Source organism: Juglans microcarpa x Juglans regia, chromosome 1D (assembly GCF_004785595.1).
Source record: "Juglans microcarpa x Juglans regia isolate MS1-56 chromosome 1D, Jm3101_v1.0, whole genome shotgun sequence".
In the NCBI taxonomy this organism is placed as follows: domain Eukaryota; kingdom Viridiplantae; phylum Streptophyta; class Magnoliopsida; order Fagales; family Juglandaceae; genus Juglans; species Juglans microcarpa x Juglans regia.
The window spans coordinates 4,514,778-4,586,866 of NC_054594.1; the positions used below are offsets into that span (position 1 = coordinate 4,514,778).

The following is a 72,089-nucleotide window of genomic DNA, read 5'->3' on the forward strand; positions in this document are numbered from 1 at the left end:
AGAGTGCCCATGGGCTTATATTCAGTCATTTGAGTACATTTTACAATGTTGAGAGCATATGTGGTTTGAGACAAGGCAAGGCCATCAGGGGTCAGGGTGATTTGAATTCCCAAAAATAATGGAGGGGGCCAAGATCTTTTATGGCAAATTAACTTTGAAGAGTCAAAATAAACTCATGAAGAAAATTAGTAGAGGAACCAGTGAGTAAAATATCATTAACGCACAATAGTAACATAAGACAACCACAAGATGAATGATAGATAAATAGGAATCAACATTACTACAAATAAAGCCATAAGTAAGAAGAAATCTGCTGAACTTATCAAACCACACACTTGGCGCTTATTTTAAACCATAGAGAGCTTTATTTAACTTACAAACATGAGAAGAGTCAGTAGGGTGGATAAAACTTAGAGGTTGTTCCATGTAGACGGATTTGTGAAGATCACCATAGAGGAAAGCATTGTTTACGTCCAACTAGCGAATATCCAATCGGTTGATCAAGACAAGAGTGATAACAATCAAGATGCTGCTCGGTTTGATAACCAGGAAAAAGTCTTCATCTCAGTTAATACCATCCATTTGGTGAAAGCCTTTAACAACTAAATGAGCCTTCAAATGATCAAGGTTGCCATCTTCATATACCCAAAATTTCCCTTTCTCTATTTCTATGCCTCTAGTTTTTATTGGCGTCTAGGTCTTCAACTCTAGGCGCACTCCATGTATGAGGTTAAGAAGATCTTCAATAGGTTCGATAAGAATGAAGATAGGAAGATATTGTACTATTAGCTCAAAGATTCTCAATGTCTGAGATCGACAAGGATGGTGACAGCTTCATTAACCTTGACAAGGTTGTGGAGTTCCACTTCGGTGGATCATAATTAGGCTGCAAGCAGGATTTCAGTATGAAACACCTATTCCGACTAAAATACTGAAATCTGGTCGGAATGGACCGATACAAATCAAAATGGTAGGAATTTTATTCAGAACGGAACATGCAATTAACTCGTGCCGATTACTATTCCAGCAAGGCAAATACCAGTCATTCTAGTCGGAATGGAGTGTAAATGAAAACATTGATGGGGATAGGAAAAGTGGTGAATAATACCTTTTTGTTGTAAATGGGAAGTAAACTTAGTGTTGTCAAATTCACTGCTCCCATCAATTTGGAAAGTTTTTATTTTTTTATTGAATTGACATTCAACATATATTTCAAAAAGTAAAGAGGCAAAGAAAAATTCAGATTTTTTTTTTTAGCAGAATAAACCACATGTATTTAGAAAAAGCATAAACTAAATATGCATACTAATGAAATTTTCCAATAAAAATAACAAGGAAAATACCTTATAAGTCACAATAAACTTTATCAAAGACAACATGAGTTAAACTAAAAGAGGGTAAAAAATGAAGTTTGTTAATTTTGCCTAACTGACAACTTTCACAAACATAATGCGTTTGATTAGAATCAGGAACCTGAATAAGTCCTTTGGATTTGAGAACAGAGAGAGAAGAGGCTTAAGGATGTTCCAAACAGTTAGTGCCACACTTCTTCAAGGAAACCAAGTGGAGAAGTGAGTTTCATAAGGAGGGGATAAGGTGTAAAGATTATCCTTTGGTTGTCTGGTCATTAGGACGCGATTGGTCTCCCGTTTCTTAACAACAAAACCAATACCATAAAACTCACAGTTATAGAAATATTTATTAATAAGTTGCCCAATAGATAAAAGAATTTTTGCCAGGGCAGGTACTAAAAGAACATCACGTAATTTAACTCTAGTGGTGCCATTATCAATATATGTGTCACCAACATGTGTAATAGCATGAGAACTACCATCGCATAATGACAGCATCGTGTCCAAAATATTGACAAAGATTTTCCAGCATACTTAGATTACCTGTAATATGGGCAGATGCTCTAGTATCTATGGTTCATTTAGTATCATGAGAAAAATTCTCAAGCATCAGAGTAACTCGTGTTTGAGGAATATCATCAAGTTGATGCGCATGATTAAATCTATTCCAACACTTAAGTGCCACGCAACCTTTCTTGCCACAAATTTGACAAGTATCAGCATGTGATGGATCACGGGTCTTAGTTGTGGAATTAGGCCGATCATTAGGCTCACAGGTATTAAAGGGCCTTCGGTGTTTGGTCATGGCCAAGTGGCTAGCAAGGTGAAATCCATGCTCTCTTGAGAAAAAGGACCGTGGCTGGGAGTGGTTGTTGCCACAATCGTCTTTGGACCCTGGAGCTGAACTTCTGTGTCCATAAAAAGCAAAAGATGAGTTAGAAGAGGAATATGAAGGGAGGTTTGAATTTCAAACCCTTGGAGGAGAGGGATGAGCTCGGTGTAGGATAACATGGGTGGCTTGAGCATTGACATGGTGAAGGGCTCGTATTTGGCGCTGAGGTTGTTCATCAATGAAAACACCTTCATCTTGTCCTACATAGGGCGTCCGATGGAAGCCAAGCTATCACACAGCCCCTTGAACATCTGTAAGTGATTGGCCAGTAGTGTGGTGAGTTCCTTTCTCAAGTACGTTAACTATTGGATGAGATTAAACTCTCACTCTTGAGAGTCGTGGGCTTATGCCGTCTTGAGTGCAGCCCAATGATCCATCCTTGTAGCAATTTATCTGATTTACGCCACTGGAGGAAGGTTGTGGAGGGTTCTGATTTACCAGAACCAGAGGCACCATCGATAGTGGTTTCAAATTCTGGAGATGCCAAGGATTCACTCAAGATCAGGTGTTCCATAAGATCTTGGTTCTCAGACAAGGCCAATATTTGCTCAAGCCAGAGTGGGTAATTGTCATTAATGAGGTACAAGGTAACGAAAGTACAAACGTTTAGGGCTATGATGGCCATTGTAACACCCCGTATTTTAGTGTATTTTTACTGAAGGAATTATTTTTATGTAATTAAAATTTATTCTCTTATTTTAAATTAGTTGGATTTTGAATGAGTTTATTTCTATGATTTTTATTTGGTGGAAATTATTTTTATATACTTTCTTAATATTTATTTATTGTTATGCATTTAAATTGCTTTTAATATTTAAATTAATTACCGTGGGATTTAATTATTTCAATTTGACTTTACCATTACGTTTAAATTATTTTATTTAACTTGTGGTTTTAAAATCGTTTCCGTTGGATCATTTTTGTGACCCAAGTTATGAGGATTGGACCTCATTTCTTTTCCCTCTATTTTTCTTTTCCTTTTCTTTTTCTTTTCTTCTTTTCTTTTTTTTTTCTTTTCTTTTTTTTTTTCTCCTGCTGGCTTCATTCTCCCGCGCGATCTCTCTCTCCTCTCCTCTCCTCCGCCCGTTCCATCGTCCACCAGCTGCGCCGCCGTCCGCCGGCGGTGGTCGACACCGCCCGGCTCCACCGCTTCCCCAGCCGCCGGCCGTCCTACCCCACCAATATCACCGCCGTTCGTGCCGCCGTTAGCCTCCACGAAACCCACGACGCCGCGGCACATTTTCCTCCATTGCGCCGCCGTCGCGCCACCTCCGGCCACCATCTTCCTACCACTTCATCCCCGGCCTCTTGGCAACCCATTGGACCCAACCCCAGCTCCGATCCGTCACCGGTGAAGCCCCACCAAGTCCATCTCCGATTTGCACTTTTCGGGCCTAAAACCGCCCCTTGCGCCGCCACCCACGGCAAACCACCACCACCACTAGCTTCACCGACCTCCCTAGGCCCTACCCTATCAATCTTGGGTCTTCGTTTGTCCTCGTTGAAAAATGGGTATCTGTGACCCACGGCCACAGTGTATTTTACACTGTGGTGTTGCTCAAACGTCGCCTTTTTCTACTTTGCGATCCTCGGAAAATTATTATATTGCACTGTAAGTATTTCTCCAAAGAACTTTCGTAATTTAAATGTATTTTTGCACTAACCCATTTCACTGTGTTTTTGGCATGCCGGACTGAGTCCGAGGAGTTCGGGGGTCGGATGGATTTGTGATTGGAGTTGTTTGGTTGATTTGGTTGATTGGATATTTGTTGTTGATGGGTTGTTTGGATATTGTGTTGGTACATGTGCATTTCATCATTTCATGCATGATCATGTTTGTAAAAGAAAACTGGGTTTTCGTGTATTGCATTCATGTTCATGTGCTTTGAAAAGCTATGATTTTATGTGATGATATTTTTGGTGCGTGTGTATCACGACCCCAAGCCGAGATGGGGCATTAACTCGGTGGAGCTCCTCTGGTTACTCGGGAGCGGAATATACTGAGTAACGTCCCCTGGGTTGTCGCCGGGCGACAATGGGATCGGACGAGATGGTCTCGTGCCGACTCCGTGGTCCTTCTGCTGGCGGGGACTAGAGGATGTCTGGCCACGTACGCGCTGGGCGCGGAACTGGGCATCGCTTGTTGCGCAGTGTGAGTGCTTGGCCACGTACGCGCTGGGCGCGGAACTGAGCACCGCTGCGAAGCCAGGACGTGCGGATGGTCCATAGGGGAGACCATGGTGCATATGGAAATAATGCATGGTGCATTTGGTATTAATGCACTATTTTCTGGGAAAATAGTGCGAATTGATTTTTTGGGTAAATCATTTTCTGGGAAAATGATTTACGGATAATTTGGACCAAAATGGGATTTTGGTGTGTGTTGGAAATTTATCATTTTCGGGGAAAATGATGTTTTGTGGAAAAATGCATGTTTTCATGTGCATGCATGTTAGTTGCATTTAATGCATTTTGTATTACGTTGTTGTTTGGGTTATACTTACCTGCGAGACCATTTTGTGGTGTCGCAGATTTGATGCTGATGAGGAGGAGGAGGGCGAGCCTGAGGAGACGGCTCCGCCTGACGAGTGATCTGGGATTACTCGTTTGTACATTTTAAAACTATTGTAAATTATTTTATGAATGACTGTATAACTGCTATTTAAATCTTTACTGATGTTTGATTGTAATTAAATTCTGGTACTTAGTTGACTATCCGCTGCGTTATTTTATTTGAACACTGTTGCATGTACACACACTGGCACTTCGTTGGGATGTGTGACCGTGTTGTCACCATCCTGGCGTCTCGATCCCTGTGTATTTATATAAGGGGGATTGGGGGCGCCACAGCCATGGGAGGAAGACTCTCTTATCTCACACGGGCTTTGGTACCATGAGAAAGTGAGACTAAAAATGTTTGATAAAAGTCCTCAATGATCGTGAGAGTACTTAGAGTCCTTATTAGTATTTATAGATTGGGGTATGATATTACAAGGTGTACATTGTCGTTGGAGAACATATTCTATACAAGGAAATTCCTATAGTTGAGCTATACACATCGGATCATAAAGGAAAGTGCTAGCCATTGCATGTGATGGAGTTTTTATTTGGATGCTTGAGTTGATCTTCTACTGGTGATTTTGTTATAGTTGTTGGGTGTAGAGTAGGGGAGACTTTCAGTTTGTGCTTTGATTTTGTGAATTTATCTGTTGGTGTTTGAACATTATTAATATTTTGAAGTATTCATTTATTTTTGTTTATCTTTTTTTTTTCTTTCTTTTTTCTTTTACCGAGGTTTCCATAGTGATGGTATGAGATTTTGGTTGAGACCATCCACCCACTATCATTACAAGAAAAATGAATATTTGTGACTAGTTTTTTGCAAAAAAAAAAATGACTATTTACGAAGAAAATAATTATTTCACTAGAAATAAATGATCGTAAATAAACAATTTTCTTTTAGTTTATTTTCATTATATACACATGTGAATAAAAGTAAAACTTTCAAACTCCTCCAAGAATCCCATATCATCTTCCAATCGTTCCCCACAAATGAGTCAACATGTTCAATGTTATAACCTATCACTGGCTACATGCTGCTTGAATGAGTCTAGATCATGTCATTCCATTTTCGACTCAAACATCATTAGATATGATGCGTCCTAGAAATTCGAATCCCAAGACACTTTAGTCTATAAAGGTCTTCTTTAAATAGTGAAAATATTTTATCTCATCTTATCATTATAATTTTTTTAAATTTTTATATAAAATATAATAAGTAATTTAATTTTTTTAAATTCCAAAACGTATAATAATAGTATTAAAAATAATATTTTAATATTTTATTTAACTTTAAATTTTTATTTAAAACTCACTCATCTCGTCCCACATCAAAACTTTGTGCCCATCCCAAATTCGAATCCCGAGACACTTCACTAACCAAGACACCCGTAAGCACACCGGCCTCTCAGCAACTCACGTGCTTTGTCTACAAAATCATCTTTGACATGGCCATTTAATCACACCAAGATGTTGCAATTGCTTCGATCTTCTATCGAAATCACCTGGGCAATTAATATCTTTCACGCTTGGCCGGATTGCATGACATCCTATCTTAGATCTCTTCCATTAGAGGGCTCCACAAAGCTCTGCTTTCAGTTTTGACAGATGATTTTAAAGAGATCTAAGGTACTGTTGCATGATTTTGATTTTTGAGGGATATTATCAATTATTGTTAATCGACCGTAGCCATCCATGCATCATTCCTCTCGATCTCATGCATGCAGAAGATCCTGACAAAGAATCCAAACATCATCTAACTAGCTATCCTCTCATTTGCAGAGAGGAAAAAGAAAAGAAAAGAACTCGTCCAATGATTGAAGTTTCTTAAACTTGGCAGATGCCTTACTTTGGTGCGTGGTAACCATGACAAGCTATAAAAACCATATTCCCTGGCCAAATCTCTCACCCATTGCGTAAATCTTTAGTAAGCATTGCAATAGGCTGAGGCCCTGATCAGGACTACTATTCTAACAGTACTAGACCTCTCTCCCTTATATTTTAGTTTTCCTGATATTTTACTTAAATATATACATAAAAAAAAAAAAGTTCAAAGATGTGACACTCGACGTGCTGCTTCTTAACTTGTTTGATGTTATACATAATTCCTTTCGATTTTTTTTTTTTTTTTAAAATTAAGATTCCTTGTGATAGAAAAACGAACGGCTCAAAATAATCAAGAAGAAAGATCAAGCACTAGCTTTATGTTCTACAGCAGTGAAAATGTGGCGCCCCCAATCCCCCTTACATAAATACACAGGGATCGAGACGCCAGGATGGTGACAACACGGTCACACATCCCAACAAAGTGCCAGTGTGTGTACATGCAACAGTGTACAAATAAAATAACGCAGCGGATAGTCAACTAAGTACCAGAATTTATTTACAATCAAACATCAGTAAAAATTTAAATAGCAGTTATACAGTCATCCATAAAATATATTGCAATAGTTTTCAAATAAACAAACGAGTGATCCCAGATCACTCCTCAGGCGGAGCCGTCTCCTCAGGCTCGCCCTCCTCCTCCTCATCTGCATCAAAATCTGCATTACCACAAAATGGTATCGCAGGTAAGTATGACCCCAAATAACAACGTAATATAAAATGCATTAAATGCAACTAACATGCATGCACATGATGAAATATGCATTTTTTCACAAGACATTATTTTCCCCGAAAATGATAATTTTCCAACACACGCCAAACTCCCATTTTGGCCCAAAATATCCCGTAAAACATTTTCCCAGAAAATAATTTACCCAAAAATCCAACTCGCACTATTTTCTCAGAAAATAGTGAAATAATTCCAAATGCACCATGCATTAATTCCATATGTACCATGGCCTCCCCTATGGACCATCCGCACGTCCTGGCTTCGTAGCGGTGCTCAGTTCCGCGCCCAGCGCGTACATGGCCAAGCACCCACACTACGCAACGAGCGATGCCCAGTTCCGCGCCCAGCGCGTACATGGCCAGACATCCTCTAGTCCCCGCCAGCAGAAGGACCACGGAGTCGGCACGAGACCATCTCGTCCGATCCCATTGTCGCCCGGCGACAATCCAGGGGACGTTACTCAGTATATTCCGCTCCCGAGTAACCAGAGGAGCTCCACCGAGTTAATACTCCATCTCGGCTTGGGGTCGTGATACACACGCACCCAAAATTCATTCTCACATGAAAACCTAGTTTTCATAAACCCATGAACATGAATGCAATACACGAAAACCCAGTTTTCTTTACAAACATGATCATGCATGAAATAATGATATGAACATGCAACAACACTAATCCAACATCCATCTAGAACCAATCCCAACAAATCCAATCAAAACAACTCATCAACAACCAAACCAAATAAACCAAACCAACCAAACAACTCCAATCACAAATCCATCCGACCCCCGAACTCCTCGGACTCAGTCCGGCATGCCAAAAATACAGTGAAATGGGTTAGTGCAAAAATACATTTAAATTACGAAAGTTCTTTGAAGAAATACTTACAATGCTATATAATAATTTTCCGAGGATCACGAAGTTGAAAAAGGCGACGTTTGAGCAACACCACAGTGTAAAATACACTGTGGCCGTGGGTCACAAATACCAACTTTCAAACGGAGGCAAACGAAGACCCAAAATTGATAGGGTAGGGCCTAGGGAGGTCGGTGAAGCTAGTGGTGGTGGTGGTTTGCCGTGGGTGGCGGCGAAATGGGCGGTAGAAGACCAAAATGCCCAAATCGGAAATGTAGATGGTGGAGCTTCACCGGTGGCGGATCGGAGCTGGGGTTGGGTCCAATAGGTTGCTAAGAGGTCGAGGATGAAGTGGTAGGAAGATGGTGGCCAATGGTGGTGCGACGGCGGCGCAGCGGCGGAAAGAGTGCCGCGGCTTGGAGAGGCTCATGGTGGCTAACGGCGGCACGAATGGAGCTGGAAACAGAGGGGTAGCGTCGCCGGTGGCTGGGGAAGCTAGGGAGCAGGGCGGTGTCGACCACTGCCGGCTCACGGCGGCGCTGGGTGGAGAAGAGGCAAACGGACGGAGAGAGGGAGAGAGGCTGGGTCGCGCGGGAGATGGGGAAATAAGGAGGAAAAAAGAAAAAAAAAAGAAAGAAAAGAAAAGGAGAGGAAAGAAAAATAAAGGGAAAAGAAATGAGATCCAATCCTCATAACTCGGGTTACAAAAATGATCCAACGGATATGATTTTAAAACCACAAGTTAAATAAAATAATTTAAACGTAATGGTAAAGTCAAATTGAAATAATTAAATCCCACAGTAATTAATTAAATATGAAAAACAATTTAAATGCACAACAATAAATAAATATTAAGAAAGCACATAAAAATTAATTTTTACAAATTAAAAAATCCTAAAAAATAATCCAATTAAAATCCAATAATTTTAAAACAAGAGAATAATTTTTAAATAAAATAAAAATAATACTTCAATAAAAATACACTAAAATACGAGATGTTACAGAAAACATGCAACAGACGGGCATCTATCAATTTTTTTTTTCTAAAAACAAAAATGAGCAAACGGGCATCTTTATCTTTTAACATGAACTTGTGTTTGAAACCTACTCCAATGCTCTGGCTTTGGGGGGAGAAAACTTGCTCAAAATACCACAACTCTCCATCATGTTCAAACTGGACAAAGTTGCCTTGTTCATTATGGCTATATATATTAATAGAAGAATATTTAATGGACTTGCATTATCGAAAAAACTATTCAATATAATGGTAAAAAGTAAACAAATTAATGAGATTTGTTCCTTTATTTAAATTTTACACCCATCTAATTAATTATTTTATTGAATATATATATATATATATATATATATAAGCCAAAGTACTCTCAATTCTTTAGAATTAAGTCTTAGGTCAAAATGAAAGATAGCTAGCTAGCTCTCACACCACGACTGAAGGACACGGGTACTCCATGAAACCCTAGCTTGACTTCTTGTGCGCATGCACTACAGTAGGATGGCCAGTCATGATAGTCAGTAATGGCTGCAATGGATTGGAGGAAGGGAAAAAAAATAAATAAATAGATTGTGTAAAAGTAAATATGATTTAATGTAAAACATCTGTGAAATTATTTTTATAGAATTTTTTTATGATTATAACACTTCGATGTTGAATAAAAATACATGAAAAGAAAGCTGATGATCATGAAGATCAAATCCGCATGCAGTGTTCTTTGGCTGGGCTTTCGCCACGTCTCAAGAATCCCTGATATTATATTACTGGTGCATGCATTGGTTGGGAAAGTAATTTGTCAATCTCATATTAGTTTAATTTAAGATTGATCTTTGTTCCTATGATTTAATGGTTTAATTAATAACTCGGAAATTGTTGCCTATAAACACACGCACAAAAGATAGCATAAATGGTGGTGGCTTAAGATAATATTAATAATTCATTTGGAAAGATCAGTTCATGAGGAGATTTATATAATATATATAACTTAGAACTCAGTCGATGATCGTAATTATTCTTTAATAAACAAATAATAATGCATGCATGCCTTCGTAGACTGCATCTTGTTTCCTTATTTGCTATACAAATTAAGAAACTCTTTAATGAAAAGAAGAAAGAGGCAAAACGTGCATGCAACTACATGCAGCTTAATTTAATCTTAGATGCAGCTTGAGTAGTCTAATTCGTTGGTAAGATGTTAATAATTTTAATTATGCAAAATTAACTTGTGATGGGTGTTTTACCACACATATATTGTAATAATATTGATGAACATTACTCCTCCTTTTTAGATTATAACAAACAGAAGAAGAATTTCCCTCCATTAATTCCTGCTAAGAACTTAATTAATTAAGAAGATCAAGATTTAGTGGGCTCCATTAATAATACCTCTTAGTACAATCCTTATTTGTTTACACAGATCATGAGATGAGATCAATGAGATAAAAGCTAAAAATTGAATAAAATATTATTAAAATATAATTTTTTAATATAATTTTTGTTTCAAGATCTGAAAAAATTGAATTGTTTATTGCATTTTGTGAGAGTTTGAAAAAATTGTAATAATTAGATGAGATGAGATGGTCTGTGAAAACAACAAATTTGTTTAGATATCACTGCAAATAACCAATTGCAACGATTAGTATGGGTGTTTGCGATGATTTTGAGCGCTGGAAAAAGTCTAATTTATTGTAGTGAAAGTCGTTTCCCAACTTCTTAGAATTTTTCGTGTACTATTTAATATTATGTTTTTATTTTGGTTAACCACAAATATCATTACTTAAGGGTTCATGATATTGTTATGCACAATGGTATGATCACCTATTACTAAAAATAGCTTCAACGTAGTACTGTTTATAAAAAGGGCACCACCATTAAAACCAACGTTTTGATGCAAAATAGAATTAGTGGCTAAATGGCATACCGATCAAGGGTTCTTATTTCAGAAGACTACTGCAGACTCTCGTGAGAGCACTAGCACTGGATTATACATATGCATATGCAGTTGAAAATAGAATAGAGAAATGATTTTCCACATAATAATATTTTATTCACTTTAGTTTCTTATTTATACTATGGAGGGCAAATACATTAAATAAGTGGTATAGTAAATGTTACAGTACAACTAAGGTAATAAACAACTCTCAACACTCCCTATCAAGCTAATGCAAAAATATCTCTCATGCCAGCTTGCCAAGAGTTGTTTGAAACATGTTGCTAGTAACTCATTTTGTTAAGATGTCGGCCAACTAATCCTTTGTCTTCACATAAGGGGTATAAATCAGTTTTGGACGCAGCTTCTCCTTGATGAAATGCCTATCAATTTTAATTTGCATGGTTCTATCATGTTGCACTGGGTTATGTGCAATGTTGATTGCTGCTTTGTTGTCACAGTACAACCTCATAAGCTCTGTAGTGTCATCCTTGAGCTCTTTTAACAATAACTTCAACAATAGTAACTCACAACTTTATTTGTTATAGCTCAAAATTCAGCTTCAGCACTCGATCTAGCAATCACTGATTATTTTTTGCTACGCTATGTCACCAAATTTCCTCCTACAAAGGAACAATAACTTGAAGTAGACCTTCTATCTTCCACTGATCCAGTCCAATTTGCATCTATATATGCTTCTATCTTGAAGTGATTATGCTTAGAAAACAGCAAGCCTTTTCCTGGTGATGACTTTAGATACTTAAGAATCTGATAGACTGCATTCATGTGAGACTCACGTGGTGAATGCATAAATTGACTCACCATACTAACTGCATAGGTAATATTTGGACGAGTGTGGTATAGATAAATTAACCAACCAACCAATCTTTGATATATGCCCCTGTCTACCATATTTCCTTCAGCATCTTCTCCCAACTTAGCATTCGGTTCTACTGGATTATCCACTACCTTGGATCCAAGCATTCTAGTTTCCTCGAGGAGATCAAGGACATACTTTCTTTGGGAGATAAAAATCCCATGCTGAGATCATGCAACTTCAATGCCTAAGAAATACTTCAGATTCCAAAGGTCTTTTATCTCAAACTCACTGGCCAAGTATTTCTTCAGTTTCTTCATTTCTTCATCATCATTTTTAGTTATCACGATATCATCAACATACACAATAAGTGCAGTCATCTTACTTGATGGTGTATGCTTGATGAATAATGTGTAATCTCCTTGACTCTGCTTGTAGCCATATTTTTGCACAGCTTGGAAAAATCTTTCAAACCATGCTCTTGGAGACTGCTTCAATCCATATAAAGCTTTTCTTAGTTTGCAGACTTTACCCTTGGCCTCAGGAAACTCAAGGCTAGGGGAAGTTTCATATACACTTTCTCTTATAAGTCTCCATGAAGAAAGACATTCTTTACATCAAGTTGATAAAGTGGCCAAGCCTTATTTGTTGCCAAAGAGAGCAAAACCCAAACTGAATTCATCTTTGCCATAGGCGCAAATGTCTCTTCGTAGTCTATTTCATAGGTTTGTTTGAACCCTTTTGCTACCAGTCTTGCCTTTAGTCTATCAACAGATCCATCAGGCTTGAGTTTTGGTGAAAAAACCTACTTACATCCCACATCCTTTTTTTCCTCATGTAGGAGAAACAAATCCCAAGTGTCATTCTTAACAAGGGCTCTCATCTCTTCTTGCATTGCCTCTCTCCGCTTTAGGTCACTAAGTGCTTCCTGTAGATTTTCTGGAATAGACACAGAGGACAAATCGAAAATAAAGGTATGATATGGAGGTGACAAGTTTGGGATAGATAAATAATCACCTGATTTCGAGTTGGATGACTGGCAAGTAGATGACATGTTAGTCTTACTATTCTAGCATCGTGAGTAAACTCTTAGTTTTGCACCTGGTGGCTCACCCAGCTTATCAATATGTGGCTCTCGGTCTGGCTTTGGCTTTGGCTCTACTGTTGGTTTTCACAGGGTAAAGGTTGTTGTTGGTTTGCTAGTTCAGCCTGGACAAATGAACGAATCCACAGATGACTTCTCTTCTTCACTTTCATTCTCCCCCTGAAAAGAAGTCTGGAGGGAAGAAAAATAGGGTTGAGTTTCAAAGAAAGTGACATTCATAGTAACAAACCTTTTTCGCGATAGTGGATGATAGCACTTGTACCATTTTTGAGTGGGAGAATATCCTAAGAAGATACATTTTTAAGATCGAGGATCTAATTTACCACGACCAAGCCCACGAGTATGAACAAAACAAACACAACCAAACACTCTTGGAGGTACAACAAACAAGGAAGAAGACAATGAAGGTAACAGAACTTTCGTGTCTTAGAGTTCAAGACACGAGATGACATTCGATTAATGAGATAGGTTGTTGAAAGAAGAGCATCACCCCAATAAGACTTTGGAACATGCATGGAAAAAAGTAAGGCACGGGTGACCTTTAAGAGATGCCTGATCTTCCTCTCAGCAAGGCAATTTTGTTGTGGAATATTAACACAAGTAATTTGATGAATGATGTCAAGCTCATGGAAGAAACCTTGAAGGTTATCAGACATGTATTCACTTCCGTTGTCAGAACGAATAACTTTAATAGAGGTACCAAATTGGGTTTGAACCATTTTATAAAAGGTTTGAAAAATTGAAAACACCTTGTTTTTCTCCTTTAATAGATAGACCCAAGTAGTGTGAGAGAAATCATCAATAAAAGTGACAAACCAACGAAAACCAAATACAGAAACAATACGAGAAGGACCCCAAACATCAGTATGAACAATAACAAAAGGTTATGAACTTTTATTGTTATTAGCAGGAAAGGACACACGATGATGTTTAGAAAGTTCACATGTCTCACATTTAAACTGAGATACATCAAGACCAGAAAACAAATCTGGAAAAACATGTTGTAACAAGAAGAAAAAAGGGTGCCCTAATCTTTGATGCCAAAGCCATGTCATAGCCATAGAGTCATGAATGTGGGTGGTATGATAAGCTTGTTTGAGTTGTCTAGGTGTCTTGATCTGCGAATCCAGATAATAAAGACCATCATTCAAGCTATCACTGCCAATCATCCTCCCTGTGGCTAGGTCCTAGAAAAAACACTGGTTCGGATAAAAAATCACTCGACAATTTAAGGCTAGAGTGATTCGGACGATGGAGAGAAGATTATTTCTAAAGTTGGGAACATGTAAAATATCTAAAAGAGACAAAGATTCAGTCACAAGAATTGAACATTTACCAAACATAAAGGATAGAAATCCATCATCAATTCTAACCTTATCCCTACCTAAACAAAGGTGATATGAGGTGAAAGGAGATGATAAACTAGTCATATGATTGGATGCCTCCGAATTAATTATCCAGGGGTCATTATGTTCAATGGATGATGCACTTAGAGATGGGGCTAAATTACCTAAGTGAGCAAAGGAGGAGGATGAAGTGGTGGATGAGTCCAGCTTAGACATAAGCCTACAGAGTATGTCTACTTCTTCCTTGTTAATCCCTCCAGGGTCCAAAGTAGAAGAACTAGGCATAGACATAGTAGGTGTAGAGTCCACAGTCAAAGTGTGATTAGCACGAGGCCTAATACTACCACCAAAGTGACCTCCTCTACCTCTCGTAGGACAACCATGAAGTCTCCAACAAGTCTCTCAAGTGTGTCGTGGTTTATTGCAGTCGTCACAAAACAGCTTATCCTTCTCACTTGTAATATTTTTTCCTCCATCACGGCCCATATTTGGCTTATCAAGACTCTAAGTAATAGTAAGGCAGGGCAGATCAATCCTAGGGAAGAGAATGGAGCATCACACCACGATGACTTTCCTCATTTTGAACATAAGAAAAGACCTCCCGAAGAGATGGTAGAGGATCCTTTCCTAGAATCTGAATTGAATCATACTCTTCATTCAACCCTCCAAGGAAAGCAAAAATGCGTTCCTCTTCTATTATCTTCTGGATTTTTACAAAATCAACAGTACACTCCATCTGAAAATTCTGATAGTGATCCACTTCTTGCCACAAAGCCTGTAGTTGATGAAAGTAAGCAGGCACAGATAACTCACCTTGGGTCATCCTGTGAATTTGTCGCTTTAATGCATAGACTTAAGCTACATTCCCTTCTTTGCAAAGGTCTGGGCAGCTGCATCCCACACCTCTTTTGCAATGCAGAGAAGTAGAAAACAATTACCAATATCAGGTTGCATAGAGTGTAGTAACCAAGACATGATTGTGGAATCTTTAGCTTCCCATCTATCATAAGCAAACTCATCCGGCTTTGGTTAGGGAATCTTGCCATTCAGGTATCCTATCTTCCCTCTACTCTTGATATACAAGAGTGTAGATTGAGACCAAGGCAAATAATTGAGCCTGTCTAATTTCATTGTTGCTATTTGGAGGGTTGGATTTTCATTCGAGTAGACCACTTGGCTTTCTACTCTACTAGTCTGTCCTTCACTTTTCTTTGGATCAGCCATAGAAACCAACCAAATAACTCCCTTTTTTTTACCTCCTGAACGACATGTGTTTCGCTCCTGGAAACTTCTATGCTCCTATATGACATGTCGTATACCCAGGTAGCAACAAAACAGGATGTGGTTCTGACCATCCTACTTTCTTCTTCCTCGGGCCCTAATTTGTCCCAAGTTTCTTCTCCCCTTAGCCGTGGCTCCTACCATGGATCGCATGGTCTGGGCTCATCATGAAGATGCCAACTCTGTCTTCAAGTCCCACATCCACCACTACAAGGGTCTGGCCTCGTTCCACAATTTTGACTTTGGCGAGCGTAAGAGTTATCTCAAAGAAATCAGAAATAGCTTTAAGGCTTTGATTCCACACTTCAACGCTTCAATTCCACTTTAGAAACACCACTACAAGGCTGATATCATCATCTTGAGTTGAATTTGTAAGCTCAAAATTATGGAAAAGCTCCAACTCCAGATCGCTTCAATCTTCCAAAGTTGTTTTTTTTTTTTTTTTTTTATAATTTTTTTTTTCTCTTTTTGAAATCACTGCCAAGTCCTCTATTCACCGTGAAGCTTGGTCAGTGGGGTTCCCAGAAGATTTCGATCAGACTCATGGGTTCAACTTCATTGCTGCTACCGCTGCTGCCATTTGTACAGTGCCGCCGCGAGCTGCCGTGAGTCACAGTTTGGTACTAGTCTAACCCTAACAGCCCCAAGAATGCTCTGATACCAAGTTGAAAATAGAATAGAGAAATGATTTTCCACAAAATATTATTTTCTTCTCTTCAATTTCTTATTTATACTATAGAGGGCAAATACACTAAATAAGTGGTACAGTAAATGCTACGGTACAACCAAGGGAATAAACAACTCAACATATGCATCTACTTATTTGCATAATATGATCTTAAATTGGACTGCATTGGATTATGCATATCTAAAAATTTGCATAGGTATAAACAATATTTCTACAAATTTGAAGATGCACTGTTCACTCTCCAAATCTTATTTTACTATTTTTTTCTCTCTTCTCTCCCCCCTCTCTCTCTCTCTTGACACCACCAAAACGAAATCCGAAAGAAAAAATAATTTTAGGAAAAAAATAAATAATAATAAAATAATCCAAGATTAATTTTATTATTATACTTATTATTTGGTTTAATGATGCATAATCTAATGTGAGAGTTTTTCTTGATATGTAAAATTAATCTCTAAAAAATGTAATTTTACATATACATGATATAGAAAAACCAATGCTAGTGTTATGAGAACCCTCATCAAACGACAAATTAAAAGACAAATTAACGTACCACAATAGAGATATTTCCATCATATTTTTAATTTTTACTTTAAAACTTACCTTATAAACAATAAAACGGTAATTTATACCTCACTTGTTGTTTGACATACGTATATTTTGATAATTTAAGTTTTTTTTTTGGATCGAGCATGCCAAAATACATATGGATATTATAAAGAAAGCTTTGGTTAATTACTTTGGGTTTTAGGAATGGTAATGTTCATTTATATTCCTAATTTTGTTTGGTGGCATCACCTAAGATTAATTTCATGTGAACTTCAACAAATACCCAATCCCTAGAAAGTAGAGACGTTTTTAAAAAAACTATAATTTTTTTGTGGTTGGCTGTCAATAAATTAAAAACAAAACACCTGATCTGTAAAGAAAAATTTTATAAAAATAAATTTATAAACTAATGTGGCTTTCTGCATGTGTTCTGTTATATCTACTTTACAATAATAAAAATAATTTTATAATTTGACGTAGCACATCAAGCCACATCAGTAAGTAAATTTATTTTTGTGAAAGTCATTTATGACTAAGACATTTCTGTTATTTTAACTTGAAGAAAAAATAACTCTAAATATATCATTTTGGGGTTGAGTGGTTGGCACCTCATCACAATATTCACTATTTTTCATAATTATCTTTAGATTCAAAGTAAATTTTTTTTTATAGAGAAATTCATTTTAAGGAATGAGTACTATATATACCGATTCCTAATCATAAAAATCTAACCAAATTACTATGGAATATAATTTCGGGTGCCCATTTTGCGTATCAATTATACCCAATATATATATATTTTTAAAATAGGTTATAAATATAAATATTGAAATCAAGAGCTATAGAAAGCTAGCTCCCAAAATTAGCTAGTCTAGTGACCTAAAGGTATGCAATACTAAACCATGCAACTAATATCTCAAGGAGAAAAACAGCAACTAATATTCCATATGTCGGATCACTTATTTAGAAAGAGTATTCTAACTTTAAATAGTTAAATATATTTTTTACATTAAATTAAGAAGTTTTGAGTCAAGTGATGATAATAGAGCATGATTGTGCAGCAATGCTCCTATATATATATATATAATATATATATGCATGCATGCATGCATGGTGCAATTGCGTAAATCATACTCGATGATCAATGGGTTGGGATTTGTGGCAATTGAAATGTCCAGGCCAGGGATTAATTACCGTTGGACTTGGAAAAAGATCATGAAACTGATGAGGAGCAAAGTTAATTAGAAACACAGCAACAACAACAACAACAAAAATGTCGTGGGGAATGAAAAATTGACCATTCTTTGCTTTAATAATGGATATCTTTCAATTCTCCTTGAACATACAATTACGATGGAATGAGTTTCATTCGTGAATCCGGTTGGATATGAATGCCATATAAACGATTGAGCGAGTTCCAAGTATATTGTCCAAAAAGTCTAAAAAATAATTGTTACAAGTATAAATGATATGATATTTATAAATATTAATTTTTAAAAATATGATATATTGCGAGAAGATGAATATATTAAACTGATCTAACGAATCAGATAAAGTTATATCAGTTTGTAAAATTATTTTTATGTAATTTTTTTTGACTAAAATATTTCTCATATATATTATAAAGTATCTAATTGCATGCATATACTAAATAATTACACTCAAATACTTTTCCCTTTAAATTATATTGTTTTTAAACTTACATATTAATATTAATACACATTGAATAATTTATACATAATATCATTAAAAATGTTATTAAAAATAATAAAATTTGAGATGAAGCATAAAATAAAGCGTACGAGATACGACGAAAAGTGGGAAAAGAGATATTTGTTGGCAGGAGTCATCTGGTAGCTGGTGAAATAATGGATAGTTGCAGAAAATGCAGCAGCAGGCGCATTATACAAACACACAAGAAATACCTCGAGGAGAGAGAGAGAGAGAGACAGAGTCTGACACACACTAACTGGACAAGTGCTGTGGAGTGGACCATGCATTCTCTCACTTTAGTAGTCTCAAGGCCGCCCTCAGTCCTCAAAGATTTCAAGAAAAGAACAAAAAAGTCTATCTCTCACTGTATCACTCAGACACGCACACGTATTTACACCAACTCTCTCATCTCTCTCTCTCTCTCTCTCTCTCTCTGATTACTTTTCCTAAACACCTTCTTTGAGAGCCTCTCTAATTGGGTTTTGCGTCTGAAGAAACCATTAATCTGGGAATTTGAGGTTGCAGGAAGATTCCAGGCAAAGCAAGCAGGGCTACGTCGAGTCAGAGGACCCCCAACCCCCCCTCTCTCTCTCTCTCTCTCTCTCTCTCTCTCTGTCTTACACATAAAACAACGTTCATTTTGTGGTTGATTTTTAGGGTTTCAGAAAGAGTCCCACAGAAGGGCAAGGGCAATTATTGAGAACTGGACGAGGGTGCAGGCCGTGGGAGAGGACTAACATGACCTTGTCGGTTGTTCTGCAAGACTCCTTTCTGAGTGTAGTCATAACTCAGTTTGAGTGCAAAGTTACCTACATGTTCCTTTATTAGATTGGATGGGTGTTGGGAAACACACGATCTTCCTCTCCACCTCCTTTTGTTATTTTTTTCTCGATACACAAACGTCTCACATTTACATTTTCTTCATAATTTAAGATTAGGATCTAAGATCTCTTCCTTAATCAACTGTAAGGCTCAGGCTCAGGCTCAGGCTCAGGCCAAGTTTTCTTATATTTGCTTCTAAGCTGAGGCAATCACAGCTCCCTCTCTTTTAATGCTACAGTCTGACTTTCAGGGTAAGTTCTATTTTAATTAGCTAATATTGTAGGGCCCCCTCCCAATCTGAGTTACATCTCTAGAGATTTGCTTCCTCCATTTTTACTTCTTACTTCGTTAATTTCTTGATTAGTCAGAGATTCTCGTTCTATTAAATCCGTCTATTCCATCGGTCAATTTACTGCTCGATCACTTGCTTACGTCTTTGGAAATAAGGTTGAAATTAGTGTTATGGTAGTGGGTTTAGCACCCAAAATGTCAAGATCAGAATGAGAAAGAAAGAATAATTTTGGGTTTTGGTGGTGATTATACGTTTGATTAAGTATTGTTGTTTTGATTAGATGGGATGAATTAGGGTTGAGAGGAATACAGCAACTTCCATAACAAACAGAAATCAAAAGGAAACGAGGATGTTTTGAGAGTCATCATTTTTATTATTTTCAAAACACAAAGGGAGACTGAGATCAAGGCTTAGATCAAGGATTCACATCAGAAATCAGATTTAAAATGGAACTGAGAGGCCAAGATAAAGAAATAGGGATGCCGAGCACCTTGAGCTATAATCCATCCCACAGAGAGTCAACCAACAAGCTGTCTTCTCCAATTGTAGCTCCAGCTGTGGGAGAAAGACGAAGGGATCAAACTGTTCATGGTAACACGATCGTTAACCCAGTTCAAGAACTAGATCATCATCCTGTTTATCATCATCCTCCTCCTCCTCCTCCTCAACAGTCAGATCCACATCCACAACAGGATGCACACAAAACCAGAAGAGATCCAGACCCAAATCCAGATCCAGTCCCAGCTCTTGCAGCCACAGGTGCAATAAGCACACCAACCAGTACTGGCGCATCAACATTAAAATCACCACTCCCACAACCACCACGAAGCACCTCTACCATTAGGGCTGCACCAAAGGTGAGATATAGAGAATGTTTGAAGAACCACGTGGCCAGCACGGGCGGGCACGTTGTGGATGGCTGCGGAGAATTCATGTCAAGCGGGAAGGAAGGCACCCCGGAGGCCTTAAAGTGTGCAGCTTGTGAATGCCACCGGAATTTCCATCGGAAAGAAGTCGAGGGTGATTCTAAATATGTTTCCAATTGTTACTACCCGAACCCCAGCATAAACAATGGCCAAAGAGAAATGGTGCCTTCTCAACATCATCCTCCACTCCTTCCTCCCTCGGCTCATGTATATCATCATCAGAAATTCCCGCATGTTCTATCCACAGCTCCTTTGACCGGAGCCACCGCGCCGATGATGATGGCCTTTGGAGGCGGCGGTGGAGCGCCAGCCGAGTCTTCGAGCGAAGATCTCAATATGTTTCGGTCTAATGTTGGTATGCAAACTTCAGTACAAGCGCCGCAATCCAAAAGGAGGTTTCGGACAAAATTTACTCAGGAACAGAAAGATAAGATGATGGAATTTGCTGAGAAGTTGGGGTGGAAGATCCAGAAACATGACGACCAAGAAGTCCAGCAGTTCTGTTCCGAAGTGGGTGTAAAGAGGCAAGTTTTCAAGGTATGGATGCACAACAATAAACAAGCCATGAAGAAGAAGCAAATGTAAGGCAAATCAAACTCTTCAAACCCTTGAGATTACTTTTACTGATCAGCAAATGCATATATTCGGTGAATGATTAGATTAGATGTGCACAGAGGTACTACAGAATGGAGGAGTTAGATTACCCACCCACTACTGTACGTATTAGCAATAACCTTTTTTTTTTTTTTTTTTTCTGGTGCAATTCGCAGTGATGCTATAAATTAACCTCAATCAATCTGTAAATCTTCTTCTAATTTGGTGACTCTTGGTAGTCATAAATATTCTCTCAATAATTGGTAAGCCCATGTTTATTATCTTTCTACTGAAAATATTCTGTCTCTCATCTTCTTTGTTCCAAAACTAGCTAGCTCAAGTTTCCACGGATCAAGGCAAATCAGGGAAAAAGGGTAAAGATAGAAAAATGATACAGCTTAATTTTGGTTTTGTTGGATGAATATGAACATGGGTTTTATATCTGTTCCTTAAAACATGTTCATCTGTAATAAAAACTCTCTCTTTAACATTCGTTAGTAGTTCTTACTGTCTCATTTCCTTACTTTAACCCTTTAGTAAAGTAATTGTTTTGGTAAAACCCTATATATGCTTCTTCTATCTTTCTCAGGAATCAAACGGGACTGAAGGTGTCACTAAACAGTACTTTAAAAAAACACCGACACTCTATATAAGTTCCGGTCGCGTTGTCTTTTTCCATGTTTGAGAATTTGTAATTACCATCCGCGGACTCCTACTGTGGGTTATGGTTCAGTACTATCAAAACTAGATAAGTTTTCTGTGTCATGTATTTACTGTTGCACGTGGAGAGGCGTCTGCCAATCTGAACCCTTGGTTCGTACGGCAAACGACTTTATTGCCCATGGCCACTGGCCAGGCCGGAGAAAACATCAATGGAGGAGCTGTCGTATAGGGAGTTTTGCTGGAAGATGTTCCAAATTAAAAATAGGGTTATAATTTAGCTTGATTCTGGATATAATTCATGACGGCCTGGATGAAGAGGCCAGTTTTCACATAAATTTAGGAAGCCTTTTCGGAGTAAAAAAAAAAAAGATGCGATGAAACCTAATGCAAGTTCAACGACTGTCAAATCTGCAGATCTTTAACTTTCCAAATTTTGATGTAAAAAATGTTGGCATTCTCATAAGAAATCATGCACTATGGAATTGGAAAGTAGCTGATCAGAGAAAGAATTACAACATTACTCGCATGCAGTACTATGGAATTGGAAAGGACCTAAACAGTACCAGTCTATTACTCTTTAGCGTGCAAAATATATAGCAGCAGACCCTTTGTGAAACATCGATATTGAGGCTTCATGGTTGCAGAAAAAAAGTACTGGAATTTGATAGAGGCAATCTTGTACGAAAGATACCATATATATATATATATATATATGTATGTATGTATGTGTGTGTAAAAAGAGTTCTGATCTGAAGATGGAAGCATACCTTTTTAATGGACTAGAGCATTAATGGCTCAATATTGCCATATCTGAATGAAGGGTATCAAAGATACAGCACTTTTAACAGTAAAAATACCAACACCAACATAGAATATATATTTAAGAGCAACAAGCTGTGAGAGAAGAAAAAAAGAAAAATTAATCCAGCGAATGTAGTGACTCGCGGGATAATGACAGAAGCAGAACACAAGGATAGTTCAGCTACTTTAAAATCAAACAGGACTCAGTAGACCGACAACTGGAGAAGATTCGTGAATCACAAAAGGACAGATTATAAACTTAATAAATGCACATTACAGGAATGTAGCTGGAAAAGCTATAATTTCAATTAAGAATCCAAACAAGTTATTTTGGATTTATATATATATCTAGGGCTTGGATCCGACATTAAATAATTTGGATTCATGGGTATAGATCAGTGGTACTTATTGTGGAAATCTAGAGGATAAATAATAAATTCATGGGATTTTAAAAAGGACCTTACCTCCATCTTCTTGATAACCTACCTCTGCTATCTTTAATATGTTGAAAACCTAATAATAGAACTCACGAACATCATGTTATTGTCCCTTAGGTTCTTTTCTCCATAAGGACAATCGCATGCCCTAAGTTGGGATGAAGCTTAATTTAACTTAAAAGCTATAAAGTCATAAACTTCTGACATAATTAATATATAGTACCCATTCAGATATATATATACATATACATACATATATATATATGGTAGCCCGTACGTAGCTCTATCATCCCGCATACGGTCTCATTTGTTTTCATAATCACTTTTATTTTATCTCATTTATCATTACAATTTTCTTAAAATTTCACATAAAATAAAATAAACAATTTAACTTTTTCAAATATCAAAATAAAAATAATATTAAAAATATATATTCTAATAATATTTTATTTAACTTTTAACTTTTATTTCAAGTTCTCAAGTACTCATCTCATCTCATTTACGAAAAATAAACTAGATCAGTTTCTAGATAGTAATTTCAACTACAGTACTATATATATATATATAATCTAGTCTAAACTATCTAATGTTTAGATTTCCTTCTACTTTCTCCTTTTTTGTGACATTCCGGTTTACTCATTTCTAAAATCATTTCTAATGATCATGTAATTCCTAGAATGATAATTTCCTCTACCAGCTTTCTGCATTAAGATCCCTTAATAATTTTTAAGTTTCTTCAATGTCTTTAATCAAAATCCCCTAAAGTCAAGCCCGAGTACAACATAAGGGGACAGAAATTCGATAGAATTTGAAAGTCTCAAGTACTGGGAGCTAGAAAAATAGACACATAAATGGGTCCTATATATTTATCACATATTTAATATAGCTTGACAAATTCACACAAACAACAATATATAAAATACAGTTTGATTTCTATTGACATTTTATCAACATCATGGTCAAGCCATTCGAATTTCTCCACTGGATCGATCAGTGGCAATATTTCCCTACAGTAGAATCTACTTGCTACATTTTGTTTCATATTCCCGGACGGCAAGCACAGTGTGCTGGCGCGCGCAACCACTGGTATAAGATGGACAGGTCTGTTTGGACATGACTTGGACTATTTAAAATTTGGTGAATAATAGTGAAATAGTTTGAGTAAATGTGTTTTATTTTGTTTTAAAAAATATAGAGAAAAAGTTGAAAAAAAATGATAAAGTTAAAAAAAAAAAAATTGTTTGAATATTATTTTTGTCCTAAAATTTGTATTAATTTTTATATTTTGTTTTGAAGTTTGTAAAAGTATTTGATTTTGTATTTGGATAATGATTAGTAGAATATTTAAAATTAAAAAGTATTTTATATTTAAATGATATTTGAGAATGAAATTATAAGAAGTCTTGAAAATTGTTGATTTGTCCAAAGATGCCTTTAACTATGTCTCCCATCTCCCCATAAATAAGAAGAAAAAAATCTACCAGAAATTTTTGGATTAAATCACATTTTTGAAAGGACCATGCTACAAGGACCGAGACTTTAATCGAAGAACTCGATAAGTGCAAATGTATTTTTTTATTTTCTTCTTCTTTTTCTTTAATGTTTTTTTATACATATTTAAATATTGTTTATTAAACAATAAAATAACAATTCACTAATATTCAATTCCTTAACCATTAACTAGCATTTTCCTTTCTAAAATGGGAAAAAAGTTATTCCTCGGATACAAATTTCATTACCTTAAATTAATACCCTACTAAAGATAAACATATTATTAATGTAGAATGACAGAAATATATATAACAATAAACATATATAAAACTCACAGATGGCTTCAGGAAGATTATAACATGATAAAAGTGGTGATCATAATCATCCCTGGCCTCCCTTCATAGCTCTGCCTTAATGTTCCTCATCGTAGCCCCAACATCGCCTGCAGCCTGCGAAGCCTTCTCCTTTGCAGCCTCGTAATTAGTCTTGGCATGTTCTGTCATGGTCTCCTTCGCTGTCATGTACGAATCCTCCACATGATGCTTTGCTTTGTCATACGCATTGGCTGCTTTCTCCTTTTCATATCCCATTGTTTCTTTCATCATCTCTCCCCATCCTGGGCCTTATCCGAGGCCACATTTGAAGCTACATTCATTTTCTGCTTAGCTCCATCATAGGCATCTGCTGCTTTATCTTTTGCATACCCCATTGCTTCTGACATCTTCTCTTGAGCATCCCCAGCCCTATTGGAAGCCGTTTCTGTAGCCATCTTCAGTGTCGCGCTAGCGTCCTCGTAAGCATCAGCTCCTTTGTTTTTCCCATATGCCATCGCTCCTGCCATTGTCTCCTCCGCATCACCTACCTTGTCTGTAGCCATTCTTATAGTTTGATCGGCTTTCTCAGAGACGAAGTGTTTTGCATCACCCGCCGTCTTGGAAGCATACTTTGGTGCATCTGGGAGAGGACAAAGTAAAAAATGACTGAAAACATTAGTTTCTTTTTTTTTTAATTGCCACCAGGTGTCCGACAACAAAGTCCGGACTAATACCAGATCCAGCAGAACTTATTGTATCCGTGGCTCTCCATGCAGCATACCCGGCTTTATCCATCGCATTTTGAACATCCTCTTTTGCATTGTTCTGTCCAAGTCCAAATCCCCTATCATACCATTCCATCATATTAGTCAATAACCTTTCAAAGCATGCAGAAAAGAAAAAATATTCAGGCAAGTAAGATCTTATTCTAGTTCAAACATAGATGTATTAATCACACATCATTCTTCTCTTAATTTACCTTTTGTGCAGAATATGATTTCACCCCTTAAGGCAGGTGATCATGCACCCCTAGAACTATTCCAAGTCACCAGTTAATGTGTCTAGTGCGAGTACTCCAACCCTGATTTCTTCTTTGTGAAAGAGTAATAAGGTGTGCAGACACGACATGGATATATTGTCGTGTTGGTCTTCAATATGACTGAAAAACATGTTGGAAACTTCCAAAATTCCTATACGGCATTATTTTGTGACATAAAAAGATTAAATATTGATCTTATCACGGATCGAGTGAGAAATTCTCAGGAGAAGTATTCTAGCTAGTAAGTTTGTGGAATTGTTTTTACGTAATTCCTTAATGAATGTAACAGTACTCTCTTCCGACCTCATTACTTTTTTTATAATAATCAATAATAAATATAGACGATTCTTACATATATATATATATATATATATTGTCCTACAAAATACAGAAAAAAAAAAAAGAAATATGTATGACATAGATTAAGGAAAATGCGAAGGGAGAAGAATATATATATATATATATACTCGTTGAACTTGTCATACGCCCAATCGACCCAGGAATCCATCTTGTCCTTGGAATCGTGCATGGCTTCGGCAGCGCCTTGTTTGGCCTCCTCCGCTTTCACCCCGGCACTCTCTGCCCCGCATTCATCCTCTCCTTAGCATCATCCATGGCGTTCTCTCCCCAGCACCAACACATTCCCGGCCACAGCACCGCCACGCACAACAACAAAACTACCCATGCCCTTGTCTTCGCCATCTCTCTCAACGAACAGTAGTAAGTGTAAGAACTGAAGAGCCAAATTAAAAGCATCGGAACTGAAAGTTCCAAGATCCTGAATAAAAATTGGAGCTTGAGGCCGTTGGTGTTCGGCCCGGTCTGTACGTGGCGCATTGGGGTAACGTGGCGGTTATTCGGGACGGTTAAGGAAGAGCTATTGCTGTCCTTGCGCCACGTGTGGTCTTTGTTGCCTTTTACGGGTCTCGTTCCTCCGCCAAAAGTGGTCTCTTTGGAAAAAGGAAACTAAAAAGCTAAGGATATTCTCACATTTAAAATTGGAATATTTTAACTATTATACAAAAGTAATTTTATAAATTAACATAATTTAATATAATTTATCAGATTGAAAATTATTTTTTATTATAAAGTAAATTTAATGAATCAGATAAAATTACATCAATTTATAAGATTATTTTTATATAATTCTTTTATAGATATAACAATCCTCTTCAAAATTAAACTATTAAAATTGTGATTAATCTTCCATACTTTTTAGAGTGCACATTTTTTGCATATTTAAAAATCAAATAAAATAAAATTTATTATTTAAAATTAGGTTTTTTATATAAATCTCATATTTTTCTAAAACTATGCCATATGATATATCATCTAGCTTTCATCCATCTAATGGTCTGATATCAATTTTAAAAAAAGTCACAATGTATACTTCAACGTTCAACTTCATTTCATGTTCTTTGATGTTTTTAGAAAAAGGCATCTCAATTAAAAAGAAAAAAGAAAAAGAGAACATGCATATTTTTAGGGAAATAAAACAGAAGAGAGTCTGCTTTCGAATTATTACAAGAAGTTTCCACCATCTCATATTGTCGTCCAATCAGCACTGTAGATCCGTCTGGGTCACCAGGTACCGAGGGAGAAGTATTATGTAGGCCATGACAATTGCAGCTCATTCCCTCACACAAACATTCCCCACAGATACCACACGACTTCACCAAAAATGTCAGGAAATGAAAATGAGAGGGAAAAGGGAGATCGACTTATCGACCCCTACAACAAAAAGAACCACAATATTCCAATATACAAAGAATGTTAAATAATCATCAAAACACTGCAAAAAACTCTCCAATTTTTGGGCTTCCAAAAATAAGCCATCTTCCCTACTCTTGCATCTGACGTCTTGAGATTGCACGTCCTTAGCCTAAGCTGGTACACCACCTTCAGCTGCTAGTTTTATTCGCTGATGATGCTCTGTAACTTTGTAATCAACAATTTCCATAAACAGCTGGGTATCCAACACGCAGTCCGGGCGCCCATAAACAGCTGCTTGGATACTAGCCATTAGTTTTGCTATTTCTCGGCCGGAGAACCCTTCTGTCTTCCTGGCAGCTTCTCGGATTACATCATCCGTTACATCTTTTATAGTTATCTTTTGTGGCTTTTTCTTGGTAAAAAGACCCCACTTAGCTGCGTTCTGATCGCTTTCACCAGAAAGGTACTTGTACAAGTAGAGCTTCAGTAGTTTATGACGTTCCTCCTCTCCTGGAAGTGGAAACTCGATGACCTCATCAATTCGATCGGTAACAGCACTGTCGAGATCACCTGGTCTGTTTGTTGCGAGAACGAGAACTATGTCTCTAGACTGATCTCCAGTTCGGAAGAGCAATGCATTCAGAGCACTTCTTTGAGCTTCACTCATATGTGTACTGTTACGCCTGTATTGGATCGTAACCATGATTACTAAATGGGTTTCCAGAAGAAATTATATTATTGCAGAGAACAAAATCATTATTTGAATAAATACCATGAAAATAGAAGCCAAGAAAAGGTACTAAGTGGTTAGAATAACCAGGATGAACTTGAGTTTTAAATTAATTGCATATAAGAAAGATACAGTAATCACAGAGCTTAGCATTTTTCACACGAGGTCACATAAAAGACTGAGGATATATATTCAGGTGCTGCCATATATACTCACAATCAAACTGACCATTTATGACACGAACATAGTATCATAACAATGGGAATCTTGGAATACAACTACTTGTTCTAACTGCATAATAAGCAGTGATAACTTCATGAAACATAACAGTTAAACTTCTCAAAAACTTAGCAACAGCTTACAATACAAAACTAGAGGATTAGAAACTAGAGAAAATTATAACTTGCAGAGAGCAGCTTAAGCTTCAAAAACGAAAAGAAAAGAAAAGAAAAACTTACTCGCATAGGAAAGCATCCGCCTCGTCAATAAAAAGCAATAAACCTTTATTTGATTTCTTAGCCCAATCAAAAATCTGATGAATTTTGGTAACAGCCTGCGCACCCAGTGGCACAACATCTCCTCCAGTCATCATGGCATAATCCAAACCCTGTATGAGAAAATTCAAGTGTCAATGGGAGCACCAATAAAATATATGTCCAACAAGGCACATATAAGTCAGGCAGCAGTGATAAAATTAGATGATGTCAAGATTTTAAAAGCATACTGATTTCTGAGCTATCTCCCTTGCAACCAAAGTTTTTCCAGTGCCAGGGGGCCCATAAAACATCATATTGCGAAAAGGTGCCTGATGAGTCTTGGTGTTTGATGTAGCTCGAGAAAGTTGCTGTATTCTCCTTTCCAACGAAGGATGGAGAACAATATTTCCAAGACCATTTTTACTTCCTGCAGCCCCAGCTGAGGTACTGTATTTAAAAACTTTATTTTTAGCCTTAGAAATCAATTCCGACCCAGGAAATTTTGCAATGGAGGATTCTCGAATAAGTGATGGCTGCCCCAGAATCCGATTAACATATCCCCACATTACTCTAGCTCCTTCTCTGTAAACATATCAAAGATCGTGAAAGAGGATCAAATGTCTCATCCAATTAAAAGAATAACTCATCATGACTCGTGAATCTACAGCATCAATTGAGTTGTCCCATGGACAAGAATACTCTGATGGTCATTGTCTAATGAGGCCTTGATAAGAAAGATCTCCATGATAGTCATCTCAGACTGAACCGATCAGTATATCAAATTGCCGGCTAGGGTACACTTTATTATTCCAATAACACAATGGTAGAGGTGAAACAAATGTTACAGAATGTCATAGTGAAGTAGTGGTGTTGTAGTGTTGGGGTGGGAAGTGATGGATGCCTGACAGAGGGGTGGGGCACAGGGAGTGGCGTGAAAGATTGTGGACATGACAGATATACAATACTTTCCTTGTTTCGTACATGCCTTGTCATAAACATAGGTTGTTTAGGGAAGTCCTAGTTGTATCCATATTCAACATCTCTTCAGGACAAATTATGCCACTAGGACGTACACATCCAACATGCTAGATAAGCAGATACTTACAAACTTCTAACCAACCAGATTGTCAATCATGGATGGACCAAGCAATATCCAATTCTCTCCCTCTCTCTCTTCAATTGATAGGAAAAAACAACTCAAGATAAACATATTGGATTGAACCAAGCAACAGGCACATAAATCCCATTTTATATCTTTCTAAAGCTAATAACAGCCAAGAAAAAGATAAGACATGACAGAGAAATACGACCCATATAAAAAAGAGAAATATACTTTAAACTAAAGTGACTAAAAACGATGCAAGAAGAAAATCAACATACAAACCTAGTTGTATAAACTCCTGCAGCTAATGCAGTGGCTCCTCCAACTGTCATAAGCAACTTATTCCTATCAGTCAGTAGGATCCTAAAACCCCCTGCAGGTGAGAGTGGAGGAATGTTCATGTCATTAAGATATCCTCCTGCATGCCACCTAAATGGCAATTATAAAATCGACAATAATTTAAAAGTCCACTCCCCAATTAGATCCCAAACAAATGCTGAAGCATATGTATCTAAGACCAATAATATTTTATGAAAAGGAAATAGCAGATGCCAAGGTTATCAATTCATGTAACATTAAGAACTAATTAGTGAAGCAGAAACATACATCAATGAGTTCAAAAGGGCTAAACAGAGCAAAATGGGTTTTCTATGAGACAGAAAATGAAATATAATAGTCCCACATGACCTTTGTGAATAGGTCATTATCTGATAATGAGCTAGGAATGCCATCTTTCCTCTATACAGGAGGTATTAAATTCACATACTATTTACACCATGAGTCAAACTCAATACAATTCGACGAATCTTTTTTTTTTTTCTCTCATTAAGGTCACTATAGGCTTGACAAACAAAGAAAAGACATGCACAACAAAGATACCTAGCAACAAGAACAAAAAAATTTACATATATAGGAAATCCTGAATATTTGGCAATCTGCTATACATTGATATCCCTATTGACTAAACAATAAATGTAAAATAATCACAATGAAAGTTTCACTTTTAAGACAAATTAAGTGTTGCGCAAAAAACATTACTTTATTAAGTTCAAGGTAAGATGCTTTAAGTATAACACTTCAGGGCATTGGCTGTTTAATATCAGAAAGCTATGAAGTTATCATACTTTTATCGCATACAAGACAGAAATATAGGTTCCAGGCCTTGTTTGGATAGTGAGATGAGATGGTCTGTGAATAGTAATGAAATGGTTTGTGAATAGTAGTGAAATGTTTGAGTTTATATGTTTTTTTTATAAGTTAGGGTTGAGTTTATATGTTTTATGAGGTTTTGGGAATTTGTTTTCCAAGTCCATTTGGATCTATTAGAGTATAATTTTTTAATATTATTTTTGTTTTGGGATTTGAAAAAGTTGAATTATTTTTTGTATTTTGTTTGGAAGTTTGGAAAAGTTGTAATGATTAGGTAATGATTAGATGAAAAAGTTGAAAATTTGAAATTGAAAACTATTTGTGTTTGTGGTGTTTGGATATCAAGATGAGATGTGATGAGATGAGATGGGATGAGATGAGATTGGATGACTTGGCAGGACTTTGCTATCCAAACCAGGCCTTAAGTGCCCACTTGAGTATATTGAACTTTCCCTTATGCCGAAAATTATTCAAGAATTTAATATATGTTTTTATATGGGTACGAAACACTTAATAATTTTGAACCCTTATATCTTAAGAAGCAAAAGCAACTGTGAAGATAGAAAGTTTGCATCAAGATAAAGCATAACACTGAATTATTTTGCATAACATAGCTGCCTTTTCAACAATAAAATTCTGGAGATTTAAAAAAAAAAAAAAAAAAAAAAAAAAAAAAAAAAAAAAAAGAAAAATTTATGGAAAGAATTAAAGATGTTAGAACATAGAAGTGACAAAATGGCCATGAGCCCCAATACATAGAGAAGTATGAAACACACAAAAGCAGCTAACCAGTCAGAACACATGGCACAAGTCTTCATCCAAGAAACCATTTATATGTGGACCAAATTAATCACCCTTGTGATTGAACAACACAATACAAATACATGTTTCTCAGTCATGTATACCTTCAATGTGACTAAAAGTTGTATTGATTGCAGCAAGCCATTTCTCTCTTTCACCATTAATACGTTCTATAAGCATTTTCCTGTTATGTTCCTCCGTCAGTTTTGCTTCATGGGCTCGGCCTTCAGCCTCTGCCATGGCCTTAACTCTTATTGTTTCCCTCTCTATTTCAGCCCTCTCTTTCTCAGTTTGGCGCTGCTGAGCTTGGATCTGTTCCTCAGTAGCTCGTCTAGCTTGTTCTTTCCGTGTAGAGGAATCCTCTTGCATCCTAACCAGTTCAACATTATGTTTCCTCTGAACTTCATGATCTGTCTGCAAACAATGAGAAAATAAAACATAACAGGCTGTTTGGCAGCAAAAATTTTATTAATTGTAGTTTGAAAAAAGTATACAATTATTTCACTATCTGCACCTGCATTCTTTTCCTAGCCAGCTCATCCTCATATCGCAACATTTGTGCCTTTGCCTGTGCTTGTTGCTGTATCAGATCTCTTTGCTCTTCATGTAATTTACGCTGCTTTTCCTGCAAATGAAAAAAAAAATGTATAAGTAATAATTCACAATGGAAGGGTCATAACGCACTGACACTCTAACAAGATTGATCAGACATGCTACTTTTTACAATTAAATGAGCATTTTGTATAACTGAAAAGTTCAATCCTAAAGGGTATAAGCTTGAGAGTATCTGCATCCACATGATGAAAAGTGTAAGGTGCTACAAAAATAACAACCATTCCTATCACCGCAAGGAACCACTCTATAATTATGCAAAGCAATAGGCAGGGATTGTTAGAGGTTGAGCCATCGCATATCATGGGCATATTTCGACACAGCAGTTTAAGAAAAATTAAATTAACAGTGTCATTTGGCCTACTTCAAACATACATACTCAAATGAGATTGGTTGAAAATATTTTATTTTTTTGATAAGTGAGATTGGTTGAAAATATGCAGTGAAACCACATCGTGCGACTAAAATAAGTGGTGTGAGTGAAAGGCAGAATCACTCACGATATCGGCATTAGCTTGAATTGCTTCAAAATGAGCCTTCTCGGCAGCCATCTCTGCAAGGCGAGTATCTTCTTGCTTTCTCATTACTTGGAAAACCTGGCACAACAGAACAAAGCCATGCAAGAAAACCTCTGGTTCACATTTTGGGTTGCTTATCAAACTTTTTTTTTTTTTTTGATAAGTTTACAAGTATTATTGATTCAAGAACGGGCAATAACTGCCAATTACAAAGGTCATTATGCCCTATCTACGTAGAGGGTTGCTTATCAAACTGAGAAAGCAAATATAAAGGAAGAGAAAATTCTGCAATGTTATTTTGGTTTTCAAACTCTGAATCGCTATTTTGCTACTTGTTAAAAAAACGGAGTTCCATACCAGAAAAGAGCCGGACTTTGAGAATGAAAATTGGCTGATTGAATATTTCATTTCATTGACTATTAGGCTGTATAAAGCAGCTTCTTTTTTTCTCGGGTCCCAAATTATGAGATGTTTCACAGACAAAAAGAGCAATCTTTCTTAGCATCATTTCCTCGGCACATACACGTAGTCCTAGGACTCAAAATCCTTATTAGTTAAATTTCTCTTCTTCTCTTTTCCCATCATTTCTCAGCTACCAAACAATTCACAAAGAGTAATGGAATGCAAAACAAAACCTGTTTAGCGTGCGGGGAGCTGTTGATTTCACGAAGAGCTTTGGCACCTCGTTCTAACGACTCGGGATCGAAACCCGACCCTTTGGACTCTTCGGCATCGGCCTTCGCCTCCGACCTCGAGTTAGAGTTCTGGTCCCCCTGAGGAGAAGAAGACGAAGAAGAATAGAAAGGAAAGAAACGAAAGGGACTGTCGGCGTACGCGCGGTCGGAGAGCGTGGACAAGGACGCGACCGCCGCGGCCATTGCTACGCAGGAGGATAATCTGGAAGCGGCCATAGGTATGTGAGAATTCGAGCTCTGACCAGATTTTCCTTATTGGTTTCTCGAAATCGAAAAATAAAATAAAATTTTAGGTCATTTGGCGGAAAGGGTTTAGTTCAGTTGCCGGTCTTGCCTTAAACCCTCTGTCGGTTCCACATAGCTAGGGTTTAAACGGAAAAAATATTGAAAGCGGGAGTCGCTAGAACTAGGAAGGATGGCCGAGGCCTTGCGTGGAGATCAATCCAAGTGGGGGGCCTAGCTTTATGGATTGTTTGGCCTCGTATGGATTCGTATTCCTGCTTTTTTGTTTTTTTGTTTTTTTTTTTCCAACCATTTTTTAAGCTCCTTTAAATATGTTTTTTTTTTAAACTCATAAATTTATTAAAAAATACTTTTTTAATCATTAAATACAAAAAATAAAAAAGTATAATTCTGTAAAAATTATCGATAGATATCCTCGACTTTAACGGTATCCATATATATATATATATGGGTGCACACCGGTTAACAAAGAGATTCATGTATAAGTAAAACTAGCAAATTGATGTGCTTGTTATTAAATCTTTTTATTATAACCTAGATATAGGCTCCCATTTGGATGTTGAGATAGTTTATCTCATTTTAATATTTAAATACCACTCAAATACACACTTCTCAATTTTAAATATTCAATTTTCATTTAATTATTATCTAATACAATTTTTCAAATTTTTAATAAAATATAAAAAATAATTCAATTTTTTCAAGTTTCAAAACAAAAATTATATTAAAAAATTATATTTTAATAATATTTTAATTTTATAATATTTTTATTCAACTTTTTCTCTCTACTTTTCTAAAATTCCATAAAAACATCTTAATTCAAATTATTTTACTACCATTCACAAATTATTTAACCCCTAATCATAGATTTCTCATGTCATTTAATTTCATCTCAACATCCAAATTAGACATAATGTTCAAAACAAATGAATATTTTGTTAAAAAATGAAAGTTCATGATGTGGCTAAATGTAATATGTTACGTTATTTTTTTTATAGTAAAAAAAAAAATTACAATTTAATGAACAATAACAGACCGCATCAGTTTGTGATCTATATTTTTATGAGATCTCTTTATAAATCTAGCACTGTTGTTTTCATCTTAGATTTTTTTTTTCATCTTAGATTTTGTTGTATATTATTGTTACACTAGCTTGTTATAAGTGGATATCATTTAAGTGGTTGACAAAGAACATCTTTAGTTATTTAAAATTTATAACGTAATAAGAATAATTGAGAATAATAAAATCTAAGTTTCTTATTTGTTTTCGCAGATGAGATGAGATAAAAATTAAAAATTAAATAAAATATTGTTAGAATATATTTTTTTAATATTATTTTTGTTTTGATATTTAAAAAAGTTTAATTATTTATTTTATTTTGTATGAGAATTTGAAAAAATTTTAATGATGAGATGAGATGAGATAAAAATGATTGTAAAAATAAACTAGGCTGAAGGGTAGCAATTTTTGTTATATAAGATGAAGAGTAACATTGCTAATTAATAATGTTGTATGAAATTATGAATTATTCGAGGGATATGGAGATAACTAAGTATTATCCTAAGCTATCTTTGTCGAATGCTTCTGGGTATGATAAGGTCAGCCATAGGATCTCCACACCACCTTTTTAGGTTACATTAAGCTTTTTGGTCGGCATTCTTATTTTGTTTCTCAAACAGTACTCGTTTCCCCTGGCATTATGGCGAAGAAATTCTCCATCTACACAGCGAGAATGTTTCTTTTGGGTATTTTTAGTTCCTGCTTATCTTTATGCAGAACGGATTTTGTCATGTACAAGTAAATTTACGTATTAATCTGCGTATTAATATTGTTGTCTTCATATTTTAAATTTAAATTAGTACTGTTTTCAATAAAATTTATTTTTTGACCAATTATATTGAATTGGTGCACGTATTAATGCATAAAATCGCCTACAATCAGATTTTTCCTTACACCAATGTGTGGAAATCTCAAATGCTTAATAATGCTTGCTTCATACAGACTAAACAGGATTAGATATGTCGCTGTAGGACAAGACAGACACAAAAACAACTGTATACAAAAGGGGAAACAACATAACTACATAATCGGATGCTTCTTTGCAAATCTGGTATTTTTTTACAATCTGTTTATGATATGCAGTAAGATTGTCTTGATCTTCATTGGAAGTTTGGAACCCTGGATGCTTCAAGAACTGCCAAGCAGATAGTAATGAAAAGTAGTTTTAGCCTGAAGGAAAACAATTATTAATCTGCAAATGTTATGAACAGTATGGGAAAGTCAGAAAACATCCAAACTCTAGAAAAGCTGTCAATTAAAGCAGCAGTACTGCAACCAAAAGTTTCAGAGGGGTTCAGAAAGAACTGGTTCTGAATGACTGAGGACAGTGGACGGGGAAAATAACAAAAGTTTCCTGAAGAATGAAAAAAGGAGAGCATTAAAATATTGAGTTGGGTCTACAGAAGAATCAATATCGTCCGAATCAGAAAAGAGAGGCCAGAGTATTGTATCTCATATAGCAGTTCTTTGAACTGATGACCATTGGACGTTCATTGACATGTTATCCAGAAGTGGTAGGATCATATCTCATGTGGGGTTTCTTCGGCTTAGTGACAGGATAAGAGGTTGCATGAATGTGGTCAGGCGTTGGCTTTGTTCATTAAATAAAGTGAAAATAAGCAGTTTGGTGTATAGGATGTTAAGACTTATCGTCAGTTGGAGAAATTGATGGACCACGTACGTAGAACTAGCACTTCAGTGTTCATAGTATTATTGCCTTGCCCTACAGCAGGAATTGCTTAATTCTAAGGACAAGGCCATGATGTTGCAGGAATTAACTGGATCTTCTACTGTTAAGAGGACCTGGAAGAAGCTTAAAATGCATTGCTGCCGACATATCATTTTTAAAAACGATGTCTCTATTGAATGAATAGCATCCTTCCAGTATAATTTTATGTTTAGATTGTTTCGAACCTTGGTTTAGGGATTTTCTTGTAACCCCAAACTTTTCACTCGTAAAAAGTATTCCCCGACAAAAGCGAAGGTTGATCAATAAAATCAGAAAAAAGAAAGCATAAGTGACATGAAGTTGTTGTCATTGATCATGATTTAGAAAAAGGGAGACTCAAGAGCAATAGCATTATTCTTTATTCCCAAGCTATGTAGGGATTTACGTGTAACTGGATTACTTAGAGCTGAAATGTAAAAGTGAGAGAGATACATGTGGAAGGCAGTTTTGAAACTGAAGTGCAAAGCGATTATTTGGCTCTGGTATTAGGTAGAAGGCAAGTAGTTACTAGTGTATTTACCTCTACTCTTCATACTCAAAGCCATAGCCTTACTTAACATTTTCTTTCACCTGTATTTGGGAATTGGGACTCTATCAGATTCAATGTCCCTGACATCCTCAATGAGAATCTCATATTGCCTCTTCACCTCCTCTACAGATTTTCCGCCCACAGCTCTGGCAACCTTCTGCCAGCGATCAGGGGTGTCCTTATCATAAACAGCCAGGGCCCTTTCAAACCTTTTGTTCTCCTGAGGGGTCCAAGAGGAGCTAGAGGTACGTGAAGAAGCAAGAGAGTTGGATGCCATTGGAGGATATATGTTTTAATACACTACCTGAAAATGGTGAAACTGCAGAAGGTGAAAGGGGTATTATTTTGACAGGCTCTGGAGGATAACAAAGTCAGGAAATAGGTTGGAAGTTGGAACCTTTAAATGTGAATGGTAAAGTACCGGCTGGCTGGCTGGCTAGAGTGAATCCCACAAAAGGGAAGGAGATAATAGAATGGCTTGTTTCAGTCAAGGAAGGTGACTGAATTGAACGTCAAGTGTGGTATGGGAAAGAGATGACCAAGGGAGCTCCTTATAAGCAGGATGAAAAGGGGTGGTGGGGTTCAGCCAGTTGGGCGAATATATCTCGGGAAAGGTTGAAAATAAAAAGTGACCACGCCCCCTCAGGAACCACAAGATGTAGCAGGACAAGGAACATCTAGTGAAAGAGGAGAGAATCAGTGATAAAGGATGGGCCCTTTATAAAATTTTACTAGACAATATTCCTTCACTACACTAGCAAGTTGAACTTCCTTTATTAGTTATACGTCAGCGGATAAAAGGATCCCAAAAGTAACCAATCTACTTTTTTTAGGGTTAAAGGGTCATTCATCTAAGGCCAGCTCAAATCAAAAGGAAGTTTTATCTGGTAACAGAGTGTGCTCTCATCGTCTCACCTGTCAATTTGAGAGATTTTCCCTTTTACACATTAACTTTTGTAAATTCTATACACTTGCATATCCAATTTCTCAACCTTTCTAGTATCAATTTCCTGTATGCTTAAGTTTTTGGGGGCATTTGATGATTTAACCTTGTGTATTGATAATCAAATTCACATATTTCTATCATTTTGGGAAGTATTGAGTTTACAATCTGCATGGCATCATGGTTCCAGCTGGGCTAGTGGAATGTTGCGGCTTATAAAGCATTGTCTGGTTGTGACTAGTTGGGAAGACATCAGTAATTCCTCGCACAGCAGGGCACAAAGCCCTTGTGGTATTTCTGAGGGGTTAAAATTTGTTTGTGGACGGATTTCTTTCATTATTACAACCAAAAAGAAAAAAGGGAACAGAACGTCAATAATGAAAAACGATCACGATGATAAAGAACAATAAGTGATAGCCCTTTTCTATAAGGGGCAATAGGTTTCACCTCCTTATCATTGATTCTTCTCTCCCTTTTGTCATTTTCTTCATTTTTGTGTTCTGTTTGGAGGGATTTTTGGAGACTACGTATGGTATATTGGGAACCACTTAAAGATAAATGCTCCATGGGACTCCATATAACATGTGGGACTTAATACCTTAGTCAACAATTTGGTTAATCTTTGAAAACCTTAGTGAAGGGATCGCTCTAGGCTGTGAGAAACATGTTTAAAAGTGACTTATTTGATTCATGGTTAATACCATTACAGACCATCTCTCACTACATCATCTGCTTTTCTAGTCTTCATATTTTGTTTGAACCATTGCCATCACAAAAATTGGAAAGATCATGATGGTGGGATAACATGGTGGCTGTCCTTCAAAGTTAAAACCAGCGAAAGGTTCCAGTAAAAGAGTCCTGGAGGAGCCAGTAATGGTGAGTTGGGGGAAATTACTCACAATTGAAGCTAGAAAAAGAAAGAAAATTTGGATTGGTACACACATTGTGCATCTTGATTCTTCCACTTGCTATTATTCCAACGAAGATATGGACCATAATTTCTTGCTAAAAAGTATGCAGCTGCTTGGAATATGAGGTATATTTCTCAACTTGAGATGATATCTCAGAAGATACCCAAATCCTCATTCGTCTACCGAGCAATTAGTCGGTTCCAAGGGCTGACCTTTTGAAAGCGGGATTCTTCATATCAGTCTTGCTGCTAGAATCCAGAAATTGTTTTCTGCAGCATAGGAACAAAGTAGGTACGGAAAAAGGAACTTCCCCACTGTATAAGCCCGGTTGTAATACATGATTAAGTGCTATGGGTTTGGGCTGTACCCAGGTGTAGCCTAAGCTGAAAGCATTCATAAACAGCATTCAAAGTGCAAGGTAAGAGTTAATTACATATTACATTTCTTCATTATATTGCTTATAGCTGTTGCCATAACAATCCAGTCATATGATAAAACTGCATCAAGTAATAACTTTTTTATTATCTCCCAGTTTCAAACAGTTTGATGGGAGTTTTGGATGCGGTTGGTTCTATTAGCTCTGGATTGAGTGGTTTAGTTTGTGTAATCGGAAGAATATGAAGTGTTGGGGGCTCATATCATTGGTTGAGAGGGACTTTTGAAAAAGAGAGAGGAATCTGTACTGGTAGTGGAATACAATCTTCGTGATATATGGAATCCTTATCACCTCATATGGCCCGCCCATCCACCTCTTGGAATAATGCCTGTGGATTCCAGTTCTTTTCCTCTTTTAGGGACTTTTTTAATTCCCTGTTTTTACTACACATAATTTGATGGGAGTGATAACTGTGTCTGTCAATGGAAGATGCCTACTTAGATCCTATACAGAAACTCAACATACATACATGCCTGGCATCTGAGCTCGGCATATATGTGTATGTATGTATGTATGTATGTACCCTCCACAACTTTTACCTGGTCCACATCTGCTAGCATAAGCATGAGAATCACTTTTCGAGGGAACCTCTGAAAACAAGAACAATTGAATACAGATTTTTTTTTTCCCAAGTCCTGAATCCTGAATCTGCATCTCCAAGTGGTTTGTTTCATAAACATCATGAGCAGATAGCTAAAAACACACATGAAGCTCATGTAACAGCAATCAATTGGTCTCAACAACTTGATCGATTGAAACACGAGATTGCTGATTGACTCGAGTTGGTTTTGTTTTTCCCTGTACCCTGTTGTCTCAATTGGAGATAATAACAACTGATTTTCTTTAAAAAAAAAAGAAATTAATTTTAAAGGGTTTAAGGGAGAGCTATTTTTTTCCATTGAGAGAGACGTCAAAAACATTTATTGCCCCTCACTTTGTACCAACCAATCATTCGATAAACTTTTCGCGCTCTCTCTCTCTCTCCTTGTTCGATGTGACAACACTGTTATCCCGAGAACAAAAAAGTTTTACCACGTTTATCAGCATGTTTTGCAGCCAATAACAATTATTGTACTAGCTTTTCTGGTAATCTAATGCTTGGAAGCCAAATTACTTGGACTGGTGCCTTTTTTTGTCCCTGGGTTTTGCGAAACCATACCTTGGTTTATGTGATATAGTTTTCTCTCTGCTCTTATCGACGAAGGATTGTCGGTGTGTCATGAGCAAGAAGATTGTGTCTTTCTACTGTTCTTTTACAGAGTTTTTGAAGATACTCTGAAAACTCAGCTTTTTTAAATATGGAACAGTTCGAAGGAACTTCTATGGTTTAAAGGCTGGATCGTCACTAATTTCCAGAGTCAGCAGCTATTGTGGCTTGAGACACTGGGAAAGTTCTGACTTTTCTTTCTCTAAGGTGGGTATATTTGTGTGAAATCTTGTATTTAAGAATTGGGTTGCACTAATTTGGATCGTGTAGGGGTTCTGGTACTTCACCCGCTACCTGTGTAGATGGAGACAAATCTCAGAGTCTGATTGCTTGCTAGTAAACAGGCATAGAGCTTTTGTTCGTTGTTCTGGTTTCCACTGCACTTGGTAAGGCTTTTGTTATTTTTTGTTCTTATTCAAGACCCAACTCAACTTATAACTTGGAGGGTTTTTTTTTTTTTTTTGTTTTATTTCAAATATATTTTTTCTAACGATATCTTAAATTCCACTTCTGGAGATTGTAACTGAAGGGCGTCCTTTGTCATGTTTCATAGCCTGCAATTTTCCTCAATTTCATGAACAACTCTATTAAACCGTTGATATATTCCGATATATGAAACTCGTTATATCCTGTATTGAAGTTATACATACACTTTGCACCCTTGAATTGGCAGTATACACAACCAAAAAAATATTCTTTTGCAATTTCCATTAAGATCCAACCATTCACCTATTTTCATCCATTTTAGTGGTCAAAATGGAACGATCAAAGTGCAAAGTGCAAAGTGCAAAATTCATGATAGTTTTGAGTTGCAAAGTGTACTTTCTCTGTAGTTAATATTCGACAGAAGCATTGTATCTTGTATTTGCAAATCGGATGTGTTATGTGCAAATCCGATGATATTACTCAAATTATGTGTGGGGTATAGTCTTATATGTCCTCATGCGATGCATTATGTTAGATACAATGGATAGATTTTTTTTGTAAGAAACACTTAAAGGTGATTCTTTTCATTGTTATTGAACATGCAGATCTAAGTCTACCCTCATTTTAATGGGGTCTGATATTGCTGAAGTAGTGGACAAACTGCCAGACCCTTATGCTTTTAAGGTACCTTTTTCAATTTATCATGGAAGGTCTTTTATTCCCCATTTGGATTTTGTTTGTTTGAATCTGCAGTCCTATTAAATTGGCAGCATAAGTGCGTCTTATTGAGTTCACTCAGGATACAAGATGTTTACATAATTATCATAAATTGGTTGTAGATCTGCACGATGCGCAAAAATAGCTAATTTATTAAATAAAAAATATGATTTGTAACTAAGTTAGTATATCTTGAGCCATTATACAATAAGCTAATTGAACTTTTGAAAAATTCTCAAGATTAACAGATATTGATCTTCAACATCTGATTGGTTACCTTTATCTTTTTTCCTCTTACTCTCCTTTATTTCAATGTTTGCAGTGAGAAACCTCACAAAATTGAATTGAGTGAAGAGTGACCAGAAGCTCTTACAAAATGTGCCAAAATGGCTTGGTTCCTTCAAATTTAACTTTTAGTAGCTTCATGCTTCAAAATTACATATTGTCATAGATAATCGGATTACTCTCTGATTCTTGAGTGTGTATCTCGGTTAGTTTATTGGTAAGATCCTATTCTTTATCACATCGATAAGTTTATATCTACAGGGTAAATATAATTTCTACTTCTTTTCAAAGAAGAATATTTTGTTTACTTGATAGTGTCAAAGAGATTCTTGTCATGGAAGTGAAACTAGGAACTGGAAAACCAGCTTTCAGCTTTCTTTGATCAATTTGTTAACTCACCCCAAAATGCTGATTCTTCGAAGGTCTACAACTCTATGTTCGATCAAGTTGAGAATGATATTATATCATGTTTTTTTCCTGTTGGAGAGGATGCTTTTTCTTGAGAAAATGACGAGCACTGTGTTTTCCATATGAAATCTTCTTTAATTGAGCTCATTTTGTGTCTTCAAAATTTGTCTTTGCTTGTACTCAACCGTTTTGTCATATGAGATCAAATTTCCACATTCTGTATATTATTTCATGATTGCAGCTGCCATTATTAAAGTACAATGAACTGAAGAAATTGCTTGATAGAATATCAACAGTACTTCCACTTATAGAAGCGGCTCAGCCTCCAGGCTCTTCAGGAATAGAGGCACTAGGCTCGTTAAACGTTGCAATTGAGAAATCCATGCAATTTTACAAGTCCTGCTCACGATCCAGTAAACTTTACCTGGTTCGTAATTTTCTCAATAAATAAGAATGAGGGATATGAATTAATGTGAACTACTTGCTGTATTTCATAAAGTACTAGTCGGTAAAACAAATTAAAACAAAGATGATAGAAACAAACTCTAGTCATTTGATCTTGAGGATAGCAATTTCTGATCAGTCTGAGTGGTCTAGCAAAAGTTTATAAATACATTATAAGGACAAATGACTCAAGGAGGTTGTCTATGTTGGTAGACTGGAGATGAGAAGGAAAATTGCTGCTGTTAAAGAACAAAACTTATATATCTCTCTTTATTGGAGAAATAAAATAATAAGATTTCGATAATCTACTTATGCTAATTGATTGTGTAGAGAGGGGTTTGCAAACAGAAATCCTTTGTAAAACCATGTGTTCCATTGTTTCCAACGGGAATTTTGCTGTGCTAAAGCATGTTAATATTGTTGTTCCTGATGACCACTTCAATTAGCTTGCCTCTCTCTCTCTCTCTCTCTCTCTCTCTCTCTCTCTCTCTCTCTCTCTCTCTCTCTCTCTCTGTGTCTTTATATATATATATATATATTATGTTTCTTTTTAGGTGTTTGCATATCCGTATGTTTGACTGCTTGCTACTCTTCTGTCACATCTAGTTGATGTGTCAAAACTGGTGGTAGTAACTAGTCTTTCTTCATCTACATCCTGTCTTGTTGTTAAGATATCGGTTTTTTGGAGTTATATCTCAGTCATAGCTGATAAGGCTTGCAAATTACATTCAGGCAGTGAGAGGGAAAGCAATAGTCTCAATATGTCAAAGATCAAAGAATTTGTTGGAGGAAAGTTTAGGTCAAATTCAAACCATGGTTCCACATGAGTTGGCTGAAGAGGTTCGTCAATTACACACCTTTTGCTTTATATTTTTGCCTTCCTTTTCAACCCCCCTAACCAAGAAAGAAAGAATGAAGATGGGGGGTAGTGGATGCACTAATACAACTTCAAGAGGGCTATAATTAGTTGATAAAGCTATCAGAGCTGTTCCTCAGTTATATAAAGTTTGAAAATATATAAATCTATTTTCCTGGATTATAGAACATGCTAGATATATGGCTGTAACTGATTCCATAAGCAATTCTCTGGTTTCTGACACTTGTATCCCAAATTGGAAAAATTTAAAGAGGATGTAGTCCCATTCTCGGTTTGCTTGCCTTTGGTCTACTTGTTAATTATTCTTCCCTCTGGCAACTTCACACAAATCCTTCTTTGCCCCACATTTTAATTCACAGCAACATTCTGATGGAGGTTTTGATGATCCCAAACACTATGTTGGTATCAACTTGTCTATATTTATTCCGTAATTTCTTCCTTTTTTTCTACTCAATGAAGAAAAAATAGGAACTTTTTCTGAGTTCAGTTACTTGGTGATGCCAATGATTAAATCTCATTTACAGATCTCTCACATCATGGATGATCTTACGGGTGCAAAATTTACCCTGAACTCATCTGAAGAAGAGGCTATCAAGGCCGTCAGAAGATTTCTCCTGCAGAGCGCTTCTGCATCAGACTTAATGGAAACCTCTGAAATTAAAGCTCTTCAATTGGCAGCTTCAACGCTTGATATCACATCCCCAGATGCTATCCGGAGAGAGAAAAAGTCCATCAATAAGAGGCTTGAAGATAAGTACAGTGACCCAACAGAAAAAGATACTTTAAATTCACTTTTGCATCTACTAAAGAAGTATGGACACTTATTCCTGCAAGAGCCATCGGGAAATGGCTGTGTTCAGCATGAAGAAGCGATTGCATTTGAGAAGTACGGACGTAGTTCAACCTATAGCCAATCTGTGGAAGTCGAATCCCAGATCGGATGCCAGCATCATGAAGTTCAAATTGACTTCTCAAGTAGAGCTATACCTCCTGAGGAATTTAAGTGTCCTATATCTTCAAGATTGATGCGTGATCCTGTTATAATCGCTTCTGGACAAACATTTGAGAGGATGAACATACAGAAGTGGTTTGATGGAGGTAATGAAATATGCCCAAAGACTAAAACGAAACTGGCCCATTTGTCATTGACTCCAAACACGGCCATGAAGGATTTAATAACAAAGTGGTGCATGGCGAATGCAGTCACTATTCCTGACCCAACTATGCCATCAGAAATTCTTAACTCTTGGGAAACTTCTTCCACTTCCATTGTTAGCTTTGGCAGTTCTATGAATGATCTACGTCTTCCAATGGATCTCAGCAATATGTCAGTCGGATCTTTAGATTCTAGTTACGCTTTGGATTCATCTCAAAGTTACGCTGTGGATTCATCACAAAGTTATGCTTTGGATTCATCTCAAAGTTACGCTTTGGATTCATCTCAAAGTTACGCTTTGGATTCATCACTCACTATGTCGACAAAAGAGGAGCAAAAAAGCCACTCATATGCAAAGATACATGAGATAGATATGAAATATCTATCTAAACTGGCTGAACTTCAGTGGGAAAGCCAGTGTAAAGTTGTTGAAGATGTCAAAAACCATCTGAATGAAAGTGACCAAGCATGTCATTCTATGTCATCTGACAATTTTGTTAGACCCCTTGTTAGATTTTTGAAGGATGCACTTCATCTGCATGATGTAAAAGCTCAGCAAGCTGGATCTCAGTTGTTGTCGGCATTTGTGCGCAAGAACAGGTATCTAGTCATTGTTGATGGGTATTCGTTAGAATGCCTCATGTTCAATGCAACTTGCATCTCTTGATTTAAGGTTGTTATTATCATGTTAAACTGGTTGTGGCAAGTTAAATACATCACTCGATTCCACGTGAATTTCTATCAATTCTTTCGCCAGTTGACGAGGTGATTTGCTGTACGAATTTTTGTTGGTTTGGTCCCGACCAACTTCCCTGCATAAGGATTTTTTTTTTTTTTTTATTTGCACTACGTAATTTTAGTTTTCTTCTGTAAGTCCTTGTCCTGATTTCACATTGGATTTTAAATGCAGCCATGTTTTCTTTATGCATGAGCTCATATGCATACTATTATCACTTTGTGTTGCTTGATGCAGAAGTGGGATCTCATACTTATGCGAAGAAGCATTTAGTCTCTTGGCCACTTTTCTTATTTCAGAAGTAACAGAAGAAGCTCTAGACATACTGGAATTTTTGTCAAGCCAGCCGCATTGCAAGGCTAAAATTGCAGCATCTGGTGCTTTAACTTCCATCCTAAAGATGCTCAACTCCGACAATAGAGATTGCCAGGAACGTGCTATCAAAATTCTGTGCAATTTGTCCTCAAATTGTGATATCTGCTCTCACATTGTGTCTTTGGAATGCATCCCAAAATTGGTTCCTTTCTTAGTTGATAGCTCTCTTGCAAGAAATTGTGTGATTATATTGAAGAATTTATGCCGTACAGATGAAGGTAGGGTTTCTATTGCTGAAACTAATGGTTGTGTTGCTTCTGTTGCTGCGCTAGTTGCAGCTGGTAGTCTTGAGGAACAAGAAAATGCAGTGTCTGTTTTACTTTCACTGTGCGATCATCGTGTTCAGTATCGTCAGTTAGTCATGCGCACGCAGGAGGATGTCATTCCCGCTCTTTTTGATATATCCGTCAATGGTAGTGACAATGGCAAGGTGAGTGCAAGGGGATTGCTGCGGTGCTTAAGAGATGTCAAGCTTAATGATGATCGAGAGTGCTCTGGATCTGATATGGATGCCTTTAGAGACTCTACGAATCTCTCTAAAGAAAGAAATTCATCAAAGGCATCCGGATTTCTTGGAAGGATATCAATCTTTTCAAAACCCAAAAAGAAATGAAACTCGTCTTCAACTCCTTTTAAACTTAAAGATTCCCGGAAAAATCATGTGATTTGATGCTATGGCAAATGTAATGAAGTCTACTTGTATTGTAACGTTCTCTTTTTCATCCTCTTTTCCCCCTCCCCTAAACTGTAGAGGTTATCTGTTGATTGGAATGAAGCAATGAGTATTAATTACGAATAATAGCTTGGCAAGAATATACACTTTTAACTAAATTAAAATTACAAATGGTGGGAGAAGTAGATTGTGACAAGTTTTTTTTTTTTTTTTTTTGAGAAAAGATTAATGTGACAAGTTACACCATATAGAAGATGGAATCGAGAGAAATGCTGTGGAATTCCAGTCTGGTACCTGATTAAGTGAAGGTAGGTCGTCAGATCTATTTTACAATTAAAGAGAGTTTTACAATATGACGAAAATATTCAAAGCTTATAAAATTTCTTGTGAATGATACATACATTTCACGAAAAAAGAAATAGAAAAACAAAAGCTAAAGATGAAAGTAAGGATTGCAGGACCAAGATATGGACTAATTAATGAAAATAAAGTATCACGTCAGAGATAGCTTGTCGACTACAATAAAGTGAAAGCACAGACAATGTGGAATCAATAATTGTCATTTTTAACGAGAGGCTGCGAAAACGATTGTTCTTCAGCAGTTATTTGGCCGAGTTTTTCCAAGGCAAAATTTCCGGCATGGAAGTCGCGGCTTCGATTGTCAGTGGAGCATTCATAGAAACTGGTCGATTTCTCTGTGGCTCTATCTATTCTACGATCAAGAACATTGTCAAAGGCCAACAACAGCTTGATCTTTTGGAAAAGGATATGAAATCCCTTATGGCTCTTAAGAGATGATACAGCAAAAGAAATGGCATTATAGCTAAGAGAGCAGGAAAAGTAATAAAAGCTCAAGCCACCGTGTGGCTTGAGGAGGTTGAAGAGCTGCAGTGTACCATCAATCAGATTCAAGAAGGAAAGAGTTCCTGATGTTTCTTAAGTTGCAGTACTAAGCGGGATAGAATAAGCAGGGAAGTGCCAGAACGGCTCAAAGAGATAGAAAGGCTTCTAGAAGCGGGAAGTTCCCTTGCTGGCTCCGTGGTTAGTTATCCAGAGTTCAAAGCAGTGGAGCATATTCCCGGGCCTTCAATTCAAGATCAAAAAGCATCAATATCAGAAGATTTAGCCAAAACTATGACTATTGTTTGAACAATAGTCATAGTTTGAACAATGAGCTCAAAACTAATTCAAATATGCTTTTTAGCTGTGTACTATGGGTTGCAGCGTCCAAAAAATTTGGATATAAAAAAGGTCCAGATGGGAATAGCTTCCAGACTGGGTATGCATCTGGAAGAAAGTTCGGGAGTGGACAGAATGGCTATTCAACTTCATCGAAGACTAAAGGAGGAAAATTTTCTTCTTATTCTCGATAATGTTTGGGAAAAAATTGATTCGGACATTTTGGGTGTCCCACGGCCTGAAGTTCAAAGCGGTAGTAAGATCATATTGACATCTAGATCTTTGGATGTATGTAGGGACATGCTGACTAATGTTGACATTAAAATGAGCGTTTTGAGGGATGAAGACGCTTGGCAACTATTTAGTCGGTATGCAAGGGATGTGGTTAGTTCAGAACATATCGCCCATTTGCGAAGGATATTTGAAAAGAGTGTGAGGGATTGCCTTTGGCCATCATCACTAGAAGGTAATTTGTAAAGAGTATGAGAGGAAAGACCAAGGCCCTGTTTCGTTGTTATACTGCACTAAGATCAACTCAGTTCAGTCTAATTTTAAGTTAAATCTAATATCCAAACACTTAACTCTCAAACCAATGAACTCATATCAACTCAAAACTTCTTTACATATGAGATTCAAAATCTTTTTCAACCCAACACCTCTTTACACGAGAGACTCACAACCTCTTTCAAATTTCCATAAATATATCTAAACTCGTTTTAACATCTAACTACATCTAATTTCATCTTAAGTGGGTCTCACAAAACTTATTTCACCATCTCAACTCACTCATATTCATAAAGAACTTAACTCAAATCAACTCAGCTCAATATCCAAACGCAGCCAAAGCCTGAGTTAATTTATGAGTAATGATATACATACAATAAATTATACAACACATTGTACAACAATGTTATAAAAGGGGGACATTTTTGTAAAATTATGTTACTTTTATAAGATGTTTTATAAAAATATCTCTCATTTAACAAATTATTATATAATATGTTATACAAAATATTATATATAGATCATTTTCCTTAGAGTTTTGCTATATACAAGCAAGTTTGCGTACCAATCTGCGTACTAATGTTGTTGCCTTCATATTTTAAATTCAAATTAGTATTGTTTTCAATAAAATTTATTTTTTGACCAATTATATTGAATTAATATTCGTATTAGTGTACAGAATCACTTACAATCAGATTTTTCTTTTTTCTTAATTTATTACTGTTTATAAAATGTACTATACCCGAAAAAGTTCGTCTGACCGGTTGCCGTTTTGTACAGATAGAAAAAAAAGTTGATCTGACCCTTGATCCTTTTGTTCACTGTTTTATACGGTTAGAATACCGGAACACATAGGAAAACGCCGGAAAAAAGTTTTTTTCATTTGTTGTTACTGTTCATACACGGCATCAATCATTTTGACAATATTTTATTATAAAAAATAATATAATTAATTATGGATCCCACCACTATAAATACTTAAAAAAAAATCAAACTAATCTCATCTCTTCTCTATAAACAAATACAATTTTATCTTATCTCATATATATTCAACATATCTCAATATTATTTACATATATCTCAAAAAATCTCATCTTATCTTATCTCTAAAAATAAACGAAGCCTAAATATATATATATATATAGATGCTACTGTTTTTCATTTTGAGAGGCTAGGTTTAAATTAGTTATTTGCATGTACTGACATACTTCTAATAATTCCTATCAATATTCATCTCGATCTTCCTACAATGATATATACAGTATTTTCAGATACTCAATTTGACCGATTTTGAGCTTGAATGTATGAGTTCTACTATTAATGTTACAAAATTAATTTAATTCAATTTGTTAGTAAAAGAAAATTAACAAAATTTTGTAAGGGTATCTAATTTGACGGTACTTAACGAAAAGGTATAATTAAAAGCAAGCAACTGGTACATATGGTTCAGTATAAGGCACTGAAGGGATTCTATTTCCTTGACCCATGAATGGGGGACAATATATAAGAGCATGCTGATCAGCAGAAATCCCAGAATCTTAAAACAGAAAAAGGCATCATTACAAGGCGGTCATCACATCACGCATATCTGCACCCATGTATATAGGGGTGTGCAAAATTTCGAGAATTTCGACTCCGTCTGACCTCCGCTCCGACGCCGACTCCGACGAAGTTGGAGTTGTTGGAATTCGGAGTAGCTCCGAATAGTTATTCGGAGTCGGAGTCGGAGCTACAAGGAGCTCCGACTCCGACTCTGAATTTTTTTTTAAACCCAGCTGTAAAACGACGTCGTTTTACAACTGGGTTTAAAAAAAAATTATTGAACGACACCGTTCCACTTAATATGGAACGGCGTCGTTTCATATGTCTTCCTTCTTCATACGTCCCCCCTTCTTCTTCCTTCTTCAGTTCTTCTTCCTTCTCCCTTCTCTCTCGCGTCTCCCGTCCCAGTGACTCAACCAGTGAACTGTGAAGCCGTCCTCATGTCTTGTGTCTTTCTTGCCAGCGTGCCGCCGTTCGTCGTTGCTCCTTCGTGCTGCCGTTCCTCGTTGCTCCTCTGTTCAGCTTCCACCTATGGTGAGCCCTAAATTTATGAGCCCTAAATTTAATTCAAGTACGTCTCTTATGAATTGGAGCCAGTAGTTGTGATTCTTGTGAATTGGTTGTATTGAATATTCAATATAGTCCCAACACGGTGCTCGAAATCCTGAATTTTACATTGCATTGCAGACTTGCGCTCGAGCGAGGTGTCGAGCGTAAGTCGAGCGCACGTTGTATTGAACATTGGCTCGAGCGATATGTCGAGCGGAAGTCGAGCGAACCTCTCTGGAAGAGTTCTGCTCGAGCGCCACGTCGAGCGCAGGTCGAGCGAACCTCTTTGGATGGATTCTGCTCGAGCGCCACGTCGAGCGCACGTCGAGCGACCCTCTCTGGATGGATTCTGCTCGAGCGCCACGTCGAGCGCACATCGAGCGAACCTTTCTGGATGGGTTCTGCTCGAGCACCACATCGAGCGCACGTCGAGCGAACCTCTCTGGATGGTTTCTGCTCTAGCGCACATCGAGCACACGTCGAGCGAACCTCTCTGGATGGGTTCTGCTCGAGCGCCACTTCGAGCGCACGTCAAGCGAACCTCTCTGGATGGGTTCCGCTGAGTTGAGCGCACGTCAACCGAACCTTGATGTAATAATACATGGATACAATAATATATTATGATACAATAATACATTTCCTATTGTATAATACAATAGCCTAGTTTATTTTTAAACTAATTTTTTGCTTCTAATTTAATTTTTTCAGCTTCATTGATTATGATATGGATCCTAGACATAATGGAGATGATCGTCCACAAGGGGATGTGGCGGATGCCAGTGCTACAACTCCTACACCGGTGGGTACTTCCACCCCTAGAGCCACATCTAGGGCAACTACATCTAGAGCAGTTACATCTTGTGCGAGTAGTCGACTCCCACTCCCAGTTGATATAGAGGATGAGAATATGTTCAACGAAGAGGAAGAGATGCCCATTGAGCAAGATCAACCACCACGACCTTCTAAAAAGAGGTCTTGGACATGGGAGCATTTCACCAAAATTCCTGGTGAAATTGCAAACCCAGTAGCAAGATGCCATTACTGTGGATCACTTTGTGGATGCCATTCGAAGAGGCAAGGTACTAGTGTGTTAATAGCACATCTAAATGGTTGCCAACGATATAAGATAGCGAAGGGATTGCAAGCCACTTATCAGACCAACCTCAGTTACCAAACTTCTACAACCACTGGTGGTAATAATGCTGATATTAATTGACAATGGAAGTTCGGCAGATATCCTATTCTGGGATGCTTTCAGCAAAATGGGAATCGGCGAAAATCAGTTGAAACCAGCACCAACTACGTTGAAAGGGTTCACTGGAGATGCGGTACAACCAATAGGGTCCATTACATTGCCAATACATGTAGGCACAGACCCTTATGTCGCCACGGCGATGACTGAGTTTTTAGCAGTGAGAACTCAGTCAGCATATAATGCGATCATTGGGCAACCCATGTTGAATGCTTTAAAGGCTATCACCTCAACCTATCATCTAAAGATGAAATTCCTAACGAAAGCTGGAATAGGCAAAGTGCGCGGCGAGCAGGTCTAAGCCAAAAAATGTTATGTGCAGGAACTCAAACAGGGGCAAGGAGAGGTCAGTATTGTGGATACTGAAGAACACGCGGTCCTCCAGCTAAGGCCCCAGGTAATGATGACGGAGCTAGAGACTAGAGATGAAGATACTCTAAAACATGGGGTGGCAGATGAGCCCCTAGAGTTAGTCATTCTTAAGCAGAATAATCCCGAGAGCCATGTGAAGATCGGGACTAAATTGGCACAGGAAGAGAGACAACAACCAATAGATTTCCTCCTAGACCATAAAGACGTATTCCCATGGAGTCATAAAGATATGTCCAGGATAGGCAAGGGGGTCATCAAACACAAGTTGAACGTAGAAAAACTTCAGCACCGAGAAGTACGAAGCAATCGCAGAGGAGGTAAACTCGTTATTAGCAACTGGATTCATTAAAGAAGCACAGTATATAGAGTGGTTTTCCAACATGGTATTGGCGAAGAAGTCTAACGGGAAGTGGCAAACGTGCATATATTTCACCGACCTCAAAAAGTCTTGCCCAAAAGACAGTGTTCCATTACTGCAGATAAATATGATAGTAGACGCAACAACAGTGCATAAAATGTTAAGCTTCATGGATGCCTATTCAGGATACAACCAAATCAGGATGAAGGAGATTGATCAAGAGAAAACTGCTTTTATAACTCACCGAGGATTATACTGCTATAAGGTGATACATTTTGGCTTAAAGAATGCTGAAGCAACTTACCAGAGGTTGGTAAATAAAATGTTTAAAGATTAGATTGGAAGAAACATAGAAGTGTATTGCGACGATCTAATAGTGAAAAGCATGGAGTCTGACCAACACGTGGAAGACCTTAGGGAGGCTTTTCAGGTTTTATGTCAGTACCAAATGAAGCTCAGCCCAACGAAGTGTGCATTCGGAGTACAATCGGGAGAATTCCTCAGTTTTATGGTGTCAAAAAGAGGAATCGAAGCAAATCTTGAGAAACTCAGAGCAATAATAGAGACAAAGTTGCCCACAAACTTGAACGAGGTATAGAAGCTGGCAGGCAACATCGCAACTCTTAACAGGTTTGTATCCTGATCAACAGATAAATGTCTTCCTTTCTTTTAGATGCTTAAGAAAGCACGAGATTGGGATGTCAAGTGTGAGGAAGCATTTACCCAGTTAAAGGAATATTTGGTTAAGCCACCATTGCTCAGCCACACCAAGCCAGGAGAGCCATTATCGTTGTACCTAGCAGTGACTCCGGATGCAGTGTTAGCTCCATTGGTGCGAGAGGAGGGGAATAAGCAAAAGCTGATGTATTACATAAGCAAGGCCCTGAAAGGAGCCGAGGCCAGATATCCAAAGGTTGAGTTAGTTGCCTTCGACGTGGTAGTAGCAGCAATGCGATTACGGCCTTATTTCCAAGCCCAACCGATAAAAGTGATCACCTCATCGCCTTTACAGAAAGTGTTGCAGAAACCAGACACCTCAGGACGACTGGTCAAATGATCAATTGAACGGAGGGAGTATGACATCAGTTTCATACCAAAAAACGCCGTGAAGGGACAAATATTGGCTGATTTTGTAGCAGAATTTTCAAATTTCAAAAAAGAAGTCCATAAACCACCTAAGAAGAATCCATGGCAAGTATATGTGGATGGATCAACCTGCCGAGCAGGGAGAGGAGTTGGTGTGTACATGGTAATGAGTGAGGGGGAAGAGTTGTACCATGCAGTATGATTGGAGTTCAAAGTAACAAACAACGAAGCTAAATATGAAGTAGTACTCGCTGGGGTGGCAATAACGAGGGTATTAGGAGGCAAGGAAGTCGAGATGAAAGCCGATTCATAGGTAATAGTTGGGCAAATCACCGGGGAGTATTTGGCGAGGGGATCCAAGCTAATAAAATACCTTCACCAAGTCCAAGAGCAGTGCAAAGGACTCAAATACTTTCGAATCGAGAAGATACCTCGAGGAGACAACTTCAAAGCTGACCGATTGGCGCGCATGGCCTTAGCAAAGTAAGAAGAAGCACTGCCATGGAAAGTTGATTTACAAACAATGGCTAGTCCAGCAATAGGAGAGGAAAGTTTGCAGATTGGAGAAAGTACGCCAAGATGAACTGATGATATAAAAAAGTATTTGGCAATGGGTGATCTTCCCCCATCTCGGGAAGAGGCGAGAAAGTTGAAAAGAAGGGCAACCAAGTTTACTATAATTGACAGAGTGCTTTACAGACTGGGTTTTTCAAACCGATTATTACGATGTATAACAAATGAGAAAGCAGAGTACGTGATGAAAGAAATACACAAGGGGATTTTCGGGACTCATTCAGGAGGACGATCACTCGCTGCAAAGATTGTAAGGGCAAGGTACTATTGGCCAAATACATTCAAAGATGCGAAAGAGTTTGCAAAAAAGTATGTCCATAGCCAAATTCATGCACCAATCCCAGGTGCACCTCCTAAAGAGCTACGGTTCATAACGGTCCCATGGTCGTTCGCCTACTGGGGAATAGACTTGGTAGGTCCTATGCCCCCTAGCAAAGGAGGAACCAAGTTCATCATCGTAGGCGTCAATTACTTTACAAAGTGGGCAGAGGCTGAGGCTGGCTACCATAACCACCCAAAGTGTGACAAAGTTCATGTGGAAGGCAGCAGTGTGCAGGTTCGAGATACCTCAGTATATCATTTCTAATAATGGAAGACAATTCGATTCTAAACACTAAAACCATCGTAGGAATATTAAAAAAGAAGATGGGCGACAGAAAGGGAGTGTGGGCCAACGAACTCCCAGAAACCTTATGGGCTTACAAAATTACACCAACATCTTTTGCCTAGCTTACGGAAGCGAGGCCATGATCCCTATACAAGTGGGATTACCAAGCCACAGAAGAGAAAACTTTGACCCAAAAACAAACGTGGCGAGATTAGAAGAAAACTTAAATTTGTTGGAGGAAATAAGAACGGATGCAGAAGCCAGAGTTGCAGCCTCTACAAAGAAGGCATAGCAGTATTTCAACAAAAAAGTGAGACCCATATCTTTCAAAATCGGTGATTTAGTGCTAAAAGAGACCGGCGTCACCACAGAAGAAGAAAGTTAAGCCCTCGATGGGAAGGCCCTTATGTCGTAACTGCATGCCACAGGCCGAGAACTTACCACCTCAAAGACACTGTGGGGAGTGCACTGCCCCATCCATGGAACGCAGAGCACCTACGAAAATATTACGCCTAAAGGAAAGATATGTAAAACTTATGATTCATCAATTTAGTTATTTATTTCCAATAATAAATGGCGACATTCTGAAAATTCATGTTTCATTGATTTACTTATTAATTCCTGTGACAACCAAAACAAGGATTCCCTTACAAATGGTAACGTGGTCGAAAAACTCTCCCATGAGGCTAATACTTAAAGGTTAAAGCGGTCGAGGGAACATCCCATTAGCACCTTCTCGCCAACAGGCGACATGGTCGAGGAACTCTCCCACAAACCTAATAATTAAAGGTTAAAGCGGTCGAGATAATCTCCCGTTAGCACCTTCTCGCCAACAGGCGACGTGGTCGAGGAACTCTCTCACGAACCTAATACTTAAAGGTTAAAGTGCTCGAGGGAATCTCTCGTTAAAACTTTCTCGCCAACAGGCGACATGGTTGAAGACCTCTCCCACAAACCTAATACTTAAAGGTTAAAGCGGTCAAGGGAATCTCTCGTTAACACCTTCTTACTAATAGGCGACGTGGTCGAGCAACTCTCCCACGAACCTAATACTTAAAGGTTAAAGTGGTCGAGGGAATCTCCTGTTAACACCTTCTCGCCAATAGGCGATGTGGTCGATGAACTCTCCTACAAACCTAATACTAGTAAGGTTAAAATGGTCGAGGGATCTCCCGTTAACACCTTCTCCCCCAAAAAAGTCACGTGGTCAAGGAACTCTCCCACCAGCCTAATACTTAAAGTTAAAGCGGTCGAGGGAATCTTCCGTTAACGCCTTCTCGCCAAAAGGTGACGTGTTCGAGGAACTCTCTCACTAGCCTAATCCTTAAAAGGTTAAAACGGTCGAGAGAATCTCCCGTTAACACTTTCTCGCCAAAGGTGACATGGTCGAGGAACTCTCCCACTAGGCTAATCCTCAAAATGTTAAAATGGTCTAGGGAATCTTCCGTTAACATCTTCTAGTCAAAAGGCAACGTAATGCTCAAGATTGTGAACGGCATAAGCCCAATACATTGATGTTGTGATGCAGGTCACCAAGAAACAACAATAAATACTTTACATTCAACAAACAAAGTTCAAGCGCCTCAAAACGGCTTACAAGATTCAATAGCCTCAAAACGGCTTACGAAGTTCTGTTATGTACACAGCTTCAAAAACAAAATCAAAACAAATCCTGATGGGGATGCGAAAACTTCAAAACTGAACAAATGTGAGGATGGGCAAGGGAAAGCGTCAGGCATCTCGGCTCGGCCGAGGGAGTCACAGAAATGAAGGGCAACTTCACTAGCCTGAATAGACTTCCACTCCAAGTATGAAGATTAGTTGTGGGTTCCCGAAGAAAAAGCTCACGGAGCTATTTGACACCCAACTTAAAACCTATACCTTAGGCTCGTAATCGAACCTTGGGGGTGGCAACCAACTGAGAGAGAACCTTATTAAGGTCATTCTGAGAACTCTCCAAGGCAGGGTCCAACCCGGCCAATTTTCACTCCAAGATAGTAATATTTTTCCCAACAGACTTAACAACTTCATCCAACTGAAGGTACTGACGATCGCTGTTTTTGAGAAGGCCCTTTAGCTAGGCCAAGTTTTTCTCAGCTTCAGTTTTCATCCCTTTGGCTACCCCCAATTTTATGAGTAGCTTCCGTTGTTCGTCTCAGTGAGAGGCCAGGCGAGAAGCATTGTCTAATTTGGACTTGGTTAATTCTTCAATCTCTACCTTTGCACGATCAAAGTTGGTGGCCAAGCCATCCCGCTCTTTCAAGGCAAGCTCCACCTGAGCAGCTAAGTTGTCTCTTTCTTGCACAACTCCCTCTGTTTGATTTAGGCGAGTGGCAAGGTCATCTCGCTCCTTCACGATTGCTACTACCTTTTGACGATAGTGGTCAACATCCGTGGCAGAAATCGCCAACTCCTCATGGAGTGAAGCAACTTGGGTATGAAGGGTAGCCAATTGGAACGAGCCTCAAGCTAGGTCAACTCGTTAAGCCAATTGGTTCTTCTCATCCTCCAAATGTAGCCTATCATCCGCCAAGTCAGCGGCAAGGTGATCAACTCCTTAAAATAAATAAATAAATAAAAAGGAATGCATTTAAAGATATGTTCTTTAGAACTAATAATCAAAGCACTAAGTAAAAGGAAAACAAGTACGAAGGGAGTATCGACGCAAAGACACTACGAAGCTGTTGTACAAAAGCATTGATGATGACCTCTGCTCGGTGAGTATGCAGAGATGCCGGGGAAATTAACGGATGAGAACTTGAGGAACTTCTCAGCCTGACGGCTGGCGAGGAGGCAGTAGCAAAATCCTCATGAGGAAAAGCAACTTCAGTCAGAACAAACGAAGGAGCACTGACAGGTGGATCAACAGGAGGACCCGAGCAGTTTTCCGCTTCATCCCTCGCCTCAGCTTCATCCTAGAGGGGCACAACCTGATCAATCCCAAGATTCTCCTCAAGAGCTATCAAAGATGGCTCTCCACTTCCTCGAAGAGAAACACTGAATGGTGGAGAAGGAATCGAAACCCTACTACCACTGACGAGGGATAGGGCTGGAAACACGAAGGGCAATTTAGAAGTAACCCCACCTGAAGTTGTCGAGGCAAGCTAGGAACTAGACACTACAACTAACTCTTCAACACTCCCCTCCTCGCCCTGTTCCAACTGGGGAAGTTCCGAAGGAACATCAGAGGGTATAGAAACGACTGGCGGGGGCAAAATCAGTAAAGGCATAGAAGCCTCAAAGGGCGGGAAGCTCACATAAGTAGAAGGAGGTGTTGTAAGGAGGTCGAGATTCAAAATAAGAATATCATCTTCCACTAGAGTATTGTCACCTTGCTGTTGGAAATCTTCAGCTGGAGCCGCCGAGGGCCAAGTAGCAGCTTCGGCGGCCGCCTCCGCGGCGATTATGTCTTCGAGATCTTCTTTGACCAAGGACATGACATCATTCAGAGAAAGAGTTGGTGGATCCACAAAGATGGCCATAGCACTCGTTTCCTCCAGAGAAATGGCCAACTTGGTGCTTCCACCTGCCTGGGAGGTGTTTTTACTCGGCAACTCTCGAGAAGAACTCAACTTAACATTACCAACGGTTGGAAGAGTTGCCCCACTCTGTTTTTCTCGAGGAGGTACTAATTTTAAACCTCCACTCGGCGCAGAGGGAAGTAAAGAACCACTTTTGGATGAAATAGACTCATTTGAGCTAGGCGAGATACGAGCCTTCTTAACATTTCTTTGTTTCTTCTTCGTCAAATCGCTCGCCGGTGAGGGGGCACCCAAAAACTAAAGTCCTAATACTTGGGTCCGACTAAGGACCATCAGGAACTTCTCAATATTGTTGGGGGTTAAAAGCACATCCGAGAAGCATAAGTTAGGATGAGCCTGAGCCCAGGATACCACCAACCTAACACAGGCCTCCTCACGTGGGGAAATAATTACTTTGAAGTCATCCCCATTGGGAATAGGAGACCAACATGCCCTAATATTCTCGATTAAGAGCCTCATCGGCAGGAAATTCCCAACCAGAGCCAGTAATAAGGAAACATTTGTTAGTCCAATCCTTCACATGTGAATATTTACACTCTAAATCACCCAATGCCCGATGGGCTCTAAAACTGCAAAGATTCCCCACCAAACGCCTAAACCCATGAAGAAACAGAGACTCGCGGGCTATTAGGTCTGGGTATTCATAGCCCACAGGTTCCAATACCCGTCGCCACAAAAGGCAGCAGGCCATCAAAATTCTCCAAGCATTAGTCACCAACTGAGCCGAAGCAAGCCCTAAGACGTCTAGCACGTCGGGACTGGGCGCACGAAGGGCAATCAAAGCCCTATAGTAAACATAGCAAAGTAGAGGGCAACATAGACGTCCATACCTTTGGCATAGATAGCTTTCTGGTTTGGAGTAGGAACCCTCATTTTGACAGAATCGGGAATGTTGAAGTTATTTCGGGCATTCTCTAGTTTGCGCAAAATTATGGTTGAAGACCAGCGAAAACCCACAAAAATGGACGTCGGAGGAGCAACGACAACTTGGGGAGAGGAGTCACGGGGTAGTCCGGAGCAGGGACCACTGCCTTACCCTTCGAAGAAGAGGAAGCCATGGAGGAGTCAAAGAAAATCGTGAAAGAAGAAGAAGACAAGAACTCAGAAAGATAGGCAAGAAACGTGAAGGAAGCAGAAGACAAAAAGAAGAGGGAAAATGGGCATTAAATAATAGTTGAAATGACGGTTAACGTGTCCGAGGAGGGAAATGAAACGGCGCACTGACACGCCTCGAATAGGGAAACGACACCTAGATTCAAGTCCCATCACGCCATGCGTAATGAGACTTCGAGGGGTAACTGGAGAGGACATCCCGAACAGTTAGCCCCAAGGTGGGCCTGGGCCCTTATGACCAAAGCTTGCGTCATTACTGAGAAGTCCAGCTCAATACCAAGAGAATCCAGCTCATAGCCAATACCGACTGGATAACTATCCAACAGTGACAAAGGATAGAAACAACTATCATTCAAATTCAATATCGATTGGACAACTATCCACTTGAAACTTGCAAATTAGTTGGTTAGAAGTTCTAACTCGGAACAATTGCATACTTGTATTACTTCTAGGTTTGGCATTGTGCGAATGGAGTTCCCAAAAGATATTTCGGTCTCGTTTCGTTATTTAGTTCAGATTAATTAAGATGAGATGTTTTGTTAAAAGTTGAATAAAATATTATTATAATATTATTTTTATTTTGAAATTTGAAAAAGTTGAATTATTTATTATATTTTGTGTGAGAGTTTGAAAAAGTTATAATAATTATATGAGATGAGATGAGATGAGATGATTTGATTTTGTGTAACCAAACTAGCCTAAAAAATAGAAGCTCATTTCTATTATTTTTAGAAGAGGTTTGTATAGTGAATTAAGTTGAGATTAGATAAAATAAGAATTAAAAGTTTAATAAAATATTATTATAATATTATTTTTATTTTAAATATTAGAAAAAGTTGAATAATTTATTATATTTTATTTTAAAATTTAAAAAAATTATAATAATTAAATAAAATTATATTAACTGAAATAAGATAAAGTAGCTCCAAATTGGGTTCACTGCACATCCTTCTATCCGAAAATTGACGTCAGAGCCTCAAATCACAGGAGACTTAAACAAGTAAATTGGCAACAGTGATCTCATCTAATATCATCTAATTATAAAAAATAATAAATTTTTAAAATTTTTAAATTTTATAATAATAATAATTTTAAAAAATAATATTTTATTTTATTTTTACCTTTTATCTCAATTTATTTTATTTTAATTTATTATCCAAAACTTTTAAGTTACCATCCAAACCTCCTTAATGATCAGCATCTTCATAGTACATTTCTTAAATGGAGGGAAAAAGTGGGCATGAAGAGAAGGTGAAAGAGCCAAGCATGGTGACGGCGAGAGTCAAGGTATATATGGATGGCGAGCGAGTTAAAAAGGGAGGAAAGAAATGTGGAAGAAAAACGGGTATTTTGAGCACTGGCATCCGTCTCTTCAAAATGAAGAAATTTTTAAATTTTGAATAGTTTTGTAGTTAAAAACGTACTGTTGGATTCAGTAAACAATCAAAGCTTCAATTTTGAGCTACATAAATAATCAAAACTTCAATTTTGAGCTAAATTGTATTTACTTTCATCTCTATATTCGAAGACACACTGTTTATGATTTATTCTCATTATTTTATTCTCCGATGCCATTTTGTAACCCATTTTTTCCTTTTCGCATAACTATTTTAGCAATAGAAGATCTATTTTAGAAATTTTAACTCTTTACACGCTCATCACATTAGTTAATGTGAATTGGATTCCTACAACGCATTTTTTTAACCCAGTTTGATATAGAAAGTGTTTTATCTCATTTCATTATTATAATTTTTTAAAATTTTTATATAAAATATAATAAATATTTTAATTTTTTAAAATTTTAAAATAATAATAATATTAAAATTAATATTTTAATAATTTTTAATTTAAATTTTAACTTTCATCTCAATATATATCAACTCATCCCAATTACAACTCATCTCAATCTCAATTCAAATCAACAACTTTTAGAGTGTATTTTAATGTTAAAGTGAGTTGAGTTGAGTTGAGTTGAGTTGAAGCCTAACTACTCTTAAGCCAATTCAATTAAGAGATGAGATGGTTCAACCATCCTGCTCTGTACGGAGAGGTGCTCTCGATTTCAGAAGCGTACTGATGGCTGCTTTTCCAGCGAAAATGTATGGAAAATATTATGCCTACAGAATATGTTTATCGAATTTTTTAAAATTTTTTTATTTAATAATTAAAGAAATATTTTTAAATAAATACGTGATCTTTTTTTATTTTAAAAAAATATTTAAATAGTTTAAAAAAATAGTAAAAGAAAAGATAAAATAAATAAATAAATTTTTTATAGTATTCGGTAAAAAAAGACATGTCTACCGAACATGTCTGCCATTCGACTGTTGCCTCTGTAGGCAATTTCAGAAGACCCTTTGCGGCATCTAGCTTCCACCGTCTGAAAATTTTTCCGCTTCCAACAATTTTTTCTTCTCACGTGAGCCATCTTGATTATTTTTCTGATTATTTTTCAAGATGCGTGTTGTGATGGATTATTTATTTTTCTAATTCTATATGCAAATTTATTAGGTGTAATTATTGCTCGATATAATTTTTATAATAATAAAAACCAATAAAATAAACTAATTTTATAAATATTTCATAATTATTTAAGAATATTATAAATAAAATATATTTTTATTTGATATTTTTATAGAATTTGATTTTATAAAAATCTTTCCATTTTATAATATTATTATGAATTATATTGTAAAAACAAAATGGTCATTTTCCATTACAAAATTATCCATTACAAAATTATTAATACTTGTTAAACAAAATCATTACAAATATTATACAATCATATGTGGGACCCACATCTATCTCATTTTCAATAACTTAAAACTATCTAATCTCACTTTCAATCCAAATACACAAAAATTTCAAAAACCATCTCAAACTCATCTCATCTCTAAATCCAAACGGGCAAACTCTACACTATTGATATCATTAGTTATGATCAGTCCATTTTATTTTTCTTCTTCTTTTAAATGATTAAACATGTTACACTAGTGAATTTTTGTATTTAAAATAAATAAAAAAAATACACGAAAAATTAATTTGAACTAACGGTAACTATGAGGTGGCTAATGAGGGGCTAAGTAGCAGCACCTGGAGAAAATTGATCAAATACTTTATAGTAAGATGCTTTTTTATTTTAGAGAAAATATGTTAACTATTTTTATTATAAAGTAAATCGAACGTATCATATAAAATCATGTTAATTTATAGATTTATTTTTATAGAATTTTTTTGTAGCTGTAGTACTACTCTTGATTTTATATGACAATAACTTTACAAGTTGCTTAGTGAAATGGAAAACGACTGGAAGATTAAGGTCTCGTTTGAATATTTAGAATATCTATCAATAGTAATAAAATTATTTGTGAATAGTAGTGAAATTCTTTGATTTTTTGATTTTTTTAAGTTTGGTAAAGTTGTAATAATTAGGAGGTAATTATTAGATGAAAAAACTAAAAATTAAAATTAAAAAATATTTTATATTTGAGTGATGTTTAAAAAAATATCTAAGAAAATTTGAAAATCTACGGGTCCCAAGTATGGATTAAAGCCAAGCACTGGTAGTAAACTAGGCATAGTTAAATTTTGGCTAAACTTGAGCTAGTTTGCTTAAAATAAAAATCATGAGTTTTGCTATTCCAAAATAAAGGAAAGTCGTATATGGTATGTGTTTAGCTATTATAGAGTTTAGAATTTCAGTTTCCCAGTAAAAAAAAAAAAAAAAAAGAATCTAAAATTTCTTTTCCACATTTGCAAAATTCTCAAATCTTCAAAACGACCGTTAATTATATCAGTTGGAATAACACAAATATTAGGAAATTAATCTGTATTTTTTAATAATAAATAAATATTTCAATTACAATTAAAATTAAAATAAATAAAAATATTAAAATTAATATTTTAATATAATAGTAATAGATTTGAAGAGTTTGTTACTTAGTATTATTGAAAAGTAATTAGCTAAATTTATAAAAGTGAATTTCCTAATCAAAATTTAGTCAAACTTTAACTAGGCCCTTACTAGTGCCCTAAAGGAACTAAAAAATAAAAATGTCACTTTAGAGATAGGAAAATGATTTATACACAATATATTTCATAATAATGTGTTAAATGAGAGGTAATTTTATAAAATACATTATAAAAGTAACATTACTTTACAAAAATAATTTTATCTTACAATATTATTGTGAAATATATTGTGGAAATGTATTGTGTGTGTATTAATACTTCCGTTTGAATTGAAGAGTGATCTCAACTCATCTTTTTTTATCTGATTTTATTATTATAATTTTTTTAAATTTATATACAAAATATAATAAATAATTTAATTTTTTTAAATTTTAAAATAATAATTATATTAAAAAATAATATTTTAATTATATTTTATTCCATTCATATAAAATTATTTTACTTTTTATCTCTTATCTCATCTCTCACTGTTTTAGAAATAAACTGGCACACTAGAAATAAATGAAATATTTGTCATAATTGATTAATGACAGGCTTTTGAAAGGCGTGTTTGTTTGTCTGCCATTCTTTGAATTTGAGTTTTTTCAAATTTCGTTTTATTTAAAATATAATTTTATAAAATTTATAAAAATAATTGTACGTCTACAGTTTTCGTTTTCAAAAACGAAATTTTTGGGATGGTGTCAGTCCAGTATTTTCTCCACTAAAAAAAGTGAAAGCAACAATTATCATAATTAACGAGCAAGTGGCCGACAACAAGCCAGTGGCCATCCTTTGGTAGGCCTGATCAGGACTGATGGCTGTCCAAGGCCACCAGTGAATGGAATCTATTTGAAAATTGAAAGAAAAAATTTAATTATAAGTATTAATACATGTAGTTATTTAATATAATTGATCAAAAAATAAATTTTATTAAAAATAATATTAATTTAAATTTAAAATATAGTGACAATAATATTAATACATAAATTAATACATAAACTTGTTTATACATAAACTTGTTTATAAATAATAAAACTCAATTGAAAAATATTTAATAGATCGATAAAGTAGTGTTTTATAAAAAAGTTAAGTGCTAGTTTGTATGTCAAATTTTTCTCAATTCATTTTATTTAATTATTATAATTTGTTTAAATTTTAACACAAAATATAATAAACAATTTAACTTTTTTAAATCTTAAAATAATAATAATATTAAAAAATAATATTTTATTTAATTTTCAATTTTCATCTCAATTCAATTTAACTCAATTCAAAATTCAAACGCAAACTAATTCTACATACAACCGTAAAATACATAAACGTCGCGTAATCATTTTGAAAAAGAGTGGGGTCTACTATTAAAAAATTATTATTTTTTATGTGGGTCATATATTTTATTCAATTTTTTCAAAGTGATTACGCAGCGGCTGTACAATTCAAAGTTGCAAATATCTTTTCTCTTTATAAAATTGTGTTACCTTTTCAATTTATCTACTTGGTGTACTTTTAGTGTAAATTACATTTTCCTTTTTTTTTTCAAATATTTTTTAAATTTGTTTACGCATTTTTAAAAAATAAAAAAATATCAATATACTAATAGTCACTTGCTTAACCATTAAGAAAAAAAAATTAAATGTATGAACGGTCAAAATGAGAGAGCAAAATGAGACAATAAAGTAGCATTATTTTTTTGTAAAATACAAATATTAGTATTTTTTTGTATTTATTTAAAAAAATACAGGCACAAATAATTTATATATTAATAAATTATTTTGAATTATTAGTATGGTCGGCTGTTGGCAGTTGCAATCCAACTCTTCCCTTTACAAATCTATTAAGTACATTTTCTCCATTTAATTCATATCTTTCTATTACATTAACTTTGCATAAAGCAATGGTTTATTATGATATAAGACAGGTCTCGAATCCTAGCTCCACTTCAGTCTATTTAATATATAAAAATATATTACAAATATAAAAAATATATATATGGATATTTCAAATTTATTGGTGGAAAGGAAATATTTAAAAAGAATAAAAAAAATTATTTAAATGATATGAAGATAAAATAGATAAGCTTATATATGATATATTGTAAAAATCATTATATAAAATAGAAAAAGTGAAGTTTGGTGATATATTTTAAGAGATAAGATAAAGAAACTATTGTGAATACTCTTGTACCATTTTATAATCCATTTTTCCTTTTGGTATACCTTTTTAAAAACTTTATTGTTGTACACGTCAATATATTGTTAATTTAAAAACTTAACTATATTAAAAAATAATTAAGTTTTTAATTTTTTTAAATTATAATAAGACTCCATTTAGATAGTGAAAGTCCTTCATCTAATCTCATCTTATAATTATAACTTTTTCAAATTTTCATACAAAATATAATAAATAATTCAACTTTTTCAATTATTAAAAGAATGATAATATTAAAAAATAATATTTTATTCAACTTTTAACTTTTATCTTTATCTCACTTATCTCAACTCATTATTCAAACGACAAACTAATCTCACTAAAAATAATATAGTAAGGTATCACTTATGCATAGCAAAAGTCCTTTAGCAATATAACTATTCTTCAATTGGGTATGTTTGAGTAGTGAGAATATCTTAGAAGTATTGAAAATGTTTGTGAATAGTAATCAAAAAGTAATAATAGAATATTGAATAGTAATAAAAAGTAATGAATAGTAGTAAAAAATAAGTGAAAAGTAATAATAAAAGCCATTGGCACCCTCCCTAGGTCACACCCAGTTGGGCCATGTTGTTGTCCCGTGCGCACGGCAAGTCGCACACAGGGTGCACTGTTCATGGGGACGTAGTGGTGGAGCTAGAAATCGCTGGCAGTCCACGTGGTAACTGCCGACAAATCAATTAGGCTAGCATCGAGATGTCGGGAGCCTCTGGTTGCACGACGATGTGCACCCGTGGTGCACTATGCATGGCACCGTGGAAATAAGTGCGTAGTGTTATGCTTACCATGTGCAGGTGCATAATGCCAGTGACTCGGGATGCGCAATGTGCATTTAAGTACAGAGTACTCGCCCATATATTCCCCTTCTTTTTGCGTAGTGCACTTTGCACTCAAAGTGCATCGAGCATTTGCAGCTTAAGTGACGACTAACTTGGGTTCCCGCCTGGGCGAGAAAAGGTTCACTCACCCATTTTTTGCAACATTATTGTTCATAAAAATAAAAGTTGAACCAAGAAACTTATTTGGGCAACTTTTATCTACTTTTTTAGAAATTATTTAGCGCATCGGAAAATTGTCTCTCCTGCTCGGTGTAGAAAGTAACTCAGATCCCATAGACGATGCCAATTGTTAATGTTGAGAAAATCTCATAGCAGACCGAAAGGGGAGAAAGAGTCATTTTTGACCCCTAGTAGCGATTTAGGCCTCGATCGGTGTGATCTGAAGCCCCCGGTAATGGTTCGGTGGGGTTGTGCGACATCCAACGTACATTCATGGTAGTGAATAAGTGGCAAATGCAGAGAAAATAAAAAAATTAAGACATAGATTTTTATGGTTCGGCATAATGTCTATGTCCACGAGGGTTTGGGAAAGAAAAATCCACTATAACATGAGTATTTTACAGTCTCTCATTTTTCACTGTACAATAAAAGTCGGAGATCTATTGCTGAGGGAGATATTCTTTCTAAAGCTCTCGTTGCTAGGTTGAAGTAGTTGAAGCCATCCTCTTGGAGTCGTCTAGCCGTCCCCTTTTTATTTGAGGCCTTTTTCCACGTGCCCCTCTGTAGTAGTGAGAAATGATAGCCTTTTCCTTGCATGTCTGACCACCTCTATTTTCTCCACTTTCTCATTTTTTCTTTATGTGGCCACATTTCCTTTCTTCCGACACTTTATTTTCCCTTGTCCCTTTCTTATCCTCTCTATGTCTCTTCTACCTCTCTGTTCCTATTATTTTCTAGTGGAGACCCTTTGATGAACTAGTTTTGGTTTATTTGGATTTGGGATATTTTATCCCCTACAGGTATCTTGAAAGTACATTTCTTAAATGGAGGAAAAAATGGGTATCAAGAGAAGATGAGAAAGCCATGCATGGTGACGATGAGGGCGGAGCTACATATGGATGGCAAGCGAGTGAAAAAATGGAGGAAAGAAATCTGGGGAAGAAACTGGTATAAAGAGAAGATGAGGGAAATGGGATGGGCTAGCTACTGTATTCAAAATAAAATTTTGAGTCGTGCTACACCCACCACGGGTGTAGTCCGAGGATGGGTCTTGATAAGACCATTTGAATTTTTTTTCATTCATTTTTTTACATTTTTAAACATTTTTGAAAAAAAATTAAGAACATCATTAACAAGTACTTTTTTAATTACTGAGTAAAAAAAAAAAATTGTATGGGGACCCACCCTTAGTGACTTTAGCTTTTTTCTAAAAATTTTCAATATTTTCAAAACATTTTCTAAGCATAATATAAATTAACTAATTGGTTACAAAGATACAATATTCAATAGAATGGGAGACCCTAACAATCATCCCAAAATAAGCAAAAACGACATAAGAGAAAACAAAAAAGCGGGATCTAGTGGTAAAAATTTGACTCCCACACATTTCTCACTAAGGGTAAGTCACTTAAAGCAATTTTAACATAGTCTGATAAACAGACTATAAAACTATGACTAAAAGCCGTAGTTGAAAGTTGTGTGCTGCATTTTGTTGATCTAGTCTAGTTGAATGAGACTTTCACGACCATTTTATCTTGATCCTTGGTTAGAGAAATTAGGACCATAGGGAAACAACAACATGAAGATGAGCCTAGACGTCAGCGTAGGACTGTCACTAGCAATGGTGGCACGTGCAGCTCACGCGCCACTCTAGGGAAGAAGGTAGTACTTGGATCTAAGAGATCCGAAACCGTTAACCCTGATGGTACTGCACGTGGTGGCAGAAGATTCACCTTGGCACGGTGGAGCATGGGTTTCACGCGCATTGTAAGCTGCGCGTGAGACACACGCGCCACATGTTTGGAGTGTTTTCTCATTCCGTCCGACAGATTAACGGCTAGGGAGTCCGACGGTGGAGCACATGGCGGTCGTAGAAGGTCGGTAAGCAGCAGATCGGAATATCTTGATGCTATAACCGGAAAACTAGAACAAAAAAAAATCGAAAAAAAAATCGATATACATGGCTATCGATGGCTGGATAGTCAGAGGGAGGGAGGAGCCGAAACTCCACCTCCTAGGCAGAGAGGCTGAGATAGTTGGTTGCTTGAATAGAGAGAAAAATTGTTTGGAGAGAAAGAAAAAGTGTTGATTTCTTCTAATTTCTCGTTCGTCTATATCATAATCTTTTCAAAACTTAATTAAGGCAGCAATTACTATATTAATTCCACGTCAATATGTGGAATTCTTTTGTACAATTCTTTTGTCTTTAAAAATAAATAAAGAGAAAACAGAAAATAATTGTCTCAATGGTGCCATTGTGGTTTGCCCCTTAGCATTGTCAATGACTTGTGTATTATACAAAAAATATAAATTATTTGAAGAATTGTTTAGAAAATGAGTTCCATCCAATTATATAAAAAGAAATTTAAAATATAATTAACTAAAGTTACCTGCTACATGTAGCGGGTACTATTTATCCTGTAAACATTTTTTTGTTATTTATATTTTATTTACTCATTTATTTTCTATTTTTATGATTTTTACCATGTAATCAAAGTCTTTTTTATTGTTTATCATTTAAACACATCTATTTCATTTTCTTCAAAAAAAAAAAAAATTGGAAATATTTTTTAACTAATTTTTTCATATTTTAATTTTATTTTTTATTTTTATTTGGATTATATATTTTTATTTTGTATGTATAGAATAGAATTATATTACATTGTATATAAAAATATATTGCCAATATAAAAAATATATATATGGATATTGTAAATTTATTGGTAGAAATGAAATATTTAAAAAGAATAAAAAAATTATTTAAATGATATGAAGACAAAATAGATAAACTTATATATGATATATTGTAAAAGTCATTATATAAAATAGAAAAAGTGAAATTTGGTTATGTATTTTAAAAGATAACATAAAGAAACTATTATGAATGCTCTTGTATAATTTTGTAATCCATTTTTCCTTTTTGTATACCTATTTAAAAATTTTATTGTTCTACACGTTCAACATATTGTTAATTTAAACACTTGACTATATTAAAAAATAATTAATTTTTTAATTTTTTTAAAAATTATAATAAAGCTCCGTTGAGATAGTGAAGTGCTTCATCTAATCTCATCTTATAATTACAACTTTTCTAAATTTTCATACAAATATAATAAATAATTTAATTTTTTCAAATTTTAAAACAATAATAATATTAAAAAATAATATTTTAACAATATTTTATTTAACTTTTAACTTTCATATAAAATCGTCTCATCTTATCTCAATATTCAAACCTAACCTAATAGTCATTTCTCTTAATCAATAAGTAAAAAAAAATTAAATATATAAACAATCAAAATGAAAGAATAAAATGAAAAAATATACTAATATTATTCTTATACATATATGTGAATTGACACAAGTAGTGGGACTTTGATATTAATATTATTTAATACAAAAACAAATGGGGCTTTCATATTAATATTTTGTGTGAGCATCACGTGTGTGGGGCCTTTGTAAGCGTGTTTTTTCTTCAATGGTTCTTATATTAATATTATTTAATTCAGCTACGCGTTTTCGTGATCAACGTTACGTTGAGTGGCCCGAAAATTAGAATGAAGTTGCTACTCTTTTCTTTATTTCTATTTTTATTTTTTGAAAGTAAATTCTTTTCTTTATTAATGCCTTCCTGTCCATAACATTAGCATTAGTGTATGTATATATATATATAAAATAATTTTTTTTACATATTCATTTTATCATTCAAATAAAATTCTCACATTAATTTATGTATATTTGAGACAAAATAATAATAAAATATTATTATTTTATTATTATTCATTTTTTTATTAAAATCAATTTTTTATATATATTTTATAATTAGATCCACTATACATTTTATTTTGTCAACAATTTTGAACAGAGACAACGACTTCTGGTCCACGCTAAGGACAAATCCCACCGAAAGGCATCTCAAAGGCTTGACAAGAAGTTGCAAAGCTGCATCTGCTTCTCTACTTAAGACTAGTGGACATCTCCTCTGTGTCAGAATTGAATTGCATAAATTTGTTCCTCAATGGCATTCAATTTACCCTCTTCCTCGTCTGCCTCTTCTTCTTCCACTCGTAAATGGTCTCACGAATTCTTGACATATAGCTGTATAGTACTCTTGTTTATATAGGAATTGATGTAACCATGGCGAACAAATGATGCTGTACATGATCGGAAAGATTATCAAAATTAAATACGATCTTGTATGATTGTAAGAGTGACAAACGTTCAGAATAATATTTTTTTTTTTTAAAAAGCAAACAAACAAACAAGATAAGATAGTGCTATTTTGATTAAAAAAACTGAGTATTTTTTTTTTTTTTTTACTGATTAAAACTAAGAGTATTTCACTCTCAAAGATCGGTAGAACAGTAATGTTTACTCGACAAACTCCCTAGTTTAGGTAGGAATATGAGTGGCCACTCAACCAATCTGGTGGAACACATGGACACCAAGTTCCCCCCCCGCCCGATTATTCAATGGGACCAACAACCTACTGGTACTCTTGAGTCTTGTGACTTGTCCCTACTTCTTAAAGCTGGACGTTGAAGTGGAATCCAATCTAACGCGTTTAATTGGATTCTTCGTAGAAGATAAAAAAAAATTGAGAGCAATAATTGTCATTTTTAATCAGAAGCTGCGAAAACGAGTGTTCTTCATCAGCAGTTCTTTGCCTGAGAGTTTTTTCAAAGCAAATTTTCCGGCATGGAAGTCGTGTCTTCGATTGTCAGTGGAGCGGTCGTAGAAACTGGTCGGCCTCTCTGTGGCTCTATCTATTCTACGATCAAGAACATTGTCAAAGGCCCACAACAGCTTGATCTCTTGGAAAGCAAGATGAAATCCCTTATGGCTCTTAGAAATGATGCAGAAGAAGAAATGACAAGTGCTAAGAGAGACGGAAAAGTAATAAAAGAGCAAGCCACTGTGTGGGTTGGGGAGGTTGATAAGCTGCAGTATAAGATCAATGATCAGATTCAAGAAGCAAAGAGTTCCCGATGTTTCTTAAGTTGCAGTACTAAGCGGTATAAAATAAGCAGGGAAGTGCCAGAACATCTCACAGAGATAGAAAGGCTTCGAGCAGAGGGAAAGTCCCTTGCTGGTTCCGTGGCTCTTAATTATTCAGAGTTCAAAGCAGTGGCGCATTTTCCTGGACCTTCAATTAAAGATCAAACAGCATCAGTATCAGAAGATTTAGCCAAAATTACGACTCTATTGTCTG

The 72,089-nt window shown here is 36.3% G+C and overlaps 5 protein-coding genes and 1 pseudogene across 7 annotated transcripts in view; 3 read left to right on the forward strand and 3 right to left on the reverse strand.

Annotated features, from left to right (window-relative positions):
* Positions 1-18,971: 18,971 nt before the first annotated feature.
* On the forward strand, positions 18,972-22,362 carry LOC121267107 (zinc-finger homeodomain protein 6). Its single transcript, XM_041170981.1, has 3 exons — positions 18,972-19,514; positions 19,681-19,783; positions 20,105-22,362. The coding sequence occupies exon 3, from the start codon at positions 20,271-20,273 to the stop codon at positions 21,333-21,335; it is 1,065 nt and encodes a 354-aa protein (XP_041026915.1). The 5' UTR covers positions 18,972-19,514; positions 19,681-19,783; positions 20,105-20,270; the 3' UTR covers positions 21,336-22,362.
* Positions 22,363-24,996: 2,634 nt separating this feature from the next.
* LOC121250756 lies at positions 24,997-26,853 on the reverse strand (annotated as a pseudogene).
* A 727-nt stretch (positions 26,854-27,580) lies between these two features.
* On the reverse strand, positions 27,581-34,313 carry LOC121267277 (ATPase family AAA domain-containing protein 3-like). Its single transcript, XM_041171128.1, has 8 exons — positions 33,826-34,313; positions 33,173-33,268; positions 32,575-32,685; positions 32,165-32,474; positions 30,393-30,483; positions 29,257-29,590; positions 28,991-29,139; positions 27,581-28,485 (listed from the first exon to the last, which is right to left on the reverse strand). Exons 1-8 carry the CDS (start codon positions 34,099-34,101, stop codon positions 27,972-27,974), a joined length of 1,881 nt encoding a protein of 626 aa, XP_041027062.1. The 5' UTR covers positions 34,102-34,313; the 3' UTR covers positions 27,581-27,971.
* Positions 34,314-36,089: 1,776 nt separating this feature from the next.
* Positions 36,090-37,987, reverse strand: LOC121267285 (protein RADIALIS-like 5). 2 transcript variants are annotated; one of them, XM_041171135.1, is made up of 2 exons: positions 37,488-37,987; positions 36,090-36,323 (listed from the first exon to the last, which is right to left on the reverse strand). In XM_041171135.1, the coding sequence occupies exons 1-2, from the start codon at positions 37,721-37,723 to the stop codon at positions 36,317-36,319; spliced, it is 243 nt and encodes an 80-aa protein (XP_041027069.1). In that variant the 5' UTR covers positions 37,724-37,987; the 3' UTR covers positions 36,090-36,316. The 2 variants fall into 2 exon arrangements, with proteins under 2 accessions (XP_041027069.1, XP_041027071.1); XM_041171137.1 differs by having other exon boundaries at positions 37,438-37,985.
* Positions 37,988-40,701: 2,714 nt separating this feature from the next.
* LOC121252799 (U-box domain-containing protein 5-like) lies at positions 40,702-47,040 on the forward strand. 2 transcript variants are annotated; one of them, XM_041152627.1, is made up of 7 exons: positions 40,702-41,150; positions 41,214-41,329; positions 41,975-42,053; positions 43,021-43,206; positions 43,956-44,063; positions 44,625-45,856; positions 46,230-47,040. In XM_041152627.1, exons 3-7 carry the CDS (start codon positions 41,997-41,999, stop codon positions 46,978-46,980), a joined length of 2,334 nt encoding a protein of 777 aa, XP_041008561.1. In that variant the 5' UTR covers positions 40,702-41,150; positions 41,214-41,329; positions 41,975-41,996; the 3' UTR covers positions 46,981-47,040. The 2 variants fall into 2 exon arrangements, with proteins under 2 accessions (XP_041008561.1, XP_041008554.1); XM_041152620.1 differs by having other exon boundaries at positions 40,702-41,329.
* A 24,430-nt stretch (positions 47,041-71,470) lies between these two features.
* LOC121239551 (probable disease resistance protein At4g27220) overlaps positions 71,471-72,089 on the forward strand; it is a 3,306-nt gene continuing 2,687 nt past the window's right edge. The window contains exon 1 of the mRNA XM_041136818.1: positions 71,471-72,089. This exon is cut by the window's right edge and continues 1,689 nt beyond it. Within this exon, the coding sequence (XP_040992752.1) occupies positions 71,576-72,089 (514 nt within the window). The 5' untranslated portion in view covers positions 71,471-71,575.

Bases quoted from the DNA above. Each gene is read 5' to 3' on its own strand.
- LOC121252799 (XM_041152620.1), top strand. From the start codon at position 41,997: ATGGGGTCTGATATTGCTGAAGTAGTGGACAAACTGCCAGACCCTTAT. The intron at 43,207-43,955 runs GTTCGTAATTTT...AATTACATTCAG, and splicing joins GATCCAGTAAACTTTACCTG to GCAGTGAGAGGGAAAGCAAT. The intron at 45,857-46,229 runs GTATCTAGTCAT...TGCTTGATGCAG, and splicing joins GCATTTGTGCGCAAGAACAG to AAGTGGGATCTCATACTTAT.
- LOC121267277 (XM_041171128.1), bottom strand. From the start codon at position 34,101: ATGGCCGCTTCCAGATTATCCTCCTGCGTAGCAATGGCCGCGGCGGTC. The intron at 29,140-29,256 runs GTATGCTTTTAA...TTTCTCATACAG, and splicing joins GGGAGATAGCTCAGAAATCA to GGTTTGGATTATGCCATGAT. The intron at 28,486-28,990 runs GTAAGTTTTTCT...GATCCAATACAG, and splicing joins GCGGATGCTTTCCTATGCGA to GCGTAACAGTACACATATGA.
- LOC121267107 (XM_041170981.1), top strand. From the start codon at position 20,271: ATGGAACTGAGAGGCCAAGATAAAGAAATAGGGATGCCGAGCACCTTG.
- LOC121267285 (XM_041171135.1), bottom strand. From the start codon at position 37,723: ATGGCATCCAACTCTCTTGCTTCTTCACGTACCTCTAGCTCCTCTTGG.